The sequence below is a fragment of the Taudactylus pleione genome, unplaced genomic scaffold (assembly GCF_031769625.1).
Source record: "Taudactylus pleione unplaced genomic scaffold, aTauple2 ptg000512l, whole genome shotgun sequence".
Lineage (NCBI taxonomy): Eukaryota > Metazoa > Chordata > Amphibia > Anura > Myobatrachidae > Taudactylus > Taudactylus pleione.
The window spans coordinates 3,456,664-3,517,611 of record NW_028284914.1 but is presented as its reverse complement, the minus strand read 5'-3'; the positions used below and the strand labels follow the sequence as shown (position 1 = coordinate 3,517,611).

General features: G+C 47.7%; 2 protein-coding genes across 3 annotated transcripts; one reads left to right on the top strand and one right to left on the bottom strand.

Annotated features, from left to right (window-relative positions):
• Positions 1-4,410: 4,410 nt before the first annotated feature.
• Positions 4,411-10,198, top strand: MRPS25 (mitochondrial ribosomal protein S25). Its single transcript, XM_088450215.1, has 4 exons — positions 4,411-4,710; positions 6,612-6,718; positions 9,315-9,402; positions 9,839-10,198. The coding sequence occupies exons 1-4, from the start codon at positions 4,577-4,579 to the stop codon at positions 10,029-10,031; spliced, it is 522 nt and encodes a 173-aa protein (XP_088306341.1). The 5' UTR covers positions 4,411-4,576; the 3' UTR covers positions 10,032-10,198.
• A 7,746-nt stretch (positions 10,199-17,944) lies between these two features.
• Positions 17,945-40,540, bottom strand: RBSN (rabenosyn, RAB effector). 2 transcript variants are annotated; one of them, XM_088450244.1, is made up of 12 exons: positions 40,397-40,540; positions 32,726-32,948; positions 32,067-32,210; positions 31,025-31,125; positions 30,173-30,218; positions 29,933-30,094; positions 28,161-28,405; positions 26,042-26,112; positions 24,904-24,990; positions 22,175-22,277; positions 21,957-22,061; positions 17,945-19,162 (listed from the first exon to the last, which is right to left on the bottom strand). In XM_088450244.1, exons 2-12 carry the CDS (start codon positions 32,886-32,888, stop codon positions 18,092-18,094), a joined length of 2,298 nt encoding a protein of 765 aa, XP_088306370.1. In that variant the 5' UTR covers positions 32,889-32,948; positions 40,397-40,540; the 3' UTR covers positions 17,945-18,091. The 2 variants fall into 2 exon arrangements, with proteins under 2 accessions (XP_088306370.1, XP_088306371.1); XM_088450245.1 differs by having other exon boundaries at positions 40,343-40,414.
• Between the last annotated feature and the right edge of the window lie 20,408 nt (positions 40,541-60,948).

Here is a 60,948-nt window from a genome sequence, read left to right as displayed (position 1 = left end):
GACCTCTACTGGGGGGGGCTATTACTGTGGGCACCATTATTGGGAGGACCTCTACTGGGGGGGGGGCTATTACTGGGGGCACTTAATCGGGAAGGGGACCACTACTTGGGGGGGGAACTACTACAGGGGCATTATAAAAGGGGCCTACTACTAGGGGCACTGCACTGGGGAGACCACAACTGGAGGCAATAATAGGAAGGACCACTACAAGGGGCACTGGATAGGGGGGATCACTACTGGGGGCCTGCATCAGGGGGACCACTACTGGGGGCACTGCATGGGAGAGGGGGGAACTACTGCTGGGGGCACTATATAAGGGGCTTACTGCACTGGGGGGACCACTACAAGGGGCACTAGATAGGGGGGGATCACTACTGAGTGCCTGCATAAGAGAGACCACTACTGGGAAAACTGCATGGGGGGAGGACTACTGCTGGGGGCACTATATAAAGGGCACTGCATAGGGGGGGACTACTACTGGGGGCACTATATAAAGGGCACTGCATGGGGGGGGGGACTACTACTGGGATCACTATATAAAGGGCACTGCATAAGGGGATACCACTACTGGGCGCACTGCATTGTGGGGACTGCTACTGGGGGCACTGCATAAGGGGGAACACTACATGGGGCACTGCATTTGGGGAGGACTACTAATGGGGGCACTGAGTAAGGGGAACTAATTGGGGGCTGTATAAGGGGGACCACTACAGGGGATACTGTATAAGGGGCACTACTATGGGCCTGCATAAGAGGGGCCACAACTGCATACTGGGGATACTGTATAAGGGGCACTAGTATGGGCCTGCATAAGAGGGACCACAACTGCATACTGGGGGTACTGTATAAGGGGCACTACTGGGGTTAAGGTGCATATGGATAGGAATGTTCAGCGTGAAAATAAAGGGGTGTGTCATGTTAACACACCCCAATTTTTTTTTACGCACATATCGGGGTGTTGGGGGGGGCTCCCTTTTCAAATTTGCCCTGGGCTCCAAATACCCTAGTTACGCCACTGCAGTCAATAGATCTTCATGAAAAAGGTTGGCAATGTCTAGATAGACAACAGATGTTAGACAGGCAAATGGTATGGTCAACAACTTTTTTGTTTTGTTTTTTTAGCGTTAGGCACTTACCGGAGGCTTAAGGATAGGCCCTAGGAGGGACAGTTAGGGTTAGACACGTATCCTGATGGTTAAGGTAAGGCACTAGGAGGGACTGTTAGGATTAGACACTAATTCTGATGGATAGGGTTCGGCACTAGGAGGGATGGTTAGGGTTAGGCACTAGGAGGGATGGTTAGGGTTAGGCACTAGGAGGGACGGTTAGGGTTAGGCACTAGGAGGGATGGTTATGGTTAGGCATTTATCCCGATGGTTAGGGTTAGGCACTAGGAGGGATGGTGAGGGTTAGGCACTAGGAGGGACGGTTAGGGTTAGGCACTAGGAGGGATGGTTAGAGTTAGGCACTAGGACAGCGGTGGCCCACCAGCAACTGTTGGACTACACATCGCAGTATGCCCTGCCACAGTTTTAGCAAGCCCTGATACCAAAACTGTGGCAGGGCATGCTGGGATGTGTAGTCCCACAGCAGCTGGAGGGCTGCTTATTACCCACCTTTGAATAGAATGGACAGTTAGGATTAGGCACTTACCCCGGCGGTTAGGATTAGGCACCAGGAGGGAGGGTTAGGCACCAAGGGGAGGGCTCGGGTTAGGATGAAGATTAGGGTTAGAAAACAAAAAAAGTCGACCTTTTGACCCTGTCAACCTATTGCCTGTCTAACTATATTTTTCTTGGTCGATTTTTTTTTTATATATATATATATATATATATATATATAATATAGTGTACACAAAGGTTGAAATGTGAGCGACAAAAGTGCTTAGTACACTCTATTAACTATTTAAATAATTCAGTAAATCTGTGAAAAACGCTTAGTAATTCATATGTAGTGTTTTAAAACAAAGTGCAGAAATAAACACATAAAGTGCCAAGTGAATAATTTAACCTCAATAAATAATATATGCAAGTGAATAAATACGTGTTTAAAATAATAGGAATATATCTAAATATTAAAAAAAAATTTAATTCATAAATATGACACCTACAATCATGAAAAGTACATAAAAACATAGCAATAAATGATATACATAGGATAAAAAGGAGGAATAAACTGAAAAAAGCTTATCTTTTAGATAAAAAAGAAATTGAAGAGTTCATGGATGTATGATCAGCCTCCCAATTCTTAATTTTGTTATTTTCATAATCGTTCTTGTCCCTCAGAAACTTAGTTTCTTTTGCTCTCATGACATCTTCTTCAATTCTTTCTAATTTTTTGGTTAGTACCTTCTCATTAGCTTTGTATTCCTCCTTCTCTTTAAATGTTTCCATCTTTCCTTCTTTATTATGAATATCCGTTTCAAGCTGAGACATGATGGCTTTTTTCTCCTTTATGATAAGTTTCATTAAACTCATGGAACTTGAATGTAAAATATTATCCCATTCTTTGATGAATTCAGGATTATCAATTCCAAATGTAGGGTTTTTTAAAAGTCTCAGTCCTCTTGGCACTCTATTAACAGAAATATAGTGCTCAAGCCCTTTAATGTCCCACCATGCCTTTATTTCCTTTGTAATCAGTCTCTCAATCTCCCAAAACATGTTATCAATGTTATATATATACACACAAAACTCATAACCGTTTATATACTTTGGGAAAGAAAAAAAAAAAAGATCAGAGATATAATTATTCATATTGTATAATCAGCGCCATTTCCCTGCAGTGGTTATAAGGCACAATGGGGGAGATGTAAGAAGCTTAGAGCGGTATCGGCACACGTTATGTGCGCTGATACCGCTTCTACCCGATGTATGATCGGGGTTTGGGTGGTAAATGCTATGTGCCCGTCATTATCGGCGTTGCTATCTACAAGATAGCAGCGCTGTTAGCCTGGGTCATGTATGAACGGTCAGATCGCCTGACCGTTCGGCTCGCTGTCGCTATCGTCAGCTACAGCTTGGCGCTGCCCTATCCCCACTGCAGGGACAGCGCTGGCCCTGCTGCTGCCGGCTGCACGCGGGGATCTCGCGATACCTGCGAGATCCCGCACATACTCAGTGGAGCCGGCTGGGACTGAGACACAGCGCATCGGCTCTAGGCTGATGCGCTGCGGTCTCTAGCGGGTAGCGCCGGAGGGGGGAGTTAATGCAGGTGGAACTCTTCTCCTGGCGCTTGGAGCTGACATCATTTCCAAACGCCAGGGAATCCGGATCTCCACATGCTGTAAACGGGACCCGGATCGTCCGACCAGGGTTACCCGTTTACATTGCCCCTTGACTTGGGTCCTATCCATATCCAAGATTGCCGGGCCACTGGACCTGGGTTATTTTTTTTGGGAGCAGTTTCCACTGAGGCCCGACTCAGCAATTACCTGGGTTTTTCCCACAGTGGAAAAGGGGTAGTCTATGGAATCACTTGTAAAACGCAGTACGTGAACAAGCCTTGAAAAGTATCAAACCTTCTAAACAGTGGAGAAGTTACTCATAGCAACCAATCCGTTTTCGACCTGGCATTTATCAAGTACAGTCTATAAAATGCTAGCTAGAAGCTGATTGGTTGTCATGGGCAGCATCGAGTTACGGCACCTGGTGCCCCCTCCGTGCATGATGTCATGACACAGGGAGCTTGGCCGCCAGCAATCGGAACAACAGCGCTGTCCGGAGTATCCTCAGGTTGCTTCGGGGGGCTGTTATGGCTGCAGTCTTCCATTTGATGTTCTGCGATTCTGGCTGCAGGGTCTCGTTCCAGACACCTTGCTAGCTAGATACAGGGCCTGCAGGTGCGTGGCTGTGCGGCCCACAGAGCTCTGCGCTGTGGTACCGGTCACCCATAGCTAGTTATGGCCCTATAGAAGAAGTGATACATCTTCCCCTCTGTTACCCGAGTACCCGTCACGCTTTGCACAGTGCAGGTCCTCTGCCATATGCCAAGTATATGCTGTAACGTGCAGCTAGGGGAAAGGTAGCAGATAGTTCCCTTCAGTAGATGTACCCTGACGTCATCAGTTACTGTCCAACGCCATCAATTACTATCCACATGGAGAAAGAGTGTGACTGAATAGTAACCTGTGGCGAGCGTACAAATATATTCTTTTGGTGGCCTTTATGGGCATGGTCATGCCATGGAGCAGTACTTCCGCCCTCACTCTACGTCACTTCCAGGTAGATCTATTGAAGGACCTCTATACACAACCATGGCAGCAGCGCCTCCTGCTGTTCGCGGCGCACACATTACACTGCGACCGCCTATGTAACAGCATCAACAGCCGGTAACTTGGCTAAAATTAAAAAAAAAAAAAAAAAACTACACTTCCCGGCATGCCTAGTGACAGACTACAGCTCCCGGCATGCCCCGGCCAGAGAGACTCCGTCATCTCTCAGCGTGCAGCGCGCCCATGCTGCTCAGCCGCGGGGGTCAGGGAAGCAGCTAGATCCCCTTCCGTAGAGTGACCCTGACGTCATCAGCCGGTGTGGTCTGCCAGTGACAGCGGCCCGAGCCCGGCGCAGCAGCAGCGATGCCGATGAAAGGCCCCTTCCCGATCCGCAGGACGCTGCAGTACTTGCAGAGCGGAGAGATCGTCTTCAAGAACAATGTCAAGATCATGACGGTCAACTACAACAGCCGGGGAGAGTATGGGGACGGTGCCAGGTGAGTGTGAGAGCGCGCAGGGGTCACCAGGAGAGTGTGAGAGCGCGCAGGGGTCACCAGGAGAGTGTGAGAGCGCGCAGGGGTCACCAGGTAGTATGTAGTAGGGGTGGTGTTAGGTTTGGGGGCCATAGCGGGGGTTAGGATTTGGGGGGGGGGAGGGTTAGGCACCAGGTGGGGAGGTTAGGCACCACTAAGGGAGGGTTGGGGGGGGGGGGATTGCTGAGCATTGAGGGGTCGAAAGGCGGTTTGCTGAGCATTGAGGGGTCGCCAGGCGGTTTGCTGAGGAGAGAGGGGTCGCCAGGCAGATGCTAAGCAGAGAGGGGTCGCCAGGCGGGTGAGAGTAGACGGGTCACCAGGTGGATGAGAGTAGACGGGCAGAGTGGGGCCGCCAGGCGGATGAGAGCAGTCGGGGGCCGCCAGGCGGATGAGAGCAGTCGGGGGCCGCCAGGCGGATGAGAGCAGTCGGGGGCCGCCAGGCGGATGAGAGCAGTCGGGGGTTGCCAGGCGGATGAGAGTAGACGGGCAGAGTGGGGTCGCCAGGCGGATGAGAGTAGTCTGGGGGCCGCCAGGCAACTGTACAGAGGCAAAGGGTGTAAGTGGAGAGGTGACAGTGAGCTTGTGTACAGAGCTTAGTGTGAGTACAGAGGTCATAAAAAGTGAGTCATGGGGTGGGTATAGGGGTTTAGAACACAGGGGGCAGCTGTAGTATAGGGGCAGTTTGCTTGTGACACAATGGTGTGTTGGATAATTTAGCAATTGTGTAGGAGATATGAGCACCCACAATTGGATTGTAAGCTCTTTGGACAGGTTACTGAATGTAACTGTATAAATGTAAGAAATGCTGAAATATATAGATTTACACTATGTGTGAGCATGGGAGGCAGCGAGGAAGTGTAATACGAGGGTGGTTCTGTAAGTAAGGTAACAAGTCCTTGTACCTGTGTAATGTTCTCTATTTAATTCTAATTTCCCGCCAGGCCAGAGCAGGTATATAGGCCGCTGCTTCCCCCCACAGCCATTACACTGCGCCTCGTATCAGTCATACTGTCCCAGCATCAGGTGTAAGATGGCCGGGCTGGCGGAGACATGGTCACACATGGAGGTGCGTAGTGTGATCGGATTTCTACGTCTCATGGGCACATCGGCAGCTGAGATTCATCACCAAATTGTGGCGGTGTACGGTGATGATGTCATGTCCCGGGAACAGGTTTGGGTCGCTGCCTTTGATAACGGCAGGACAGACGTTCAAGAGGAGCAGCGATCCAGCCAAGCACGTCCCCCACAGATGACCATTAGTGCCGCATTGAAGCTCTGATTCAGGAGGACAGAATCATCGGAGTTAGTGATATTGCTGAGGAACTGAGCATCTCAGTGTGTGCTGTGCAGAACATCGCTCATCAGCGACTGGGGCACAGGAAAGAGTCCACACTGCAGCATTGGAATAAATCCTTAGACCAATATGGGACTATGTGGGAAAAAATAATCTGTGCCAAGGTCACACTATTGATTATACACACATGTAGTCTTTATTCTAGCACCCTGCACCTATCACAGTTCCTCTTTCCTGCCTGGGGGTGTCGCTCTCTGTTCTGGTGCTTCTAGCACAGTCAGCTGATCTAACAAACTGGTAAGATACAAACCAAAATGTGCAAGAGGCACCAGAGCTTAGAGTGACACCCCAGGCAGGAAAGAGGTACTGCACGGGTTGTGATAGGTGCAGGGTGCTATAATGAAGACTAGGTATATGTACAAGTCAAAAATGAATGTACGCAAAGAGAGGTCTTGTTACCTTATTTATTGAACCTCACTCGTACATAGGACACGCATGAAAGTTGCTAGACATGGCCCTGTACGTGGATTATACATTGTATCACAACAATAAAGGTTGTTTCTTTTTGCAGGAAGTTTGTATTTTTTCACATTCCTCAAATTCAGTATAAAAATCCCAGGGTGCAGATTATGATGTTCAAGAACATGACGCCGGCCCCTTTCCTGAGATTCTATTTAGGTAAGAAATACGCAGTTATGTTTGTTTTATTCACTTTTTTTGTTGTTCCAAGGAAGCAATCGGCGGTGGGCTGTAGTATCTCTCTGCTGCCTCCATTCTCTCTGCTGTCAGTTTTACCAGTCAGGGGATTTATTAATTGTTCTTCTCTCATGAAATATTACCTAGAAGCTTTCTACGGGTAATGTCTGACTACTTCCCACATTCTGCCCGCTGGCCACAGGGGGGCAGTATTTGATTTTTCTCAGCCAGGACACCTGTAGAATTAAAATACAAGTATGCAAGTGACATATCAGAGTATTGAAACCATTTTCTTGTTAAGTGTAATGTGCTGGTGACAGAAAAAAATAAAATATATATATATTTTAGTGCATCCAGAAAGTATTCACAGCGCTTCACTTTTTCCACATTTTGTTATGTTTCAGCCTTATTCCAAAATGGAATAAATAAATTTTTGTCCTCAAAATTATACACGCAATACCCCATAATGACAACGTGTATAAAGTGTTTTTTATTTCGATTTTTTTTTTTTGCTAATAAAACTAAGAAATCACATGTACATAAGTATTCACAGCATTTGCTCAATACTTTGTTGATGCACCTTTGGCAGCAATTACAGCCTCAAGTTTTTTTTTGAATATGATGCCACGAGCTTGGCACACCTATCTTTGGGCAGTTTCGCCCATTCCTCTTTGCAGCACCCCTCTAGCTCCATCAGGTTGGATGGGAAGCGTCGGAGCACAGCCATTTTCAGATCTCTCCAGAGATGTTCAATCAGATTCAAGTCTGGGCTCTGGCTGGGCCACTCAAGGACTTTCACAGAGTTGTCCTGAAGCCACTCCTTTGATATCTTGGCTGTGTTCTTAGGGTCGTTGTCCTGCTGAAATATGAACAGTCTCCCCAGTCGGAGGTCAAGAGCGCTCTGGAGCAGGTTTTCATCCAGGATGTCTCTGTACATTGCTACATTCATCTTTCCCTCTATCCTGACTAATCTCCCAGTTCCTGCCGCTGAAAAACATCCCCACAGCATGATGCTGCCACCACCACCATGCTTCACTGTAGGGGTGGTATTGGCCTGGTGATGAGCGGTGCCTGGTTTCCTCCAAACATAACGCCTGGCATTCACGCCAAAGAGTTCAATCTTTATCTCATCAGAACAGAGAGTCCTTCAGGTGCATTTTGGCAAACTCCAGGTGGGCTGCCATGTGTTTTTTACTAAGGAGTGGCTTCCGACTGGCCACTCTACCATACAGGCCTGATTGGTGGATTGCTGCAGAGATGGTTGTCCTTCTGGAAGGTTCTCCTCTCTCCACAGAGGAACCATCTGGTTCTTGGTCACCTCCCTGACTGAGGCCCTTCTCCCCCCGATCGCTCAGTTTAGACAGCCAGCCAACTCTAGGAAGAGTCCTGGTGGTTCCGAACTTCATCCATTTACGGATGATAGAGGCCACTGTGCTCATTGGGACCTTCAAAGCAGCAGATATTTTTCTGTACCCTTCACCAGATTTGTCTCAGAGGTCTACAGACAATTCCTTGGACTTCATGCTTGGTTTGTGCTCTGACATGCACTATCAAGTGTGGGACCTTTTTATATGGACAGCTGTATGCCTTTCAAAATCATGTCCAATCAACTGAATTTACCACAGGTGGACTCCAATTAAGCTGTAGGAACGTCCCAAGGATGATCAGTGGAAACAGGATGTACCGGAGCTCAATTTTGAGCTTCATGGCAAGGGCTGTGAATACTTATGTACATGTGAATTCTTAGTTTTGTTTTTTATTAAATTTGCAAAAATCTCAAAAAAAAACTTTACATGTTGTCATTATGGGGTATTGTGTGTAGAATTTTGAGGACACAAATAAAATTATTCCATTTTGGGAAAAGGCTGCTACATAGCAAAATGTTGAAAAAGTGAAGTGCTGTGAATACTGTGTGTGTGTGTGTGTTTTTACACTTTTGGGACGCGCCATCTTAAGGGAACTACTTCAGGGCTGGGTTTGGCCTGTTCCAGGCAGAATAACATAGGCTGGCAGGAGTCGCTGGGAATCCCCCGCTGTCTGAGCAAGGACCTCCCTGTACTCTATCTTATATCAGCTATATACCTGCTTAGTAACCATCCAGTGCAAATCCTGCCAGAACGTTCGTACACAGACAGTGGCAAAGTTGCACCACTAGCCTGTGCTAGGATGCCAAGCTTGTTCCTGCATGGCAAACCTTACTTTGCTGCTGACAGTGTGGTGATATTTGTTCATGTCGGCCAGCCACACTGATTAGTAAGGGATCCGGTCAAAATCCAGACACTCGGGATACCGAGCCGGTATCCCGACAGTAAGTATTGGGCTTATGGAGTAGGGTTAGGTACTAGGGGGTAGGGATAGGCACTAAAAAGGGAGGTTAGGGAGAGGATGAGGGTTCGGATACTTACCGACAGCTGTATCCTGACCCTATTGAGATTCTGATTGCCAGCATCCTGTACCCAACCAATTTATACAGCAGATGGCTTGTAATGCAATGATAGGCCACACCGGGCTGCGATTACTGCCTAAAGAGCGGACTAGCCTTCCGTCCTCTGTAACCATCCCATGTTTGTCCCGGCAGACAGCGGAGAGCAGGTACTGGTGGACATCGAGGATAAGAGCCGGACGGAAATTGTGCAGCACGTGAAAAAGATCCTGGGAAAAAGCGAGTAAGAGATTTTGCGGTTACTTAACGTAAATGTCTTTGCGCGTTGTGGTCATTTGTTTTCAAAGATCATCTACCATTATTTTTTTAACCATGGGCCCGTTAGCTGTAATTCATAAGACATATGGGAGGGTGTCGGCATCTGGCGGTGATCCCTACTGGTTTCAGTAGGAGCTTTGCTTAATTTAAAATATAATTGTGTCTTCCTTTTGGAATTACCTTATGACGGACAACGGTTTACACAACGCAGCTGATCCCACCAATGAGATCTGTGCTGCAAGAATATCTCTTATCTCGCTGTCAGGAGAAGAATTTAAAGAGCATTAAAGCCCATTGATTGTTCTGCTGAGTGTTAAATTAACATTCATCCTTCTAATCTGATTAATTGGGTTAGCGAGCGTTGTACACAAGTCTAACATTTGTTTTCCTTCTGTCCTCAGGGAAACCCTAAAATTGGAAGAAAAGGCAAAAATGGTTCTATCCAATCCGGCTAACTTTGGCCCAAAGAAGTATTACCTGCGGGAGTGCATGTGCGAGGTGGAGGGGCAGGTGCCCTGCCCAGGTCTGGTGCCGCTGCCAAAGGAACTGACCGGGAAGTACAAAACCAAACAGAAAGCCGGCACAGAAGTGTGAGCCTGGGGGTGGGTTACCACTGCGCTTTATTTATTGTCAGAACTAATCCGCTGTTCCCACCTTCCCCGTTTTAGTTTTTTTGTTTGTTTTTACTGGTTTCTAAGCTCATGTTTGAATATTTTTTCTATATATAGTTAATTAAATTACATCAGTTATTTTGATGCCTACATTGTCCTCGGTGGTGAGATTTCTTACACTTCTCAGTCCGAGTGCTGCGTTCTGCGATTCTAAGACGCAGCATCGGATCAGCCGTCTGAGTTACCCTGAGGTTACTCAGATTGGCCCTCGCAGCTCTGTAGGCAAACCCTGGCCTCAGCACTCCCAAACACGGGAGCTAGAACACCTTCGTTTTCTGGAACAGAGGCCGGCACCGTCCTGCGGCTCGGGGGTGGGAATGGGGTGTGTCGCAGTGCAGCGACGCAGGACCCATTCTGCCCGTTCGCAGGGGTTCCACCATCGGGTTGGCGTACATCTCTGAATTAGGCTCACAGTGAACAGATAATGTGCAATTAGTATTTCTCATTACTAAAATTTGAGAAGTGCTTTTAAAGGGACGTCGTATTTCTAATGACTGGTTTTATTACTTAAAACGCCACTAAACCTTAAACTTGAAATGTGCAGGTATGAAACACAGCTGAAGCCTTGCCCGCAGCTGCAGGATAGTGTGCTTATGGCATTTGATACAGGTTAAAAACCTGGGACGTCACTCTTCCTGTCCCTGTTATTGAAACATTTCTGCAGAGCAAGTCTGCCAAGTGGTCAGTCTCACAGTGTCTATTGTGTTGCATAAGCTTCTCCCCTCTTTTGTGGCAAAGGTAAGAGAGCATTATAGATTTGTTAAGTGTAATATAAACACTCCAATTATTTCATACTTACTATCCAGCTTCGTAATACACAGCCCTTGACATACAGGCTTTGTAACAAGGAATTCTACAAAATAGGCTTCTGTAGGAGGGCTGGAAGTAATAAATACCCTTTCCCACAGGGCCTGAATGGCACAACTCAATCATGTACCACTGTCGCCAATGTGAAGTGTGACCATGTCTGCCTCAGCGACTGGGAATGTCTCATCTGGGCAGCACACAGGTGATTTATATGAACTTACTGAAGAAAAAGTAGCTCCTCTCCACTCACCCCTGGAATCCGTGACTACTGCTATATTCTACAGCGGTGGTCTTCACACCTGGTCCTCAAGGCACCCTGACAGTGCAGGTTTTAAGGCTATCTTTGCATAAGCAAAAGTGGCTTAATTAACTCCAATTTGATTAGTACCATATGTGCGTAAGCATGGATAGCCTTAAACCCTGGACTGTTAGGGTAACTTGAGGATAGAGATTGGGAAACACTGTCCTACAGACTTAAATCACCCTAAAATAGCCTCACAATTAAGTTTGGCAATATGGAAGAATCTGGAGATTAGTCTGGTGCCCAGAACCCTCTTATATGGCTCTGTGTCTACCAATATACAAACATTGATTCTTGGTCCTATTGGATATAATGGACGCTGCTGTACTACGCAAGGACCTAGTGCTGTTCCCCATCGGTCGCATAGCATCCCAGTTTAGCGTGAAGAGCAGACTGGGCGGGCAGAACACATCGTCTATCGTCCTTATACAATCAGGCGGAAACCTCACTTCAAGTGAATTCAGAACGATGTAATTAGGGAAGTTTCCATATACGTTCCAGCGGCCCTTTAGTAACACCGAGTCCTAATAATATATCGCAGGTGTCGCTGTAATCCTCAATGATTTACAGTCACATATTAATTCCTCTCTGGCTTTTGATCACCAGCTTTTCCCTTTCTGCGAGTCCTTTTGATGTCGGAATGAGCAGTAATTACCAGCTCATTTCCATTTCTCTGTCTGTCAGTGATTAGCGGAGTGAAAGGGAATCTGGAGACGCAGCAGCGAGAGTGGGAGGCAGAACTGGGGCAGCTCTTTAGTCCAACAAATATAATGTTCCATAACCTGTTAACCCACTTTCATTAGTCTGAAAGACGCCTTTTGCATGTACTACTGTAGCAATGGTGTAAGAACAGCGGCTGGACCTGGATAGCATCCTACTTGTTGCAGAACTACAAGTCCCATGATGGTAATTATCAAAAATGGCGCTTTAAATAGCGTAAAAAAAATTAATAATCACTCAACATAGTTTAAACCGGGTAACATCATGTTAGTGGCTTATCAATGAGGAGAAAACAGTTGGGGATTACATAGGATACCCTGCAGTAGAGTGTACCTAACTAACCATTAGATAAATGCTAGGTCAGGCCAGGCTAACCTGTGGCTCTCCAGCTGTTGTGAAACTACAAGTCCCAGCATGCTTTACCAGCTGATCGGAGGGTATGCTGGGACGTGTAGTTTCACAACAGCTAGTGAGCCGCAGGTTAGCTAAGCTTGACCTAGCTGGTATGATTAGAAATTAGATAATTTACTCTATTTTACCCCAAAAGAGAGAAGGTGACTATTTATTTGGAAGGTTCTGAGCTGCAAGTGCGCTATAATGTGTGTACTAGTTTGTGCCGCTTGTTCTGTAATAAGATAATGTAAAGGCCTTTGCAGTAATCCAATCGCACATAATCCATTTGTTTTCCTTTTATTTCATTTGTACAAAAGTTTCCCATAGCCACAGAAGGGTGACAAGTTATTACATGCATGGTTTAGTACACATAATTAAGATGTTCTTCTGTAGCATAAATACATAATTTTTGCATTCACAATTCGCTCGTCGCTGCCTCACTCTCACGGTTTAATCAGCGTCTGGTGGAATGCGCACAAGACGTTCGGGACACGTGCGAAGCTTAGTGTGTTGCGGTTTTATCTCCGCCTGTAAGACTGGGTATGCAGGGCCGCTCCTGGAACCTGATCTGTTTCACGCTCAGGCTGAGCGACCCTCTCGTACAGAGACGGCCTGTTAGTGCTGGGGGGCCGTGGACCTCACGCCCAACGGCTTAATGGGTCTGCACGTGAGGCGGAGGTATCAAGCAGACAACCCGTTTATACCAGGCTTAGACAAACCGTGGATTTCCATCTGTTGTGGAACTACAAGTCCCAGGATACCACAATGTTCCGCAGCAGCCAGAAAGCTAACATAGGCCTATCACTGGTCGACACAATGCAACATCGGAGGTAAAAAATAATATATGGTGGTGTTAATAATAAGTGCGTTTAATATCGCTTTATCCCGTCAATGGAAGCTTTATTAGAAGTTGGAACGGTGGCGTTATATATAACTAATATTTATAGATCGGCAAATTATTTGCTGCTTCACAAATGCTGTGAGCAAATACTGCGCCATCGCTTAAAATTAATATTGACTAATATATCTGTAAGCAATAAATATTCAACATAAAATAATTCTACACGAAGCAGCAGCCCCTACCCCCAGGGTCCGGGGGATGTGTAGCCAGAGCCCGTCCTAAGTAGTAAGGGAGGGAGCGGGGGGCCGGCAGGATACACACAGAGGAAGTCACGTTGTGTTTATAGACAAAGGCAGTAACGTGATTTCCTCCGCACATTAAGATTACAGCTGAGTAAACAAGAAACTCACAGGTGGCCGCCAGAGATTCTCAAATGGCCAAACGTGAGCTAGAATAAAATATTTTAACATTAGCAACATAGGTAAAAGTTCCTGTACACAGATATAATTGAGGGTTATTTACTAATAATCTTCAAAGCTGCACTGAAACTAAAGCAGCCAATCAGCTTTCAGCATCGACCTAGCACTAGCCGGGTAACAACTGATTCTTTTCTTTGGGGGGTTAGTTCACATTCTATTAAATGTTAGTAAATAGCCCTGCCCGTATAGTATAAGTGCCAGCAGGTCATTATTATCAGCTACTTTGGCACTGTAGGGTTGCACTGTCCTTCACTAAACCTACACCCAGTCAGTGCCCACATTAGTCACAGCTTTCTCACATTGCTTCACTTCCTACAAGATCCTCCAATATCTAATATACCAGGAGGTAACGCCTAAAGTATTACACAGATGATCAGCACTTCACTTGTATGACTGACCCATCGCCCCATGACAACAATAATGCAATGTGCAGAGAGGAGTATATTATGTACAGGAGGACAGCAGGGACATTGCAGAAAATGTTAGGTCCCCAGTCTTGGACAATGTTTTCTCATTAGATTAGTTTTAGTAAGAGGCAGCTTTGATTTTGCCTCCAAAATTTAAAACAGCGATGATATAGCATGCAAAAATCAGGCGTTTTGCATTTAAAATGATTGCCGTCTTAAATTTCGGGGGTCAAAGCCCTAGAGAATGGTCAGGCAGTAATTTATTCCTGAGCCAGAAATTACAGACGACCTAGGCAAAAGATCGCAGGGCATCACCAAGCTGCAGCCCCCTCCACATTTATAGAGAAGAGTGGAGATATTCTGCAGCTCACCAGATGAACTACAAGCCCCAGCATGTCATGCCAGCCAGCAACCTGAAGGGTAAGATAGGATGTGTCGTTACACAACTGCCTACAAGTTGTCTGTGTCACACTAGCGGGTCACGTTTGCCCAAGGACAATCATTAGCCGGTGGGTAAATAAATATTAACCTCACTGGAGAAAGGAAATATATGAGAATATTAACATTAAACAAATTATACCACATTATTAGACCTGGATCTGTGTATAGTCTGTGGGTTGAGGGGCAGAAGCTTGTGTTCTGTATGTAAGAGAAACCTTTGTTCTGCGTTTTAAAGCTTTTAATGATCCCACTATAAAGGTGAGTATTGCTTCTATAGCTGGTATATGTCTGTGGTGGGGTTAAGTGCCATCAAATGTACAGAACGCAAGTCTGCAGTAATATAAAACTATGATTACTCAGCAGGAAAACTGACCCGATAGCCAGATATCTTACAAAACGAAGCTACAGCCGGTCACCCCATTCTAAGAGCACACTGATTGGTCCACTCCATAGGACTGAGACACAATAATATATATATATATTTATATTATACCTGTACAGATGTATTATCTACACTGATAGGCCATACAATATTTCACATAATGCCGTCAAACTGGAAAAATATCATCTCTACAGGAGATCTGTTCTCTAGCTGAGATATAAATTGGCCTGTGTTAGGGGCCTTACCCACTGGCACTGCATGGCAAAGGTGATGGAAGAACAGGTTAGAGCAATATGCCCCAGTCAGGTTAGGTGCATAAGGGGTATCCCGTGCTCTGAGTAAGTTGATCAGGATTGCTCTTAAGTTTGTTCAGTTTACAGGAGCTATTGTGGTACTTGTAACCCAGACACATGAACTAATCTGCCGGGCTGGGGGCTAAAGTGCACTAGATTATTCAGCTGCAAGAAAACTTGCTGACAAGTTCTCTCTCTCATGGGGTCAGGCCACGGGCCTGTGGCTTCATTTTACATCAGTCGGAGCCTTAGCATCTTGCAAATGAGTTTGTGACAAATTGCAGCTATTGTCTGTATTGGGAAAGTGACAAAGCTGCACCAGGTAGTGATCGGCGGTGGTCAGATCCAGCCGTACAGGCCAAGAGATCCGCGCCATATTACACAGCACAGTTAAATCCAATCGTTACTAATTTTTAAACATATTTCTCCCTAATATAACCCAAATCTTACATATTCCACTGACCCACACACAGAGCCCCTCTACTTCTCACATTACATGTACCTAGCACCTGCCCAGAGTGCCAGAGAAATTACTGCTTGTGCCCGACTTTAAAGCCATTTATTTTTTATGCCAATAGTTGCACCTTCTCCCTGGCTCATTTAGGGTCCTGCTAGCTTTGCTCCAATATTATTTTGCCCACCCCTGGCATAAGCTGTTTTAACAGTTCTGGCTGGTTGATAGATGCACATGAATGCCCCCTGTAGTGTACGAGCGCCTCCCCCACGCCACCGCATCAGGAGAACCGTGCTGGCAGCAATGCCCATCACTGCGGCATCTCTGATGTCAGCCGGCATAAGACACGGGTGAAGCAGTATATTCCAGTTATACCAAAGATGCCTTTATATATATATATATATATATATATATATATATATATATATATTAGAACTTTAGTGGAAAGCAGAAATCTTTAATATAAAGATTAAAATGTGGAGCTCTATACGTGCTCATCCCTCAGACGGATTCTGCTCTTTATACCCGATCTCTGCGCACGTACACAGCGGAGCCTTCAAGGTACCGGCTTCACCAATTGCCCATCACTGCTTTAAAGATTGAGGTGGTGACTCCTGTATAGTTCATGACCAGCTAACAAATAAAATGCCCATCCCGGGTTAGCCAAGTCCCTCTACCTAACGTTACTCCTAGGCCACAATAAGCACAAAGCCAATGCTACAGGCACCCACACAGCGGTAACTAACCTCAGACACATGGACTGTCCACACAGGCCCTAACGAGAGATGGATGATAGTACAAGACCATGTCCCTGCCTCTGTAAAGTGTCTGTAGGGATCGCTGATCTCTATGGTCCGTCTTACTGCACAGAGATCAGTGATCCTTATCCGAATACGAAAAGCTGGGATGAGGAGAGAATTGTGCTCAAGGCATTGTCTGGTCGCTGTTAGAGAACAGATGTTGGGGACATAGAGATAAAACAGGTCGGAGAAACAGGAAGGATAACAAAACCCACCCCCCTCATCTAAACGCTCTGTCCTGCTGAAGCCCATTAGTCCGGACGGCTCTCAGTGGAGCTCACTGGGATAGAGCAATGTTGGTTGTAGGACAGATACAATTAGGCTGACAGGACACCAGCTGCAGCGTAACACACAGACATTATATACACACACTTGTACACATTGTAACACTGAAGTAAATTATAATACAGTCTTAGGTTTTGAAGTTTAAAAATACTGAAGAAATGTCAATTGTGCTTCAAACGAAAATGCAGCATCATTTCATCCCTGTTCCCCTCGGCTATTAACTCTGGAAATTATAGTATTAAAACTGGAACCTGTTAATAAACATTCAATTGGGCAGGATTGCCCTGAACAGCAGACTTCTCAATAGATTACCCCTAACTCTTTACTTTACAGACTGCTCAGCTGAATAAAACATCCGAGTCCTTCCACCGCCAACGGAGTCCGCAAAGCAATGCTACCCCCACTGGCAATCAAGGGGTTCAGCCTGGCTCCCCAGATGCACTTACAGGATCCTCCAGCAGCCCGGGAAGAGACCGCCTGGCGTAGTGCATATCGCAGGACGTTGCTGGATGCAAGCGGTGTGCAGGATTATCTTACATGACTTAGTGTAGAGATAGGCAGCATTGTGGGGTCACGCAGAAAGACGTCATTTGCAGCAGCTAGGCCTGAGTCCAGCGCATGTGCAGGAACACAAGACTGCCGTTGTGGCCCGATGTCCCTCATTCCTTTATACTGGGGTTATTGTAACACAGGAATAGTGCAACTAAATGACGGGTGGGGGTCTGCATGACACTTTCACCTTTGGCAATGGCTGGATGAGCATCTGGAGAGGCGGAATGTAGCAACAGCTGACGTGACAAAGGGCGGTTAGTGTTTGGAGTGCTAGGCGAACATCTTTAGTTAAGTTGTTTGTGGCTCACGGGCTTGTGTTCCGGATTTAGTTATAATCTGGTGTTTGGAAATCTTCTAAATCCAATACATTCAATCTAGGAGATCATCAGCTTCCCCCATGTCATGATATTGTACGGCCTCACGTCCTGATCGCACACATTAAGCGTGTAGTGCATTTGGGTTGTGACATCTCATCTGTCTAATCATCAGACCTAGGTAGCTTGTACCATCAACATCACAGTTGGTAGTTGTGTTCCAAGTAGCTTTGTTCATTTCGGATAGTGGCTGGTTTCCCCTCCGGGAGTAATTAATGTAACAGGCTTAGAGTGAAATCTCTTTAATACAGTTCGGACACTTAGAGGTCATTGGTGTGAGGCACCCCGCGCACCGCACCGCACCCCCCCCCCCCCCCCCCCCCCCACCACGTAGTGTTTTGAAGCACAATGGCATAATCTGGTTAGTGATTTTGATATCCCAGCCTCTGCTGGTTACAAATCAATAAATGGATGAGAGAGACTGAGTCTGAAGCACCCAGTGTCCCACCCATGATTACTTCGTCTGCCCCTTCTGCTTGGCCAGAGTCTTCTTCAGTTCCCTCAGGTTTTCGGTCAGGACCTCCACCTCGTCCAGCCGCCCACTGTGCTTGGCGTCAAATATGTAGGCCTTGATATTATCTATCTGCTGCAGAAGTAAATCTTCATCAATCGCCTCATTGGCTCCTGAATCCAGCTCCTCAAACGGGTTCCCCGGACAAGCTCCCTCGTCCTCCTCAAAGGGGTTTTTGGACGCCGGTGGCTTCCGGTCCTCTTCTGGCGAGTTTTCAAAGGGATTGGAGTAGGCTGGCGTTATGGCACAGTTGCTTCTCCTTTGCTCCTCTGGCTTCTCCTCGTCATCTTCATCAAACGGATTATATTCCCTGTGGCCATTCTGCTGAATTGGGTCTGAGAGGGGTGGAGCCGGCCCCTGTTCCTCGTTCTCAAATGGGTTTAAGGACACCTCTTTGTTCATGTCAACTTTAGGGAGAGCAGGGGAGATGCGCGAAGGGAGAACAGGTGTGGTCTGCAGAGGAGGCTGAGACACCGGTAGGGAAAGCTGTAGAGTGCGAACGTCCTGTTTCGGGAGCTGAAGATCTAGCGCCGATGTCTGTTTGTCCTGCCATACGGCCAGCTGACTCTGCTCTCTGAAATCCAAGGAGTGAGTTCTGTTGTGCTGGGCCAGCCCCCGCTTCTGCTCCCTGCTCACCTCCCTCTTTCTCAGCACCTCCAGCTGTTCTTTCTGCATGGCCTCTTCCTCCGCCAGCTCCTTGGACATCTGGATGGCCGTCTCCACCTGCTGCTGGTCATACTCATCCTGCAGTTGCCTCAGGTTCTCCTCTAACATGTGGACCTCATCTACGCGCCCAGCCTCTCGGGCCTGCAGGATGTAGGAGGTGATGTTCTCGATCTGCTGCAGAAGAGGGTCTGAGGTCTCTCGATTGCGAGGTACACCAGAGGTCGGCAGCCATCCCTCCACCTTCCGGATGCGATCCCTCTGAGGCAGCTCCCCGTTCATTACGTCAGAAGAACGAGGGAGGGTGTTTCTATTCCGCTCATCTCTCTTCTTCTGTGCTTCGAGGGCAGCCTGCGAGGAAATAAACCAGTGAGATAACGGACCAGAGTCTTACATAGCATAGATAGGAAATGGATCAGTCTCCATAAACCATTATCTATGGGGTATTTATACAGGACTCGTGCTCACAAGAGTTATAAAGCCGTCTTTTCTCTTTGTGGCGTGATCGGTGAAGAGATGGAAGCGGTCATAGAGGTCACCGATACCTACAAATGCGGGTACATTACAGAAGAGGATGACAGAGTGGGTACATGCCGGTACATTACAGAAGAGGATGACAGAGTGGGTACATGCGGGTGTATTACAGAAGAGGAGGACAGAGTGGGTACATGCGGGTACATTACAGAAGAGGATGACAGAGTGGGTACATGCGGGTACATTACAGAAGAGGATGACAGAGTGGGTACATGTGGGTACATTACAGAAGAGGATGACAGAGTGGGTACATGCGGGTACATTACAGAAGAGGATGTCAGAGTGGGTACATGCGGGTACATTACAGAAGAGGATGTCAGAGTGGGTACATGTGGGTGTATTACAGAAGAGAATGTCAGAGTGGGTACATTACAGAAGAGGATGACAGAATGGGTACATGCGGGTACATTACAGAAGAGGATGACAGAGTGGGTACATGCGGGTACATTACAGAAGAGGATGACAGAGTGGGTACATGCGGGTACATTACAGAAGAGGATGACAGAGTGGGTACATGTGGGTGTATTACAGAAGAGGATGACAGAGTGGGTACATTACAGAAGAGGATGACAGAGTGGGTACATGCGGGTACATTACAGAAGAGGATGACAGAGTGGGTACATTACAGAAGAGGATGACAGAGTGGGTACATGCGGGTACATTACAGAAGAGGATGACAGAGTGGGTACATGTGGGTGTATTACAGAAGAGGGTGACAGAGTGGGTACATTACAGAAGAGGATGACAGAGTGGGTACATGCGGGTACATTACAGAAGAGGATGACAGAGTGGGTACATTCGGGTACATTACAAAAGAGGATGACAGAGTGGGTACATGCCGGTACATTACAGAAGAGGATGACAGAGTGGTACATTACAGAAGAGGATGACAGAGTGGGTACATGCGGGTGTATTACAGAAGAGGATGTCAGAGTGGGTACATTACAGAAGAGGATGACAGAGTGGGTACATGCGGGTACATTACAGAAGAGGATGTCAGAGTGGGTACATTACAGAAGAGGATGACAGAGTGGGTACATGCGGGTACATTACAGAAGAGGATGACAGAGTGGGTACATTACAGAAGAGGATGACAGAGTGGGTACATGCGGGTACATTACAGAAGAGGATGACAGAGTGGGTACATGTGGGTGTATTACAGAAGAGGATGACAGAGTGGGTACATTACAGAAGAGGATGACAGAGTGGGTACATGCGGGTACATTACAGAAGAGGATGACAGAGTGGGTACATTACAGAAGAGGATGACAGAGTGGGTACATGCGGGTACATTACAGAAGAGGATGACAGAGTGGGTACATGCGGGTGTATTACAGAAGAGGATGTCAGAGTGGGTACATGCAGGTACATTACAGAAGAGGATGACAGAGTGGGTACATGCCGGTACATTACAGAAGAGGATGACAGAGTGGGTACATGTGGGTGTATTACAGAAGAGGATGTCAGAGTGGGTACATGCGGGTATATTACAGAAGAGGATGACAGAGTGGGTACATGTGGGTACATTACAGAAGAGGATGACAGAGTGGGTACATGCCGGTACATTACAGAAGAGGATGACAGAGTGGGTACATGTGGGTGTATTACAGAAGAGGATGTCAGAGTGGGTACATGCGGGTATATTACAGAAGAGGATGACAGAGTGGGTACATGTGGGTGTATTACAGAAGAGGATGTCAGAGTGGGTACATGCGGGTATATTACAGAAGAGGATGACAGAGTGGTACATTACAGAAGAGGATGACAGAGTGGGTACATGCGGGTGTATTACAGAAGAGGATGTCAGAGTGGGTACATGCCGGTACATTACAGAAGAGGATGTCAGAGTGGGTACATGTGGGTACATTACAGAAGAGGATGTCAGAGTGGGTACATGTGGGTACATTACAGAAGAGGATGACAGAGTGGGTACATGCGGGTACATTACAGAAGAGGATGACAGAGTGGGTACATGCGGGTACATTACAGAAGAGGATGACAGAGTGGGTACATGCGGGTACATTACAGAAGAGGATGACAGAGTGGGTACATGTGGGTACATTACAGAAGAGGATGACAGAGTGGGTACATGCGGGTACATTACAGAAGAGGATGACAGAGTGGGTACATGCGGGTACATTACAGAAGAGGATGACAGAGTGGGTACATGCGGGTACATTACAGAAGAGGATGACACAGTAGACGCACGTGTGTAATAGCCCTTACTCTCATTTCCCAATAAAAGCAGATCAGTTAACCCTCTTGTAGTTACAATGTTGGGCAGGTCGTTGCGAGTATTGTCAGCATTATAGAATATGTGCCTTCAGCAGTAACAGCACGATACATATAACTTATTAGAGAGATCATCACAGCGACGTGACTCAGCAAAGGTCGTACATTGTAGAACGGCCCGTTAGTCACAGTATGTCACCGGAAGTGGTGGCCTGGCACATACAGCTGACAATCAACGTGATGTCTGAACATCCAGACGTGCGCAATTCAGCAACCCATATATGCCTGGCAGGCGTTACATTCGCCTGACTACAGCCAATATGCCCCCGAGATATGTCGGAATGAGGGTAGTCAGGATATAAAAGGGTCAATGTCTCACCTGACGCTCTTTCTGCAATTTCTGCTCGTTCTCCTGCCTGCGCTTCTCTCTCAGCTCCTCGTACTTCTCTTTAGTCGGCAGTGACATCAATCCTAAAAGTTTTTCCTAAAAAAGAAGATGGGTGCAGAGGTCATCAGGACGGACGATCTCGGCGGGAGCCGGAACTCTGCGCAGGAAATGCAGGAACGTTCCATTCCGCTCTGACTGAGGCACGTTACCTGCACAAAGAGCGTCGCCGAGTATCGGATCATCTTCTGCAGCTGAAGGTGCTTGGGGTGGGGTTTGGGTTCCTCATTCATTCCCAGGATCAGGATCTTCTTACTGACAGACATGGCTCAGAGGTTAATAAACATAATTACAGTAAATAAAACTAAAATGACATTTAAACCCCCCTAAAATGAGAAATTTTAATGATAAAAAGTCATAGTCCTCTCCCTCTATTATAAAGAGCAAAGTACAAACCTTCAGCTGGAAGCAGGATGGAATTCCAGTAAAATCTAATTGCATAAGAAAGTACAGCGGGGTCTCTTATCAACTAAACTTTATGTGACGAACCAGATCGCTTGATTATAATGTTCTAATTAACGATGACTAATTCAGAGTCATGAATAATAGTGTATTTTACTAGTAAATTCAACAAAAGATTGTCAACACACAGATAATATGTTCTGCGATCTGGATTTTTAAGGCGGGTATCCACTACCCGACAGTGAAAAGACTGAACGATAACGATATCGTTCACTACACTGCAGGGTGCCCACACTGAACCATATGTCGTTCAGTGCAGGCACAATCACCTGCAAACATGCTGAACCTGACGATAACGTCAGGTTGACCAGCATGTTTGAACGATGATAGATGTCTAAAAGACCAAATTTTCAAACGATTATCGAACGATTTTATCGTTATCGTTCATCTTAATCGTCTAAACATACTGTTTATGGCAGGCGCATTCCAGTAAGTAAATAAGCCCTTTACTGTTGCAGGTGAGTCTGACTTTAATTGTATACAATTTGCCTGTGGATGTCAATCCAAACTCTGTTTTTGGTTTAGTACTGTGTGATTGCATGAGCTTACATCCCTGCCATGCGCCACATGTATAGAATCCTTTCTTCTGTGTTTTCATGTCTATACTGTTCTGTGTGTATTTCTTCGGCCTAATGTGATTTTATTATTACAATCAGAACTTGCCGCAATTTCTTGAGTGACAATTACCCTCCTATCCACTCAATTGGATTAAAAAGGGAGCCGGAATACAATACCGTTGACCTACAAAATAAGTATATTAAGTGTCGTCTGGCAACGTATATATATATATTTTGCTCTATTTTGAACCGTGTCAAAGATTACAATACCAGCTAGTTTCATTTATAAATAGGCTGTTGATTTTCACTGACTGCATGTATGGTTTAGGAATACACACCACCACAAGTTTCTATTGTAATTTTCCATGGAAGTATTTTATTAATGTTTATTTTATGAATGTGTTTGATCACAGGGCCTGATTCAGAGCCGGACGCTATTTGCAGGTCTGTTGACTCCTCTATGTCTGAACGAGCGAACGAAACATGCGCTCGCTATTTTGAAAAAACGCCCCCTGGCCCCTCGCATCATACGTCATCTCCGCTATTTATTAGATTAATCGAGTACATCGAACGGCGTATGAACTGCTCGCTATTCTTGTGGTAGCATTTTCCTACCGCAATCATGCGAGCAGTTCAGGCTAAAGACAACCAAGTGACGTGGTCGATGACGCTGCTTTGTTAATTATGCACACCCTTAAAACGCCCGTTTTGACCGTTTGGCACGCCTGCGTTCTGATCACCACTCCCCGTTTTCAAGCACCTTCCCCTGTTACCACCCACAAACGCCTCATTCGGTCACTCAAATTAGCAGGCATTCGCTATTTTGCGAGCACACGATTTCCGACCACACTGACTGGTTGGCGCATGCGCATTACAACCCATACGCAGATGTGCGAACATCGCTCGGAACGAACGAGCGGCCGCTTACGAGCGGCTCTGAATCAGGCCCACAGTTCATATTATCTGTGTGTTGACAATCTTTTGTTGAATTTACTAGTAAAATACACTATTATTCTTGACTCTGAATTAGTCATCATTAATTAGATTATAATCAAGCGATCTGGTTTTCACTATATATATTTTTTCATGATATTATACATGATAAGTGCAGCACTTTTTTCTATATGTATACTTGCTAATTAGGTTGGTCCCTGATAAGTACAGCTGCTATCTAAAGCACAGTATATTTCCCAGGTGATCCACAGTGCGCAAAAAATGATTATACCTCTAATGGTGCGTACACACTGGGCGATTAAAGTGGACGACTGAACGATAACGATATCGTTATCGTTCAGTCGTCCACTTTATCGTCCATTTTTAACACAAAAAAGATGAACGATGACGACGACGCGCGTTCCCGCGGGTCGTTCGTCATCATCGTTCATCGCGCTGACATGCAGGCCAACCTGACGACCTCGTCAGGTTGCTGCATGTCAGGGAATGGGTGAGAGAGCCCGGCGCTGAACGATATCGCTAATGATATCGTTCAGCGGCTGTGCTCAATGTCATGAACGACACTGAGCACAGCCTGCCGGGGACACACTAGACGATATCGCTCAGGGAGCATATCGTCTAGTGTGTACGCACCTTAAGTGACATCATTGGTCAAAGTGACCTTTTTAACCCATCATACTATCCTGAGCATTTCTGTTATACAGGAGACCGAGCGCGGCTCGGGGCAGCCAATGAGGGCTGAATATGTATTATGTAAATATAGCCTAAGCGAATGAGAACATCTGAGTCACATGTCCCTAGTAAATGGATACGTCTCAGGCCACAATATGGCTGCCCCCGTGTGCAGCGGACACGTGCTCACTCAGGGTGGAATGCTGCCGATTACAGCACATGGAAAACACGCTCACCTTAAAGCATCTATCAGCTCGTAGAGTCTCTGCACCTCTATTCTCAGGTTGTTGGCATGGTCCAAATTGTAGGTTGTCTCCCCGGCGCTGAGCATTAAAATAAACACAGAACAAGTTGCAGAATCTTTGTAGGATAATTACACCTTGTCGGGACACACACAGAGAACGGGACGCGGGAAACAACGGGGAGGGAGAGCCGTGGGCGTTTTCAGGATGCTGCATCACCTCCCCACCCACATCTATTTCATGTGCATTTATTTTCTTGGCTCATCTGCTAACTTTTTTTTTTTTTTTTTGCATCTATTTCTTAAAGCAGCGACCTAAATATAAAGTATACTGTCTCAGAATATGGCATAGGCAGGGGAATACCACGGTAATGCATGCCCCCCTTAATTTATATAGAGGATCTTCTTCTCCTGCAATCCCAAATTTGCCCCAAATGTCTAAACAATTTGGGCATCCACTAATGAGAGGCAGATGTACCGGACTTATATGGGGACTACAAGAAAAGAACCACCGCACTAGTTTACAACCATCCCTCACATCCAAACATATCAATTGTATAATTGAAACTAAAGTTGAGGGGTGCTACCCACTATGTTACTTTGGCAAGAAGAACACACAAAGGATGTTGGGTGCACTGATTGAATATTGAAATGTAACTTTTATTATGTCCATTAATCTAAATCTATATTTATTTTAATGGACAGAATAAAAATTACATTTTAATATTCAATCAGTGCACCCAATATCCTTTGTGTGTTCTTCTTATATGGGGACTGGCCGCTATTATATTTTGTAAGTATTTCAATTTCGACATTTGATTAGACTTAAAAGGCCGGAGCAGCAACCACTTGCACTGCATGGTGTAAGAGAGGGGGGGGGGGGGGGGGGGGGTGTAATTATAGTATGCACCAATGTGACCTATACAGGTAAGGGGGAGGGGCACTGCTACAGCTCAGGAAAGCTTATTGGTCCATTACCGCCAACATTCCGAGCCAGAGATAAGTAGATCATTTCCTTATTCAAAAAAATAAGAGAGTTTTTGTTGCTTAATTAAACTGGCATGGGGCTGCTGCCCTGGAGTGGGGATACTTTGTGCGAGATGGTGCGGTGATAGTCTGATGACTGCACTCACTTGATAGACTGTGCCATCCGGATGTATTCAGGAGCCTTCTCATCCACCTTGTCCATACAGGCTCGAAGTCGCTGCAATAATCAGACAAGTCGGTGTAATTTCTGCCACTACATCGGTCAGCGCTTCCTCCTCGCAGTAATGAATCAGTGATGCTCTACTATATACTGCCGTCCATTTAACATGTATCGTATAGGCACGCTGAATTTAATGGCAGAAAGAAACCTGCAGGTCCATTTTTAGGGGTGTATTAATGGGATAAATTCTTCAGAACTGTACATGGTTCTCAGGATGAGGTCTTACCAGTACCCTACAATGGTAAAATATGACCCCTCTTCCTGATACTAATACTTCTCCCTATATAACCGACTGTAGCCTTTCCCACCGGAGCAACGCCACTTGGTCCCTGCCTCTGAGACTGCAAGGTTCCTTTCCTGTGCTGTGGGCATCACTATTCATTCTGTGTTCTGCCTTCTGAATGTGTGTCCCTCATGTATTATTTAGCATTTTCATGTACCCAATTTAGGATTCCACCCTATAAGACCAGTGGTTCTCAAACTCGGTCCTCAGGACCCCACACAGTTCATGTTTTCTAGGTCACCGAGCCAATGAACAGGTGTAGTCATTACTCACTGACACATTTTAAAGATCCACAGGTGGAGCTAATTATTTCACTTGTGGTGCTGTGAGGAGACCTGGAAAACATGTACTGTTTGAGAACCTGTACTATAGAACATTCCTCTATTTTGTCTGAATCATTTTCGCATTAGTTTTGCCCCTTCTGGATCTTTGCATCATCTGCAGAAAGACAGTAAAACCCTCACGGATTACAAGAAATTATCAACAATTAAACACACAAGTAAATACAGGACCCAGGAGTGACCCTTGCAGCGCTCTGCTGGTGACCAGCCCGTCCCCGGAGCTTACGCCATGGACTACAACGCTCGGTCTCCCGTCCTTTAGCAAAACATTAATCTACTCAACTACCCTTGAGCCAAATCCAAGGATTTTACACTTTTGAATTTATTTACACTGTAGATCCACTAAATATGATTTACATTATTTCCAAACCACAAATCAATGTTGACTTGGCTCTTACAATTTGTTCACTTTGATTTTGATATTAAAAAAAAAAAAAAAAAAAACACTATTAAAGCGCTTCAGTTTTCTTGATGTTTTGACCACTAGGGGGCTACAAATGTCCACAGAGATGAGTCAGTTACTTAGTTACTGAAGTTTATTAGGGGTATTCAATATGGGTGCGATAACATCGTTTTTTGCGTTAATATCGCACTTTTTAACGTTTTTGCGTTAATATCACTTGTTTTAGTTTTACACCGTATTCAATTTCAAAGACGTATCGCAGGTTTGAAAAGTCTTTGATAAAAAACGGGGATAACTTTTCACCATTGAATAGGTGTTGAAAAAAAGTGCAGAATTGGGGTTTAGGGGTGCAGGCTTAAAAAAAAATAGCCTGCACCCCTGAGATTGACATTTAAAAAAAGAACTGTGTCAAAAAAAGTTTTTTAAAAAAAATAGGGACACCCCAAAAAAATTTAAAAATTGGGGTGAAAAAAAAAAAAAATGGGAATAGGCAAATAGGTTCAGGGCTATTCTGCAAGTATGCGGCACATGTTTTCTAGAATAGAATTATAGCGGCAGGTGCACAAATGCAGAATTTTAAAAAAATTACTTTAGGGACACCAAAATATGCTAGTACCCATTTTCATGTACCCCAAATTTGATGGGACCACTTAAAAAAATGAAAAAAATAACCTAAGTGCTCTTCTGCATCACTTCTTCAATGTTGGGAAAATAACACCTGCTGCGGCTATTTAAATCCCCAACTTTCAATTAAAGCTAAAACGGGGGTATCCATAGTGTTCCCCCATGTTTTTACAACTTTACGCAAATCCAACTTCGGCGTTTCCGTTAATTTTATTTTGAATACGGGGATAAGCGGGAGCGCGCACCAGACTTAACGCAGAAAAAAACTCCGATATGAAACGTTAACTTCGCCAGGGAAGTTAACCTTTCATATTGAATACCCCTCTATATGTTGTTCTGATCACTCACAGAAAGATCACATGAGCACAGAGTCAGGTGACCTAACAGGACGTACCTGGTAGATCTTGACGATGTCTGGCGTGTGCTCCTTCTCGTCCATCTGCATCTCCCGCTTTAGCAGCGTGTCCTTACAGTGCAGGCAGCAGCGAATCTTATCGTCGTCCTTTTCCTCCAGCACCGAGCTGACGCTACTGATGCTGCTGATGCTCCCCCGGCGGGAGGTCTGAGAACCGGAGCTCGGGGACAGGTTGGGGCTGCCGTGGGTAGACAGTGAGTGTTTGCTGGCGCTAGTTAACTTATCTGTAGATGGAAAAGAGACCAATCTAAGGGCTCGATCCAATTAGGTGCAAATTGCGAGTTTGTTTCTGTAAACGCACACATCGCCGCGAAGCGCGCTCCAGAGAATTCTCCAATCCAATTAAAAATGCCTATTGGCACTACTTGCAGCGGAGGGATGCGAACTAACTGCCAAATGAGATTTGCGAGAAATGCATGAAAATGTGGGGAGACCATCCTGGACCCCCCAAAATAGATAATTTCGTTAGCAGGACCGTATAGACGGCTGTTTGTGGCCATTAGGAAGTTACTGTAGGTTTTGAAATGGCGTCAAATGGCTGATTTGTGTGTTTTTTTTAAAAGCAAGAAAATGCTAAAAAAAAAACTAAAAACTTTTTTCGTTTAATCTCAAACGAATTAAACGAAAAATGCAAAAAAAAAGTAGGAAAAAAGGGTGATTTTGGGGTACTTTGAGGGCACCTTGAAAAGTGGAAAAAAAAAAAAAGATAAAAACAATTATTTTTCAACTAAAAAATTATTGTAATGACATTTGGGGTGCCTAAACTAAAGAAAAAGTTGATTTTGGGGTAATTCGAGGATTTTTTTTTGTTTGTTTGTACCTCAAAAAATTACATGTAATTATTGGACTAAATGAGCTAATTAGAAACTTCCAATTGCCTAATTGGCCATTAGGGGGAGTGTCCAAGGGGTTCAGCACAGTGTTCCCACATTTAACCTTAAAATAAATATTTTCCTTTCCATCTCTCAGGGAGGTGCGAGTGGAAACTTGCGAATTCAGTCTGACTGATCAGTGCGAGTTGCTAATTGGATTGCAAAATGAAAATCGCAACTCACACCTTGCAAATTTGCACCTAATAAGATTGACCCCTAACTGTCTACCTGAAAAAGGCTACATGGAAAGTCCCTGTCCAGTCTGCCAAGTACCTACACGCAGAGGACGCGGCCTTGAGAGCATTGAACAAATATTTATGGAAATGCAGCCAAGCCATTCACTATGTGCTAGACCAGGGTCATTAAGATATCAAAAATCAATGTAGAATACTATGCAAAGTGCCACGCACAAAGGGGGGCATGTAACCCCCTCACCAGCTGGCCCCGTCCCCTCCAACAGGCCTGGCACAAATAAATTAGTATCCCCCCTCCTCTTGGTGCCCAAGAATAGACAAGGAAATGTCTCACTATACACCGGGACACTGGGATCAAACTCGGTGTAAATTACAGACACGTATGTAAAGAACGTCCTATATCCCTACAACCAGTCCAACATGTGCAATATGGTGAAAATCTGACATGTGCCACTCTGGGCAACTGGCAGATACCCCTCCACCCCCCGCACTATAATCAGAACAATAAGACCGGACACAGAAATGGAATATTTTAGCCAATACATAAAAAACGAGGAGAATAATCTCTGCACAGCGCAGCGTACATGGTGACGCTATATAAACAATAACAACCGCAGACAGTGATAGACGGTGCAGCAGCCAGGCTGCGTTATACAACTGGGGACATTATAATCTCATTTCTCACTGGCAAATGGAATGGTGATGATCTCGGTGCATCGCCTGCACATGATGGAACCACACAGCCGGCAGTGGTGGCGCCTATTGCGTATAGTGAACTTGTTCCCGCAGTCCGGGCAGAAGGGCACGTCTTGGTCATTCACCCACGGCACCACAGACTTCTCTATAGCTGGACGAGAGAAGCAAACTCTGAATTAATCCCAACACTGACCACAACCAACAGCCGCAGAAACGAGAGCCGGCGTACCTCTTATCTTGGCAGAGTCCGTATTAATGCGGTCAAACGAGGTTAGCTATGGACAGACAGACACAGGGGGTTAGTTAGTGTTTAAGTCCTGTACGGACAAAAATATTCAACATAATGATGTACAGTTATGAAAACTGGCGAACACATAACTGTGCTGTAACCATAGCAACAACTCAAACTAACGTCCAGGTCAAAGCACCTATTATCATTTTAAAAAATAACAGGGGACAGGAGGACGCACAGATACGAAGATGAAGTGGGCTGGGCCAAAACATCCTGTAGCCAATCAGATGATTAGAATGTTCACGGCAGAATTCAATATTTCAGCTCTTCCAATACCTGCGTGCCGATATGTGGGAATAGGCGGAAGGGGGAGGAGTTAGACCAACATATAGCCAATCCGAGCATCCAAATATAAGTCGGCACATTAATGATGTGAGACTATGGTTACACTAATGAGGGATGATACACAGCTCTATGCGCAAGATAGCGCCTACATCTAATTTTTCATCAGAGCATTGGATTTGCATAATTTCCTGTGCACCAGTTTTCATTTATTGTACATAGAATTAGGCTTATGCCTACACCACCACAGCTAGAACAGGATATAAGTAAATAAAAAAAAAGTTGGTACTTTAAATCCCATGGCTAAACAGCTGAAATCCCGACACCTGCCGCAAGTCGCGGGTTATTACATTTGGGCAAGTGTTGGAACAATTAAAACGTGCTTTCACTTACTAAAAATAAGTTCGTGTACCTTTAATCCTATCTAACATATCCAGCTTGTATTGTTCCATTCCTAAGATGCCAAAAACACATGAGCCTGGCTAAGCTCCAGGAAAGTAAATTCACCTTCTGTAAGCGAATGATTAGTTTGTTGACTTCTACCACATAATGATCAATCCGGGCCGCTCGGTGCCGCTTAAAGTCAGACAGGTGACTGCGAGTGGCCCCTGTTGGAAGAGAGACACAAATATAATGATCCGTGAGTGGCTGCTATATTTGTCGCACTACAAGCTGAGAGCTGATTACTTCTCCTGAAGGTGCCGTTCACGTGTTCTTACATAGAATGTAATGTTAATATTCAGTAACCGCCTCTGGTAGATGGGTCACACATCTGCAACGTTTGCAGCGTAGACAGAAATACTTGTGTTACAAGCAAATGTGTATTACTATTCTATTATATAGTAAATCTGACAAAAATCATTACACTCATCACACCATGAATAATCTCTATAGCAGCGGTAGGCAACCTGTAAGCTCTCCAGATGCTATGGAACTACACATCCCAGCATGCCCTGACAGTTGTGCTGTTTGAGCATGCTAAACCGGTGGCAGGGCATGCTGGGAGGTGTAGTTTCCCAGCAGCTGGAGTACCCCACAGGTTGCCTAACCCTGCTCTATACCATGAAGGGGGTTTATAACCTTCAGGTCATTTTCCTGTACGTGCCCTTCTGTAACACTGGCTAAGTACAGATCATTTTCCTGTACGTGCCCTTCTGTAACACTGGCTAAGTACAGATCATTTTCCTGTACGTGCCCTTCTGTAACACTGGCTAAGTACAGATCATTTTCCTGTACGTGCCCTTCTGTAACACTGGCTAAGTACAGATCATTTTCCTGTACGTGCCCTTCTGTAACACTGGCTAAGTACAGATCATTTTCCTGTACGTGCCCTTCTGTAACACTGGCTAAGTACAGATCATTTTCCTGTACGTGCCCTTCTGTAACACTGGCTAAGTACAGATCATTTTCCTGTACGTGCCCTTCTGTAACACTGGCTAAGTACATATCATTTTAAAGCCTGGCATGACTGCCTCTATGGAGTTGGCGCCACTTTCTTACTGTTCAGTGATTGGCTGTCAGTGATGGCAGCCCAAAGCCATAAACTCACCTATTTCCTGGGGGTCCCACATGCACGGATCCACTCCGCCATAGCTGAACGCCTCGTAGCGCTCCTGGGATCCGCCTTCGGCCCGCTCACCTCCATCCTTCTTCAGAAGCTTGTTCTTTGCTTTCTTGGCAATTTGAACCAGATCTTACAACACAAACACAAAGAGACAGGAAACCTCACCAAAGTGCTCATTATGGGGCGGATTTAAAGGCAGCAGCAATTCCAACTACTGGAATTGCAACATTTTGCGCAGCGTAAGATGAAAATGCAGTGTAAGGAATACAGCGGAGCGTGGCTCTGCAGAACACGCCAATGTGCAGTATCGGCCGGCGTGCAAGACGAGGATCCCATCTGCACCTATTGCACTTTAACACGGTTTGGGAATGTGATAGCACAAGTGAGATTCAATGAATAGTGAAGGAATAGCAACAAGGCACTTGTAGAGACAAAGGGAAAATGGACATACCCATTATAGACACATAGAAGCTTATAGGATCTACTCTATATTACATTCATTGCAATTTCTGGTTTAGTCGTGCTTTTATCTTTCATCACACAATAACCTTATTTTGGGCAAGGGAGCGTTTTGGCGATACAGCCTGCTGCCAGGTATTGGTGCCACCACATCAGTGGGCATTGCCCTGAGACACCGCACTCACTTTTCAGTTGCCCCTTCACATCTCTGTCTTCGCTGGAGTGTTCTTCTTCATAATGGGAATGCAGCTGATAAAAGGACTGAAGGTCTTTTAGGCATAATGGGCAGAGGAAGCCCTCCCTCACTTCACCCTGTTCATCAAATGGGGCATTGTACTGCGACGCCATGAGAGGCCTGGGCACACTCTGTCAGGGCAGGACAGGCACCTTACAGCGCTGCAGACACACCTGAGGAGACAGGTACAGAAGCCGTTTCATTTTCATTTCAGAGTACAGTCCGGTCACTTAGTGAGTAATACAACTTGTCACCTGCCACGTCTCCTTATACTCAGACCAATACTTTATATTAGGAAAAACACATCCAAATATTGTAGTTTCAAAACATTATCTCTTGCTATAAAGGCCCTATAGTAACATAGACTGACCAGTGCACAGCATCCGCAGGTCTGCATAGATATGGCCTGACGTACATACTGTAATAACAGACTGACCAGTGCACAGCATCCGCAGGTCTGCATAGATATGGCCTGACGTACATACTGTAATAACAGACTGACCAGTGCACAGCATCCGCAGGTCTGCATAGATATGGCCTGACGTACATACTGTAATAACACAGACTGACCAGTGCACAGCATCCGCAGGTCTGCATAGATATGGCCTGACGTACATACTGTAATAACACAGACTGACCAGTGCACAGCATCCCCAGGTCTGCATAGATATGGCCTGACGTACATACTGTAATAACACAGACCGACCAGTGCACAGCATCCGCAGGTCTGCATAGATATGGCCTGACGTACATACTGTAATAACATAGACCGACCAGTGCACAGCATCCGCAGGTCTGCATAGATATGGCCTGACGTACATACTGTAATAACAGACTGACCAGCGCACAGCATCCGCAGGTCTGCATAGATATGGCCTGACGTACATACTGTAATAACATAGACTGACCAGTGCACAGCATCCGCAGGTCTGCATAGATATACGGCCTGACGTACATACTGTAATAACATAGACTGACTAGTGCACAGCATCCGCAGGTCTGCATAGATATGGCCTGACGTACATACTGTAATATCATAGACTGACCAGCGCACAGCATCCGCAGGTCTGCATAGATATGGCCTGACGTACATACTGTAATAACAGACTGACCAGCGCACAGCATCCGCAGGTCTGCATAGATATGGCCTGACGTACATACTGTAATAACATAGACTGACCAGTGCACAGCATCCGCAGGTCTGCATAGATATGGCCTGACGTACATACTGTAATAACAGACTGACCAGTGCACAGCATCCGCAGGTCTGCATAGATATGGCCTGACGTACATACTGTAATAACACAGACTGACCAGTGCACAGCATCCCCAGGTCTGCATAGATATGGCCTGACGTACATACTGTAATGACACAGACCGACCAGTGCACAGCATCCGCAGGTCTGCATAGATATGGCCTGACGTACATACTGTAATAACATAGACCGACCAGTGCACAGCATCCGCAGGTCTGCATAGATATGGCCTGACGTACATACTGTAATAACATAGACTGACCAGTGCACAGCATCCGCAGGTCTGCATAGATATAGTCTGACGTACATACTGTAATATCATAGACTGACCAGCGCACAGCATCCGCAGGTCTGCATAGATATGGCCTGACGTACATACTGTAATAACATAGACTGACCAGCGCACAGCATCCGCAGGTCTGCATAGATATGGCCTGACGTACATACTGTAATAACAGACTGACCAGCGCACAGCATCCGCAGGTCTGCATAGATATGGCCTGACGTACATACTGTAATAACATACTGACCAGTGCACAGCATCCGCAGGTCTGCATAGATATGGCCTGACGTACATACTGTAATAACATAGACTGACCAGCGCACAGCATCCGCAGGTCTGCATAGATATGGCCTGACGTACATACTGTAATAACATACTGACCAGTGCACAGCATCCGCAGGTCTGCATAGATATGGCCTGACGTACATACTGTAATAACACAGACTGACCAGTGCACAGCATCCGCAGGTCTGCATAGATATGGCCTGACGTACATACTGTAATAACATAGACCGACCAGTGCACAGCATCCGCAGGTCTGCATAGATATGGCCTGACGTACATACTGTAATAACATAGACTGACCAGTGCACAGCATCCGCAGGTCTGCATAGATATAGTCTGACGTACATACTGTAATATCATAGACTGACCAGCGCACAGCATCCGCAGGTCTGCATAGATATGGCCTGACGTACATACTGTAATAACATAGACTGACCAGCGCACAGCATCCGCAGGTCTGCATAGATATGGCCTGACGTACATACTGTAATAACAGACTGACCAGCGCACAGCATCCGCAGGTCTGCATAGATATGGCCTGACGTACATACTGTAATAACATACTGACCAGTGCACAGCATCCGCAGGTCTGCATAGATATGGCCTGACGTACATACTGTAATAACATAGACTGACCAGCGCACAGCATCCGCAGGTCTGCATAGATATGGCCTGACGTACATACTGTAATAACATACTGACCAGTGCACAGCATCCGCAGGTCTGCATAGATATGGCCTGACGTACATACTGTAATAACATAGACTGACCAGCGCACAGCATCCGCAGGTCTGCATAGATATGGCCTGACGTACATACTGTAATAACATACTGACCAGTGCACAGCATCCGCAGGTCTGCATAGATATGGCCTGACGTACATACTGTAATAACACAGACTGACCAGCGCACAGCATCCGCAGGTCTGCATAGATATGGCCTGACGTACATACTGTAATATCATAGACTGACCAGTGCACAGCATCCGCAGGTCTGCATAGATATGGCCTGACGTACATACTGTAATAACATAAGACTGACCAGCGCACAGCATCCGCAGGTCTGCATAGATATGGCCTGACGTACATACTGTAATAACAGACTGACCAGCGCACAGCATCCGCAGGTCTGCATAGATATGGCCTGACGTACATACTGTAATAACAGACTGACCAGTGCACAGCATCCGCAGGTCTGCATAGATATGGCCTGACGTACATACTGTAATAACATAGACTGACCAGCGCACAGCATCCGCAGGTCTGCATAGATATGGCCTGACGTACATACTGTAATAACATACTGACCAGTGCACAGCATCCGCAGGTCTGCATAGATATGGCCTGACGTACATACTGTAATATCATAGACTGACCAGTGCACAGCATCCGCAGGTCTGCATAGATATAGTCTGACGTACATACTGTAATATCATAGACTGACCAGTGCACAGCATCCGCAGGTCTGCATAGATATGGCCTGACGTACATACTATAATATCATAGACTGACCAGCGCACAGCATCCGCAGGTCTGCATAGATATGGCCTGACGTACATACTGTAATAACATAAGACTGACCAGCGCACAGCATCCGCAGGTCTGCATAGATATGGCCTGACGTACATACTGTAATAACATAAGACTGACCAGCGCACAGCATCCGCAGGTCTGCATAGATATGGCCTGACGTACATACTGTAATAACATAGACTGACCAGTGCACAGCATCCGCAGGTCTGCATAGATATGGCCTGACATATATATTGAGTTATGTACTAACCAAGTTGTTATTATCAGCCAATCAGCTCTGATTGCTGTATTGCAAATTTCACTAATGAAAAAAAAAAGCAAATGTCTGATTGGTTACTGGACATTTCCACATATGAGCCATGAGAGTAAATGAAGGCCAATGTATGTAGCTGTTATCAGCTCTTCCCCATAGCCCCTATACTGTCCACTAGTCACACGTATGTTCTCTGCATTCATTCTGGTTCTTAGCAGCACTTTGGCATCTCAAACACACTCAATGTCATTATCCATCAGTAACAGGCCTGCCAACCATATACCCTACTTCTCAGTATCAGTCATAGGCCTGCCAACCACATACCCTAATTCTCAGTATCTGTCACAGGCCTGCCAACCACATACCCTACTTCTCAGTATCTGTCACAGGCCTGCCAACCATATACCCTACTTCTCAGTATCTGTCACAGGCCTGCCAACCATATACCCTACTTCTCAGTATCTGTCACAGGACTGCCAACCATATACCCTACTTCTCAGTATCTGTCACAGGCCTGCCAACCATATACCCTACTTCTCAGTATCTGTCAGTCACAGGCCTGCCAACCATATACCCTACTTCTCAGTATCTGTCACAGGCCTGCCAACCATATACCCTACTTCTCAGTATCTGTCAGTCACAGGCCTGCCAACCACATACCCTACTTCTCAGTATCTGTCAGTAACAGGCCTGCCAACCATATACCCTACATCTCAGTATCTGTCACAGGCCTGCCAACCATATACCCTACTTCTCAGTATCTGTCAGTCACAGGCCTGCCAACCACATACCCTACTTCTCAGTATCTGTCAGTCTCAGGCCTGCCAACCACATACCCTACTTCTCAGTATCTGTCAGTCACAGGCCTGCCAACCATATATCCTACTTCTCAGTATCTGTCAGTCACAGGCCTGCCAACCATATACCCTACTTCTCAGTATCAGTCACAGGCCTGCCAACCATATACCCTACTTCTCAGTATCTGTCAGTCAGAGGCTTGCCAACCATATACCCTACTTCTCAGTATCAGTCACAGGCCTGCCAACCATATACCCTACTTCTCAGTATCTGTCAGTCACAGGCCTGCCAACCATATACCCTACTTCTCAGTATCTGTCACAGGCCTGCCAACCATATACCCTACTTCTCAGTATCTGTCAGTCACAGGCCTGCCAACCACATACCCTACTTCTCAGTATCAGTCACAGGCCTGCCAACCACATACCCTACTTCTCAGTATCTGTCAGTCACAGGCTTGCCAACCATATACCCTACTTCTCAGTATCAGTCACAGGCATGCCAACCATATACCCTACTTCTCAGTATCTGTCAGTCACAGGCCTGCCAACCACATACCCTACTTCTCAGTATCAGTCACAGGCCTGCCAACCACATACCCTACTTCTCAGTATCTGTCAGTCACAGGCTTGCCAACCATATACCCTACTTCTCAGTATCAGTCACAGGCCTGCCAACCATATACCCTACTTCTCAGTATCTGTCAGTCACAGGCCTGCCAACCATATAGCCTACTTCTCAGTATCTGTCACAGGCCTGCCAACCATATACCCTACTTCTCAGTATCTGTCAGTCACAGGCCTGCCAACCACATACCCTACTTCTCAGTATCTGTTAGTCACAGGCCTGCCAACCATATACCCTACTTCTCAGTATCTGTCAGTCACAGGCTTGCCAACCACATACCCTACTTCTCAGTATCTGTCAGTCACAGGCCTGCCAACCATATACCCTACTTCTCAGTATCTGTCAGTCACAGGCCTGCCAACCATATACCCTACTTCTCAGTATCTGTCAGTCACAGGCCTGCCAACCACATACCCTACTTCTCAGTATTTGTCAGTCACAGGCCTGACCTCCCTAATACAGCCTCGCTATCAACCCTCATCACCCAAGTCACACGTCACCCAATACACCCTCATTATAGGGGGTGTATTGCACCACAAACCTGTCACCCCAATACATCCACATTATAAGTCTGTGTCACTCCAATCACACACACCCAAATCCCAATACACCCTAATTATCAGTGTGTCATCTCAATCACACACCTGTTTCCTCAATACATCCTTATTATCAGTATGCATCTCCCCACACACCTGTCACCCAATACACCCTCATTGTCAGTGTGTCACCCCAATACACCCTCATTATCAGTGTTACCCCAATACACCCTCATTATCAGTGTGTCACCCCAATACACCGTTATTATCAGTGTGTCACCCAATACACTGTTATTACCAAGCGTCATCCCAATCACATACTGTCACCCTACTACGCCCTCATTATCAGTGTCAGCACAATCACATACCTGTTACCCCAATACACCCTCATTATCAGTGTCTCCGCAATCACGCACTTGTCACCTAAATACTCCTTTATTACCCCAATCACACACCTGTAACCTCAATACACTATCATTATCAGTCTGTGACACCCCAATCACACACCTCTAACCCCAATACACCCTCATTATCAGTATGTTTCACCCCAATCACGCATATAATCCAAACACACCCTCATTATCAGTCTGTGTCACCCCAATCATGCACCATAATCCCAATACACCCTCATTATCAATCTGTCACCCCAATACACCCTCATTATCGGTCTGTATCACCCCAATCACACACCTGTCACCCCAATACACCCTCATTATCTGTATATATCACACCACACACCTGTCACTCCAATACACCCTCATTATCAGTATATATCACACCACACACCTGTCACTCCAATACACACTTATTATCAATCTGTGTCACCCCAATACACCCTCATCATCGGTCTGTGTCACCCCAATCACATACCTGACACCCTAATACACCCTCATTATCTGTAACACCTCAATACACCCTCATTATCAGTCTGTCACCCCAATACACCCTCATTATCGGTCTGTGTCACCCCAATCACATACCTGACACCCTTATACACCCTCATTATCTGTCACCCCAATACACCCTCATCAGTCTGTATCACCTCAATCACACATCTGTCATCCCAATACACCCTCATTATCACTATATATCACATCACACACTTGTCACTCCAATACACCCTCATCATCAGTCTGTGCCACCCCAATACACCCTCATCATCGGCCTGTGTCACCCCAATCACATACCTGACACCCAAATACACCCTCATTATCTGTCACCTCAATTCACCCACATTACCAGTCTGTGGCATCTCAATAACACATCTGTATCACACCACACACCTGTCACTTCAATACACCCTCATTATCAGCCTATCACCCCAATAATATACCTGTCACCCCAATACACCCTCATCAGTCTGTCACCCCAATACACCCTCATTATCAGTCGGTCACCCCAATACACCCTCATTATCAGTGTGTATCACACCACACACCTGTCACTTAAATACACCCTCATTATCAGCCTATCACCCCAATAATATACCTGTCACCCCAATACACCCTCATCAGTCTGTCACCGAAATAACATACCTGTCACCCAAATACACCCTCATTAACAGTCTGTGTCACCCCCATACACCCTCATTATCAGTATACATCACACCACACATCTGTCACTCCAATACACCCTCATTACCAGTATATATCACACCACACACCAGTCACTCCAATACACCCTCATTACCTGTCTGTATCACCCCAATACACCCTCATTACCAGTATATATCACACCACACACCAGTCACTCCAATACATCCTCATTATCAGTCTGTGTCACACTCATTATCAGTATATATCACACACCAGTCACAGCAATACACCCTCATTACCAGTATATATCACACCAGTCACCCCAATACACCCTCATTACCAGTATATATCACACCAGTCACCCCAATACACCCTCATTAGCAGAATATATCACACCACACACCAGTCACTCCAATACACCCTCATTATCACCACCATGCCCAGCCAACTTAATACACCTACGGGGTCCCTCTATGTAGAACCTCACAGCCTGAATCGAGCCCAGTCTCATCGTACCCTGGTCCCCGGTGTCCCTCCCTCTCACTCCGCCGGGCGCCATTGCGGCTGTCACTCCCGAATCGATAGCTCGGTAATCCAAGGCCGCCTGTCACGTCAGGAAGGAGAGCTGAGCGCCGAGCAATCGATAAGCAGCACTAGCAAGCACTGAGCCGCAGCAGCAGCAGCGGCGGCGGCGGCGGCCTATCAGTGATCACTATGGGGGGAGGAGGCCCAGCTGGGGGGAGGCAGCAGGGGATGAGGAGCACAGGGAATACATTATGGGGCCTATGTATCAAAGCTTGATGTGAGATCAAATTGTGAAATATATATCAACAACCACTCAGCTCCAAACTGTCATTCCTTAAACACAGCCTGCAAAATGTAAGTTAGAAGCTGATTGGTTGGTGATATATCTCTCACAATTTTATCTCATATCAAGCTTTGATACATAGGCCCCTATATGTGGGACATGGCGGGGCGATACCGTTTAATGTCAGTATGAGGGGAGAGATGACACGGCGGGGTGATACCATGTAATGTCAGTATGAGGGGTGAGAAGACATGGGGTGATACCGTGTAATGTCAGTATGAGGGTAGAGAAGACATGGCGGGTGATACCGTGTAATGTCAGTATGAGGGGAGAGAAGACATGGCGGGGTGATACCGTGTAATGTCAGTATGAGGGGAGAGAAGACAGGGCGGGGTGATACGGTGTAATGTCAGTATGAGGGGAGAGAAGACATGGCGGGGTGATACCATGTAATGTCAGTATGAGGGGAGAGAAGACATGGCGGGGTGATACCATGTAATGTCAGTATGAGTGGAGAGAAGACATGGCGGGGTGATACGGTGTAATGTCAGTATGAGGGTAGAGAAGACATGGCGGGTGATACCGTGTAATGTCAGTATGAGGGGAGAGAAGACATGGCGGGGTGATACCGTGTAATGTCAGTATGAGGGGAGAGAAGACAGGGCGGGGTGATACGGTGTAATGTCAGTATGAGGGGAGAGAAGACATGGCGGGGTGATACCATGTAATGTCAGTATGAGGGGAGAGAAGACATGGCGGGGTGATACCATGTAATGTCAGTATGAGTGGAGAGAAGACATGGCGGGGTGATACGGTGTAATGTCAGTATGAGGGGAGAGAAGACATGGCGGGGTGATACCGTGTAATGTCAGTATGAGGGGAGAGAAGACATGGCGGGGTGATACCGTGTAATGTCAGTATGAGGGGAGAGAAGACAGGGCGGGGTGATACGGTGTAATGTCAGTATGAGGGGAGAGAAGACATGGCGGGGTGATACCATGTAATGTCAGTATGAGGGGAGAGAAGACATGGCGGGGTGATACCATGTAATGTCAGTATGAGTGGAGAGAAGACATGGCGGGGTGATACGGTGTAATGTCAGTATGAGGGGAGAGAAGACATGGCGGGGTGATACCATGTAATGTCAGTATGAGGGGAGAGAAGACATGGCGGGGTGATACCGTGTAATGTCAGTATGAGGGGAGAGAAGACATGGCGGGGTGATACCATGTAATGTCAGTATGAGGGGTGAGAAGACATGGGGTGATACCGTGTAATGTCAGTATGAGGGGAGAGAAGACATGGCGGGGTGATACCATGTAATGTCAGTATGAGGGGTGAGAAGACATGGGGTGATACCGTGTAATGTCAGTATGAGGGGAGAGAAGACATGGCGGGGTGATACCATGTAATGTCAGTATGAGGGGAGAGAAGACATGGCGGGGTGATACCGTGTAATGTCAGTATGAGGGGAGAGAAGACATGGCGGGGTGATACCGTGTAATGTCAGTATGAGGGGAGAGAAGACATGGCGGGGTGATACCATGTAATGTCAGTATGAGGGGTGAGAAGACATGGGGTGATACCGTGTAATGTCAGTATGAGGGGAGAGAAGACATGGCGGGGTGATACCGTGTAATGTCAGTATGAGTGGAGAGAAGACATGGCGGGGTGATACCGTGTAATGTCAGTATGAGGGGAGAGAAGACATGGCGGGGTGATACTGTGTAATGTCAGTATGAGGGGAGATAAGACACGGCAGGGTGATACCATGTAATGTCAGTATGAGGGGAGAGAAGTCATGGCGGGGTGATACCGTGTAATGTCAGTATGAGGGGAGAGAAGACATGGCGGGGTGATACCGTGTAATGTCAGTATGAGGGGAGATAAGACACGGCGGGGTGATACGGTGTAATGTCAGTATGAGGGGAGAGAAGACATGGCGGGGTGATACCGTGTAATGTCAGTATGAGGGGAGAGAAGACATGGCGGGGTGATACCGTGTAATGTCAGTATGAGGGGAGAGAAGACATGGCGGGGTGATACCGTGTAATGTCAGTATGAGGGGAGAGAAGACATGGCGGGGTGATACCGTGTAATGTCAGTATGAGGGGAGAGAAGACATGGCGGGGTGATACCGTGTAATGTCAGTATGAGGGGTGAGAAGACATGGGGTGATACCGTGTAATGTCAGTATGAGGGGACAGAAGACATGGCGGGGTGATACCGTGTAATGTCAGTATGAGTGGAGAGAAGACATGGCGGGGTGATACCGTGTAATGTCTGTATGAGGGGAGAGAAGACATGGCGGGGTGATACCATGTAATGTCAGTATGAGGGGAGAGAAGACATGGCGGGGTGATACCGTGTAATGTCAGTATGAGGGGAGAGAAGACATGGCGGGGTGATACCGTGTAATGTCAGTATGAGGGGAGAGAAGACATGGCGGGGTGATACCGTGTAATGTCAGTATGAGGGGAGAGAAGACATGGCGGGGTGATACCATGTAATGTCAGTATGAGGGGTGAGAAGACATGGGGTGATACCGTGTAATGTCAGTATGAGGGGAGAGAAGACATGGCGGGGTGATACCGTGTAATGTCAGTATGAGTGGAGAGAAGATATGGCGGGGTGATACCGTGTAATGTCAGTATGAGGGGAGAGAAGACATGGCGGGGTGATACTGTGTAATGTCAGTATGAGGGGAGATAAGACACGGCAGGGTGATACCATGTGATATCAGTATGAGGGGAGAGAAGACACGGCGGGGTGGTACCGTGTAATGTCAGTATGAGGGGAGAGAAGACATGGCGGGGTGATACCGTGTAATGTCAGTATGAGGGGAGATAAGACACGGCAGGGTGATACGGTGTAATGTCAGTATGAGGGGAGAGAAGACATGGCGGGGTGATACCGTGTAATGTCAGTATGAGGGGAGAGAAGACACGGCGGGGTGTTACCGTGTAATGTCAGTATGAGGGGAGAGAAGACACAGCGGGTTGATACCGTGTAATGTCAGTATGAGGGGAGAGAAGACATGGCGGGGTGATACCGTGTAATGTCAGTATGAGGGGAGAGAAGACATGGCGGGTTGATACCGTGTAATGTCAGTATGAGGGGAGAGAAGATATGGCGGGGTGATACCGTGTAATGTCAGTATGAGGGGAGAGAAGACATGGCGGGGTGATACCCTGTAATGTCAGTATGAGGGAGAGAAGACATGGCGGGGTGATACCGTGTAAAGTCAGTATGAGGGGAGAGAAGACATGGCGGGGTGATACCGTTTAATGTCAGTATGAGGGGAGAGAAGACATGGCGGGGTGACACCGTGTAATGTCAGTATGAGGGGAGAGAATACATGGCGGGGTGATACCGTGTAATGTCAGTATGAGGGGAGAGAAGACATGGCGGGGTGATACCGTGTAATGTCAGTATGAGGGGAGAGAAGACATGGCGGGGTGATACCGTTTAATGTCAGTATGAGGGGAGAGAAGACATGGCGGGGTGACACCGTGTAATGTCAGTATGAGGGGAGAGAAGACATGGCGGGGTGATACCGTGTAATGTCAGTATGAGGGGACATGGCGGGGTGATACCGTGTAATGTCAGTATGAGGGGAGAGAAGACACGGCGGGGTGATACCGTGTAATGTCAGTATGAGGGGAGAGAAGACATGGCGGGTGATACCGTGTAATGTCAGTATGAGGGGAGAGAAGACATGGCGGGGTGATACCGTGTAATGTCAGTATGAGGGGAGAGAAGACATGGCGGGGTGATACCGTGTAATGTCAGTATGAGGGGAGAGAAGACACGGCGGGGTGATACCGTGTAATGTCAGTATGAGGGGAGAGAAGACACGGCGGGGTGATACCGTGTAATGTCAGTATGAGGGGAGAGAAGACATGGCGGGTGATACCGTGTAATGTCAGTTTGAGGGGAGAGAAGACATGGCGGGGTGATACCGTTTAATGTCAGTATGAGGGGAGAGAAGACATGGCGGGGTGACACCGTGTAATGTCAGTATGAGGGGAGAGAAGACATGGCGGGGTGATACCGTGTAATGTCAGTATGAGGGGACATGGCGGGGTGATACCGTGTAATGTCAGTATGAGGGGAGAGAAGACACGGCGGGGTGATACCGTGTAATGTCAGTATGAGGGGAGAGAAGACATGGCGGGTGATACCGTGTAATGTCAGTATGAGGGGAGAGAAGACACGGCGGGGTGATACCGTGTAATGTCAGTATGAGGGGAGAGAAGACACGGCGGGGTGATACCGTGTAATGTCAGTATGAGGGGAGAGAAGACACGGCGGGGTGATACCGTGTAATGTCAGTATGAGGGGAGAGAAGACACGGCGGGGTGATACCGTGTAATGTCAGTATGAGGGGAGAGAAGACATGGCGGGTGATACCGTGTAATGTCAGTATGAGGGGAGAGAAGACATGGCGGGTGATACCGTGTAATGTCAGTATGAGGGGAGAGAAGACAGGGCGGGGTGATACCGTGTAATGTCAGTATGAGGGGAGAGAAGACAGGGCGGGGTGATACCGTGTAATGTCAGTATGAGGGGAGAGAAGACACGGCGGGGTGATACCGTGTAATGTCAGTATGAGGGGAGAGAAGACACGGCGGGGTGATACCGTGTAATGTCTGTATGAGGGGAGAGAAGACACGGCAGGGTGATACCATGTAATGTCAGTATGAGGGGAGAGAAGACACGGCGGGGTGATACCGTGTAATGTCAGTATGAGGGGAGAGAAGACATGGCGGGGTGATACCGTGTAATGTCAGTATGAGGGGAGAGAAGACACGGCGGGGTGATACCGTGTAATGTCAGTATGAGGGGAGAGAAGACATGGCGGGTGATACCGTGTAATGTCAGTATGAGGGGAGAGAAGACATGGCGGGGTGATACCGTTTAATGTCAGTATGAGGGGAGAGAAGACATGGCGGGGTGATACCGTGTAATGTCAGTATGAGGGGACATGGCGGGGTGATACCGTGTAATGTCAGTATGAGGGGAGAGAAGACACGGCGGGGTGATACCGTGTAATGTCTGTATGAGGGGAGAGAAGACACGGCGGGGTGATACCATGTAATGTCAGTATGAGGGGAGAGAAGACACGGCGGGGTGATACCGTGTAATGTCAGTATGAGGGGAGAGAAGACATGGCGGGGTGATACCGTGTAATGTCAGTATGAGGGGAGAGAAGACACGGCGGGGTGATACCGTGTAATGTCAGTATGAGGGGAGAGAAGACATGGCGGGTGATACCGTGTAATGTCAGTATGAGGGGAGAGAAGACATGGCGGGGTGATACCGTTTAATGTCAGTATGAGGGGAGAGAAGACATGGCGGGGTGATACCGTGTAATGTCAGTATGAGGGGACATGGCGGGGTGATACCGTGTAATGTCAGTATGAGGGGAGAGAAGACACGGCGGGGTGATACCGTGTAATGTCAGTATGAGGGGAGAGAAGACATGGCGGGTGATACCGTGTAATGTCAGTATGAGGGGAGAGAAGACATGGCGGGGTGATACCGTGTAATGTCAGTATGAGGGGAGAGAAGACACGGCGGGGTGATACCGTGTAATGTCAGTATGAGGGGAGAGAAGACACGGCGGGGTGATACCGTGTAATGTCAGTATGAGGGGAGAGAAGACACGGCGGGGAGATACCGTGTAATGTCAGTATGAGGGGAGAGAAGACATGGCTGGGTGATACCGTGTAATGTCAGTATGAGGGGAGAGAAGACACGGCGGGGTGATACCGTGTAATGTCAGTATGAGGGGAGAGAAGACACGGCAGGGTGATACCATGTAATGTCAGTATGAGGGGAGAGAAGACATGGCGGGGTGATACCGTGTAATGTCAGTATGAGGGGAGAGAAGACATGGCGGGGTGATACCGTGTAATGTCAGTATGAAGGGAGAGAAGACACGGCGGGGTGATACCGTGTAATGTAATGTCAGTATGAGGGGACAGAAGACATGGCAGGGTGATACCCTGTAATGTCAGTATGAGGGGAGAGAAGACACGGCGGGGTTATACCGTGTAATGTCAGTATGAGGGGAGAGAAGACATGGCGGGGTGATACCGTGTAATGTCAGTATGTGGGGAGAGAAGACATGGCGGGGTGATACCATGTAATGTCAGTATGAGGGGAGATAAGACACGGCAGGGTGATACGGTGTAATATCAGTATGAGGGGAGAGAAGACATGGCGAGGTGATACCGTGTAATGTCAGTATGAGGGGAGAGAAGACACGGCGGGGTGATACCGTGTAATGTAATGTCAGTATGAGGGGAGAGAAGACATGGCGGGGTGATACCCTGTAATGTCAGTATGAGGGGAGAGAAGACATGGCGGGGTGATACCGTGTAATGTCAGTATGAGGGGAGAGAAGACACGGCTGGGTGATACCGTGTAATGTCAGTATGAGGGGAGAGAAGACATGGCGGGGTGATACCATGTAATGTCAGTATGAGGGGAGATAAGACACGGCAGGGTGATACGGTGTAATGTCAGTATGAGGGGAGAGAAGACATGGCGAGGTGATACCGTGTAATGTCAGTATGAGGGGAGAGAAGACACGGCGGGGTGATACCGTGTAATGTCAGTATGAGGGGAGAGAAGACATGGCGGGGTGATACCATGTAATGTCAGTATGAGGGGAGAGAAGACATGGCGGGGTGATACCGTGTAATGTCAGTATGAGGGGAGAGAAGACATGGCGGGGTGATACCGTGTAATGTCAGTATGAGGGGAGAGAAGACATGGCGGGGTGATACCGTGTAATGTCAGTATGAGGGGAGAGAAGACATGGCGGGGTGATACCATGTAATGTCAGTATGAGGGGTGAGAAGACATGGCGGGTGATACCGTGTAATGTCAGTATGAGGGGAGAGAAGACATGGCGGGGTGATACCGTGTAATGTCAGTATGAGGGGAGAGAAGACATGGCGGGGTGATACCGTGTAATGTCAGTATGAGGGGAGATAAGACACGGCAGGGTGATACCATGTGATATCAGTATGAGGGGAGAGAAGACACGGCGGGGTGATACCGTGTAATGTCAGTATGAAGAGAGAGAAGACATGGCGGGGTGATACCGTGTAATATCAGTATGAGGGGAGAGAAGACATGGCGGGGTGATACCGTGTAATGTCAGTATGAGGGGAGAGAAGACATGGCGGGGTGATACCGTGTAATGTCAGTATAAGGGGAGAGAAGACATGGCGGGGTGATACCGTGTAATGTCAGTATGAGGGGAGAGAAGACATGTCGGGGTGATACCGTGTAATGTCAGTATGAGGGGAGAGAAGACAGGGCGGGGTGATACCGTGTAATGTCAGTATAAGGGGAGAGAAGACATGGCGGGGTGATACCGTGTAATGTCAGTATGAGGAGAGAGAAGACACGGCGTGGTGATACCGTGTAATGTCAGTATGAGGGGAGAGAAGACGTGGCGGGGTGATACCGTGTAATATCAGTATGAGGGGAGAGATGTCATGGCGGGGTGATACCGTGTAATGTCAGTATGAGGGGAGAGAAGTCATGGCGGGGTGATACCATGTAATGTCAGTATGAGGGGAGAGAAGACATGGCGGGGTGATACCGTGTAATGTCAGTATGAGGGGAGAGAAGACATGGCGGGGTGATACCGTGTAATGTCAGTATGAAGGGAGACAAGACATGGCGGGGTGATACCGTTTAATGTCAGTTTGAGTGGAGAGAAGACATGGCGGGGTGATACCATGTAATGTCAGTATGTAGGGAGAGAAGACATGGCGGGGTGATACCATGTAATTTCAGTATGAGGGGAGAGAAGACATGGCGGGGTGATACCGTGTAATGTCAGTATGAGGGTAGAGAAGACATGGCGGGGTGATACCGTGTAATGTCAGTATGAAGGGAGAGAAGACTTGGCGGGGTGATACCATGTAATGTCAGTATGAGGGGAGAGAAGACATGGCGGGGTGATACCGTGTAATGTCAGTATGTGGGGAGAGAAGACATGGCAGGGTGATACGGTGTAATATCAGTATGAGGGGAGAGAAGACATGGCGAGGTGATACCGTGTAATGTCAGTATAAGGGGAGAGAAGACACGGCGGGGTGATACCGTGTAATGTAATGTCAGTATGAGGGGAGAGAAGACATGGCGGGGTGATACCCTGTAATGTCAGTATGAGGGGAGAGAAGACATGGCGGGGTGATACCGTGTAATGTCAGTATGAGGGGAGAGAAGACACGGCGGGGTGATACCGTGTAATGTCAGTATGAGGGGAGAGAAGACATGGCGGGGTGATACCGTGTAATGTCAGTATGAGGGGAGAGAAGACATGGCGGGGTGATACCATGTAATGTCAGTATGAGGGGAGATAAGACACGGCAGGGTGATACGGTGTAATGTCAGTATGAGGGGAGAGAAGACATGGCGAGGTGATACCGTGTAATGTCAGTATGAGGGGAGAGAAGACACGGCGGGGTGATACCGTGTAATGTCAGTATGAGGGGAGAGAAGACATGGCGGGGTGATACCATGTAATGTCAGTATGAGGGGAGAGAAGACATGGCGGGGTGATACCGTGTAATGTCAGTATGAGGGGAGAGAAGACATGGCGGGGTGATACCGTGTAATGTCAGTATGAGGGGAGAGAAGACATGGCGGGGTGATACCGTGTAATGTCAGTATGAGGGGAGAGAAGACATGGCGGGGTGATACCATGTAATGTCAGTATGAGGGGTGAGAAGACATGGCGGGGTGATACCGTGTAATGTCAGTATGAGGGGAGAGAAGACATGGCGGGGTGATACCGTGTAATGTCAGTATGAGGGGAGAGAAGACATGGCGGGGTGATACCGTGTAATGTCAGTATGAGGGGAGATAAGACACGGCAGGGTGATACCATGTGATATCAGTATGAGGGGAGAGAAGACACGGCGGGGTGATACCGTGTAATGTCAGTATGAAGAGAGAGAAGACATGGCGGGGTGATACCGTGTAATGTCAGTATGAGGGGAGAGAAGACATGGCGGGGTGATACCGTGTAATGTCAGTATGAGGGGAGAGAAGACATGGCGTGGTGATACCGTGTAATGTCAGTATGAGGGGAGAGAAGACAGGGCGGGGTGATACCGTGTAATGTCAGTATGAGGGGAGAGAAGACTTGGCGGGGTGATACCGTGTAATGTCAGTATGAGGAGAGAGAAGACACGGCGTGGTGATACCGTGTAATGTCAGTATGAGGGGAGAGAAGACGTGGCGGGGTGATACCGTGTAATATCAGTATGAGGGGAGAGATGTCATGGCGGGGTGATACCGTGTAATGTCAGTATGAGGGGAGAGAAGTCATGGCGGGGTAATACCATGTAATGTCAGTATGAGGGGAGAGAAGACATGGCGGGGTGATACCGTGTAATGTCAGTATGAGGGGAGAGAAGACATGGCGGGGTGATACCGTGTAATGTCAGTATGAGGGGAGATAAGACACGGCAGGGTGATACCATGTGATATCAGTATGAGGGGAGAGAAGACACGGCGGGGTGATACCGTGTAATGTCAGTATGAAGAGAGAGAAGACATGGCGGGGTGATACCGTGTAATATCAGTATGAGGGGAGAGAAGACATGGCGGGGTGATACCGTGTAATGTCAGTATGAGGGGAGAGAAGACATGGCGGGGTGATACCGTGTAATGTCAGTATAAGGGGAGAGAAGACATGGCGGGGTGATACCGTGTAATGTCAGTATGAGGGGAGAGAGAAGACATGGCGGGGTGATACCGTGTAATGTCAGTATGAAGGGAGAGAAGACAGGGCGGGGTGATACCGTGTAATGTCAGTATAAGGGGAGAGAAGACATGGCGGGGTGATACCGTGTAATGTCAGTATGAGGAGAGAGAAGACACGGCGTGGTGATACCGTGTAATGTCAGTATGAGGGGAGAGAAGACGTGGCGGGGTGATACCGTGTAATATCAGTATGAGGGGAGAGATGTCATGGCGGGGTGATACCGTGTAATGTCAGTATGAGGGGAGAGAAGTCATGGCGGGGTGATACCATGTAATGTCAGTATGAGGGGAGAGAAGACATGGCGAGGTGATACCGTGTAATGTCAGTATGAGGGGAGAGAAGACATGGCGGGGTGATACCGTGTAATGTCAGTATGAAGGGAGACAAGACATGGCGGGGTGATACCGTTTAATGTCAGTTTGAGTGGAGAGAAGACATGGCGGGGTGATACCATGTAATGTCAGTATGTAGGGAGAGAAGACATGGCGGGGTGATACCATGTAATTTCAGTATGAGGGGAGAGAAGACATGGCGGGGTGATACCGTGTAATGTCAGTATGAGGGTAGAGAAGACATGGCGGGGTGATACCGTGTAATGTCAGTATGAAGGGAGAGAAGACTTGGCGGGGTGATACCATGTAATGTCAGTATGAGGGGAGAGAAGACATGGCGGGGTGATACCGTGTAATGTCAGTATGTGGGGAGAGAAGACATGGCAGGGTGATACGGTGTAATATCAGTATGAGGGGAGAGAAGACATGGCGAGGTGATACCGTGTAATGTCAGTATAAGGGGAGAGAAGACACGGCGGGGTGATACCGTGTAATGTAATGTCAGTATGAGGGGAGAGAAGACATGGCGGGGTGATACCCTGTAATGTCAGTATGAGGGGAGAGAAGACATGGCGGGGTGATACCGTGTAATGTCAGTATGAGGGGAGAGAAGACACGGCGGGGTGATACCGTGTAATGTCAGTATGAGGGGAGAGAAGACATGGCGGGGTGATACCGTGTAATGTCAGTATGAGGGGAGAGAAGACATGGCGGGGTGATACCATGTAATGTCAGTATGAGGGGAGATAAGACACGGCAGGGTGATACGGTGTAATGTCAGTATGAGGGGAGAGAAGACATGGCGAGGTGATACCGTGTAATGTCAGTATGAGGGGAGAGAAGACACGGCGGGGTGATACCGTGTAATGTCAGTATGAGGGGAGAGAAGACATGGCGGGGTGATACCATGTAATGTCAGTATGAGGGGAGAGAAGACATGGCGGGGTGATACCGTGTAATGTCAGTATGAGGGGAGAGAAGACATGGCGGGGTGATACCGTGTAATGTCAGCATGAGGGGAGAGAAGACATGGCGGGGTGATACCGTGTAATGTCAGTATGAGGGGAGAGAAGACATGGCGGGATGATACCATGTAATGTCAGTATGAGGGGTGAGAAGACATGGCGGGGTGATACCGTGTAATGTCAGTATGAGGGGAGAGAAGACATGGCGGGGTGATACCGTGTAATGTCAGTATGAGGGGAGAGAAGACATGGCGGGGTGATACCGTGTAATGTCAGTATGAGGGGAGATAAGACACGGCAGGGTGATACCATGTGATATCAGTATGAGGGGAGAGAAGACACGGCGGGGTGATACCGTGTAATGTCAGTATGAAGAGAGAGAAGACATGGCGGGGTGATACCGTGTAATGTCAGTATGAGGGGAGAGAAGACATGGCGGCGTGATACCGTGTAATGTCAGTATGAGGGGAGAGAAGACATGGCGTGGTGATACCGTGTAATGTCAGTATGAGGGGAGAGAAGACAGGGCGGGGTGATACCGTGTAATGTCAGTATGAGGGGAGAGAAGACTTGGCGGGGTGATACCGTGTAATGTCAGTATGAGGAGAGAGAAGACACGGCGTGGTGATACCGTGTAATGTCAGTATGAGGGGAGAGAAGACGTGGCGGGGTGATACCGTGTAATATCAGTATGAGGGGAGAGATGTCATGGCGGGGTGATACCGTGTAATGTCAGTATGAGGGGAGAGAAGTCATGGCGGGGTAATACCATGTAATGTCAGTATGAGGGGAGAGAAGACATGGCGGGGTGATACCGTGTAATGTCAGTATGAGGGGAGAGAAGACATGGCGGGGTGATACCGTGTAATGTCAGTATGAAGGGAGACAAGACATGGCGGGGTGATACCGTTTAATGTCAGTTTGAGTGGAGAGAAGACATGGCGGGGTGATACCGTGTAATGTCAGTATGTAGGGAGAGAAGACATGGCGGGGTGATACCGTGTAATGTCAGTATGTAGGGAGAGAAGACATGGCGGGGTGATACCATGTAATTTCAGTATGAGGGGAGAGAAGACATGGCGGGGTGATACCGTGTAATGTCAGTATGAAGGGAGACAAGACATGGCGGGGTGATACCGTTTAATGTCAGTATGAGTGGAGAGAAGACATGGCGGGGTGATACCGTGTAATGTCAGTATGAGGGTAGAGAAGACATGGCGGGGTGATACCGTGTAATGTCAGTATGAAGGGAGAGAAGACACGACTGGGTGATACCGTGTAATGTAATGTCAGTATGAGGGGAGAGAAGACATGGCAGGGTGATACCCTGTAATGTCAGTATGAGGGGAGAGAAGACACGGCGGGGTGATACCGTGTAATGTCAGTATGAGGGGAGAGAAGACATGGCGGGGTGATACCGTGTAATGTCAGTATGTGGGGAGAGAAGACATGGCGGGGTGATACCATGTAATGTCAGTATGAAGGGAGAGAAGACACGGCTGGGTGATACCGTGTAATGTAATGTCAGTATGAGTGGAGAGAAGACATGGCAGGGTGATACCCTGTAATGTCAGTATGAGGGGAGAGAAGACACGGCGGTGTGATACCGTGTAATGTCAGTATGAGGGGAGAGAAGACATGGCGGGGTGATACCGTGTAATGTCAGTATGTGGGGAGAGAAGACATGGCGGGGTGATACCATGTAATGTCAGTATGAGGGGAGATAAGACACGGCAGGGTGATACGGTGTAATATCAGTATGAGTGGAGAGAAGACATGGCGAGGTGATACCGTGTAATGTCAGTATGAGGGGAGAGAAGACACGGCGGGGTGATACCGTGTAATGTAATGTCAGTATGAGGGGAGAGAAGACATGGCGGGGTGATACCCTGTAATGTCAGTATGAGGGGAGAGAAGACATGGCGGGGTGATACCGTGTAATGTCAGTATGAGGGGAGAGAAGACACGGCGGGGTGATACCGTGTAATGTCAGTATGAGGGGAGAGAAGACATGGCGGGGTGATACCATGTAATGTCAGTATGAGGGGAGATAAGACACGGCAGGGTGATACGGTGTAATGTCAGTATGAGGGGAGAGAAGACATGGCGAGGTGATACCGTGTAATGTCAGTATGAGGGGAGAGAAGACACGGCGGGGTGATACCGTGTAATGTCAGTATGAGGGGAGAGAAGACACGGCGGGGTGATACCGTGTAATGTCAGTATGAGGGGAGAGAAGACATGGCGGGGTGATACCGTGTAATGTCAGTATGAGGGGAGAGAAGACATGGCGGGGTGATACCGTGTAATGTCAGTATGAGGGGAGAGAAGACATGGCGGGGTGATACCATGTAATGTCAGTATGAGGGGTGAGAAGACATGGCGGGGTGATACCTTGTAATGTCAGTATGAGGGGAGAGAAGACATGGCGGGGTGATACCGTGTAATGTCAGTATGAGGGGAGAGAAGACATGGCGGGGTGATACCGTGTAATGTCAGTATGAGGGGAGATAAGACACGGCAGGGTGATACCATGTGATATCAGTATGAGGGGAGAGAAGACACGGCGGGGTGATACCGTGTAATGTCAGTATGAAGAGAGAGAAGACATGGCGGGGTGATACCGTGTAATGTCAGTATGAGGGGAGAGAAGACATGGCGGGGTGATACCGTGTAATGTCAGTATGAGGGGAGAGAAGACATGGCGGGGTGATACCGTGTAATGTCAGTATGAGGGGAGAGAAGACAGGGCGGGGTGATACCGTGTAATGTCAGTATGAGGGGAGAGAAGACATGGCGGGTGATACCGTGTAATGTCAGTATGAGTAGAGAGAAGACACGGCGTGGTGATACCGTGTAATGTCAGTATGAGGGGAGAGAAGACGTGGCGGGGTGATACCGTGTAATATCAGTATGAGGGGAGAGATGTCATGGCGGGGTGATACCGTGTAATGTAAGTATGAGAGGAGAGAAGTCATGGCGGGGTGATACCATGTAATGTCAGTATGAGGGGAGAGAAGACATGGCGGGGTGATACAGTGTAATGTCAGTATGAGGGGAGAGAAGTCATGGCGGGGTGATACCGTGTAATGTCAGTATGAAGGGAGACAAGACATGGCGGGGTGATACCGTTTAATGTCAGTTTGAGTGGAGAGAAGACATGGCGGGGTGATACCGTGTAATGTCAGTATGTAGGGAGAGAAGACATGGCGGGGTGATACCATGTAATTTCAGTATGAGGGGAGAGAAGACATGGCGGGGTGATACCGTGTAATGTCAGTATGAGGGTAGAGAAGACTTGGCGGGGTGATACCGTGTAATGTCAGTATGAAGGGAGAGAAGACCTGGCGGGGTGATACGGTGTAATGTCAGTATGAGGGGAGAGAAGACATGGCGGGGTGATACGGTGTAATGTCAGTATGAGGGGAGAGAAGACATGGCGGGGTGATACCGTGTAATGTCAGTATGAAGGGAGAGAAGACATGGCGGGGTGATACCGTGTAATGTCAGTATGAGGGGAGAGAAGACATGGCGGGGTGATACCGTGTAATGTCAGTATGAGGGGAGAGAAGACATGGCGGGGTGATACCGTGTAATGTCAGTATGAGGGGAGAGAAGACATGGCGGGGTGATCCCGTGTAATGTCAGTATGAAGGGAGAGAAGACATGGCGGGGTGATACCGTGTAATGTCACTATGAGGGGAGAGAAGACATGGCGGGGTGATACCGTGTAATGTCAGTATGATGGGAGAGAAGACATGGCGGGGTGATACGGTATAATGTCAGTATGAGGGGAGAGAAGACATGGCGGGGTGATACCGTGTAATGTCAGTATGAGGGGAGAGAAGACATGGCGGGGTGATACCGTGTAATGTCAGTATGAGGGGTGAGAAGACAGGGCGGGGTGATACCGTGTAATGTCAGTATGAGGGGAGAGAAGACATGGCGGGGTGATACCGTGTAATGTCAGTATGAGGAGAGAGAAGACACGGCGTGGTGATACCGTGTAATGTCAGTATGAGGGGAGAGAAGACGTGGCGGGGTGATACGGTGTAATGTCAGTATGAGGGGAGAGAAGACATGGCAGAGTGATACCGTGTAATGTCAGTATGAGGGGAGAGAAGACATGGCGGGGTGATACGGTGTAATGTCAGTATGAGGGGAGAGAAGACATGGTGGGGTGATACCGTGTAATGTCAGTATGAGGGGAGAGAAGACATGGCGGGGTGATACCGTGTAATGTCAGTATGAGGGGAGATAAGACACGGCAGGGTGATACCATGTGATATCAGTATGAGGGGAGAGAAGACACGGCGGGGTGATACCGTGTAATGTCAGTATGAAGAGAGAGAAGACACGGCGGGGTGATACCGTGTAATGTCAGTATGAGGGGAGAGAAGACATGGCGGGGTGATACCGTGTAATGTCAGTATGAGGGGAGAGAAGACATGGCGGGGTGATACCGTGTAATGTCAGTATGAGGGGAGAGAAGACAGGGCGGGGTGATACCGTGTTATGTCAGTATGAGGGGAGAGAAGACATGGCGGGGTGATACCGTGTAATGTCAGTATGAGGAGAGAGAAGACACGGCGTGGTGATACCGTGTAATGTCAGTATGAGGGGAGAGAAGACGTGGCGGGGTGATACCGTGTAATATCAGTATGAGGGGAGAGATGTCATGGCGGGGTGATACCGTGTAATGTCAGTATGAGGGGAGAGAAGTCATGGCGGGGTGATACCATGTAATGTCAGTATGAGGGGAGAGAAGACATGGCGGGGTGATACCGTGTAATGTCAGTATGAGGGGAGAGAAGACATGGTGGGGTGATACCGTGTAATGTCAGTATGAGGGGAGAGAAGACATGGCGGGGTGATACCGTGTAATGTCAGTATGAGGGGAGAGAAGACATGGCGGGGTGATCCCGTGTAATGTCAGTATGAAGGGAGAGAAGACATGGCGGGGTGATACCGTGTAATGTCACTATGAGGGGAGAGAAGACATGGCGGGGTGATACCGTGTAATGTCAGTATGAGGGGAGAGAAGACATGGCGGGGTGATACGGTATAATGTCAGTATGAGGGGAGAGAAGATATGGCGGGGTGATACCGTGTAATGTCAGTATGAGGGGAGAGAAGACATGGCGGGGTGATACCGTGTAATGTCAGTATGAGGGGAGAGAAGACAGGGCGGGGTGATACCGTGTAATGTCAGTATGAGGGGAGAGAAGACATGGCGGGGTGATACCGTGTAATGTCAGTATGAGGAGAGAGAAGACACGGCGTGGTGATACCGTGTAATGTCAGTATGAGGGGAGAGAAGACGTGGCGGGGTGATACGGTGTAATGTCAGTATGAGGGGAGAGAAGACATGGCGGAGTGATACCGTGTAATGTCAGTATGAGGGGAGAGAAGACATGGCGGGGTGATACCGTGTAATGTCAGTATGAGCGGAGAGAAGACATGGCGGGGTGATACCGTGTAATGTCAGTATGAGGGGAGAGAAAACATGGCGGGGTGATACCGTGTAATGTCAGTATGAAGGGAGAGAAGACATGGCGGGGTGATACCGTGTAATGTCAGTATGAGGGGAGAGAAGACATGGCGGGGTGATACCGTGTAATGTCAGTATGAGGGGAGAGATGACATGGCGGGGTGATACCGTGTAATGTCAGTATGAGGGGAGAGAAGACATGGCGGGGTGATACCGTGTAATGTCAGTATGAGGGGAGAGAAGACATGGCGGGGTGATACCGTGTAATGTCAGTATGAGGGGAGAGAAGACATGGCGGGGTGATACCGTGTAATGTCAGTATGAGGGGAGAGAAGACATGGCGGGGTGATACCGTGTAATGTCAGTATGAGGGGAGAGAAGACATGGCGGGGTGATCCCGTGTAATGTCAGTATGAAGGGAGAGAAGACATGGCGGGGTGATACCGTGTAATGTCACTATGAGGGGAGAGAAGACATGGCGGGGTGATACCGTGTAATGTCAGTATGAGGGGAGAGAAGACATGGCGGGGTGATACGGTATAATGTCAGTATGAGGGGAGAGAAGACATGGCGGGGTGATACCGTGTAATGTCAGTATGAGGGGAGAGAAGACATGGCGGGGTGATACCGTGTAATGTCAGTATGAGGGGAGAGAAGACAGGGCGGGGTGATACCGTGTAATGTCAGTATGAGGGGAGAGAAGACATGGCGGGGTGATACCGTGTAATGTCAGTATGAGGAGAGAGAAGACACGGCGTGGTGATACCGTGTAATGTCAGTATGAGGGGAGAGAAGACGTGGCGGGGTGATACGGTGTAATGTCAGTATGAGGGGAGAGAAGACATGGCGGAGTGATACCGTGTAATGTCAGTATGAGGGGAGAGAAGACATGGCGGGGTGATACGGTGTAATGTCAGTATGAGGGGAGAGAAGACATGGTGGGGTGATACCGTGTAATGTCAGTATGAGGGGAGAGAAGACATGGCGGGGTGATACCGTGTAATGTCAGTATGAGGGGAGAGAAGACATGGCGGGGTGATACCGTGTAATGTCAGTATGAGGGGAGAGAAGACATGGCGGGGTGATACCGTGTAATGTCAGTATGAGGGGAGAGAAGACATGGCGGGGTGATACCGTGTAATGTCAGTATGAGCGGAGAGAAGACATGGCGGGGTGATACCGTGTAATGTCAGTATGAGGGGAGAGAAGACATGGCGGGGTGATACCGTGTAATGTCAGTATGAAGGGAGAGAAGACATGGCGGGGTGATACCGTGTAATGTCAGTATGAGGGGAGAGAAGACATGGCGGGGTGATACCGTGTAATTTCAGTATGAGGGGAGAGATGACATGGCGGGGTGATACCGTGTAATGTCAGTATGAGGGGAGAGAAGACAGGGCGGGGTGATACCGTGTAATGTCAGTATGAGGGGAGAGAAGACATGGCGGGGTGATACCGTGTAATGTCAGTATGAGGAGAGAGAAGACACGGCGTGGTGATACCGTGTAATGTCAGTATGAGGGGAGAGAAGACGTGGCGGGGTGATACCGTGTAATATCAGTATGAGGGGAGAGATGTCATGGCGGGGTGATACCGTGTAATGTCAGTATGAGGGGAGAGAAGTCATGGCGGGGTGATACCGTGTAATGTCAGTATGAGGGGAGAGAAGACATGGCGGGGTGATACCGTGTAATGTCAGTATGAGGGGAGAGAAGACATGGCGGGGTGATACCGTGTAATGTCAGTATGAGGGGAGAGAAGACATGGCGGGGTGATACCGTGTAATGTCAGTATGAGGGTAGAGAAGACATGGCGGGGTGATACCGTGTAATGTCAGTATGAAGGGAGAGAAGACATGGCGGGGTGATACCGTGTAATGTCAGTATGAGGGGAGAGAAGACATGGCGGGGTGACACCGTGTAATGTCAGTATGAGGGGAGAGAAGACATGGCGGGGTGATACCATGTAATGTCAGTATGTGGGGAGATGAGGTGTACACTACTTGTCGGCTGAATTATAGCACAAACATTATGGGGTATATTTACTAAAGTGAGAGTTTTTAGAAGTAGAGGTCGGAGTAGCCCAGCTTCTTGGAGAGTGCTGGGCACATCCCCACAGTGGCATGGAAGGGGGAGCCATGAGGATCCACCCCTTTTCCACATGCTCCACCCTGTTTCCTTGTGCAAGTATAACCATTGTGATGGTTCTACTCAGGGCCGGATCAACGGGAGGGCGACAGGGGCGATCGTCCCTGGGGCCCCACACGTTAAGGGCCCCCATACCCATCGGGGTTAAAGTGGACCGGAGGAGACGGAACCTGTTCCGCTTCCTCCGGCCAACCTAACCCAGGCGCCGCGGGGAGGATCTATTTGCCAAGCACCCGCTGAAATCGTAACCAGCGGGTGCCCGGCTCTCTCCCCGCAGCGGCAGCCGGAGTTGGAGGCTGGAGCTCATGTGAGCTCCGGTTTCCAGCTCACGCTGTGCACTATGGGAGAGATGTCATGACGTCTCTCCCATAGTGCAGAGGAGCTGCCGAGCAGATTGCAGCGGACGCGGGGCTTAGCTTAAGGTAAGATGAGCTTTATATTTTTTTTAGTGCAAGCAGCTTAGTGGGGGCAGTACTCGGGGAGAGGCATTACTACTGGGGGCATTACTGGGGGGGAGACATTGCTACTGGGGCATTACTCGGGGAGGGGGGAGGCATTACTACTGGGGGTATTACTGGGGGGGCGGCATTACTTCTGGGTGCATTACTCGGGGGGAGGCATTATTACTGGGGAGGAGGCATTACTACTGGGGGCATTAAAATCAGGGGACATTACTATTAGGGACTCTACTACAGAGGGAGCATTAGTATTGGGGGCACTAATAGAGGGGCATGACTACTGGGGGCATTACTATTGGGGGCACAACTATAGGGGTATTACTACTGGGGGATTTATACAGGGGGCATTACTATTGGGCACACGCAGGGGGAATTGCTACTGGGGGGCATTACTATTTTGGGCACAACTATAGGGGTATTACTACTGGGGGCATTTATACAGAGGGCATTACTACAGAGGGCACTACTAATGGGAGTATTGCATAGGGGCACTGCATAAGGGGCACTACTACTGGGTGCACTGCATACAGGGCACTACCACTGTGGGCACTGACACTACTGGGGGCTCTGCATAAGGTCCCCATTGTGCATAACCCCAGTTTGTCACATTTAATAGGGGCCCCCACATGTTTGTTGCCCAGGGGCCCCCACAGACCTAAATCCGGCCCTGGTTCTACTATGGCATGGTTGGGATGCGACGGCTAGTTGCCATCGCATGCTTGATTTGATGTCGGAAGCCCGGCAATCATTCGATGCCGGGCTTCCGATGTCCATTCCTACTGTGCATGTGCAACCACAAACACACTGTCTTGTTGCTGACTTGACTAAATTTGGCGCGTAATGGATCCACCTGGTAGCAGCCTCCAATACCAGAATGTCCATTGGCTCCCGTCAGAGCCAGGGGTATCACAAGTACACCATTTTTTTGATATCTCTTTATTAGAATTTACAAATAAGGCAAGGAGACATTATATTGATATGCATTGCAATAATACTCTTTAATATAAAGTAGAGTGTGATACTCATACGTTATATAGATCACCTTGTGAACATATAGAACAAACT

Coding starts and splice junctions, on each gene's coding strand:
- MRPS25 (XM_088450215.1), top strand. CDS start 4,577: ATGCCGATGAAAGGCCCCTTCCCGATCCGCAGGACGCTGCAGTACTTG. Junction 6,719..9,314: donor TTTCCTGAGATTCTATTTAG/GTAAGAAATACG, acceptor TTGTCCCGGCAG/ACAGCGGAGAGCAGGTACTG. Junction 9,403..9,838: donor AAGATCCTGGGAAAAAGCGA/GTAAGAGATTTT, acceptor TTCTGTCCTCAG/GGAAACCCTAAAATTGGAAG.
- RBSN (XM_088450244.1), bottom strand. CDS start 32,888: ATGGCGTCGCAGTACAATGCCCCATTTGATGAACAGGGTGAAGTGAGG. Junction 24,991..26,041: donor CGGATGGCACAGTCTATCAA/GTGAGTGCAGTC, acceptor TTTAATGCTCAG/CGCCGGGGAGACAACCTACA. Junction 19,163..21,956: donor AATTGCAGAAAGAGCGTCAG/GTGAGACATTGA, acceptor ATTTCCTCGCAG/GCTGCCCTCGAAGCACAGAA.